Below are 65,860 nucleotides of genomic sequence, written 5' to 3'. Positions count from 1 at the left end.
TGCATAGCCCCGCCCCTACCTCAGCCCCGCCCACAGCCCCGGGCCGCGGGTTCGAGCCCCGCTACCGCCCCCGCGCCTCACCTCCGGCTGCGGCCTTTTGTTGCTCCGTGCCGGCGGCGCCCTGCCGTGCGAGGCCGCGGGCGGCTCGGTTGGCCTCCGGCGCCCACCACCCTCCCGCCGGCCCCGGGGAGGAAGCGAATAAATAAGCGCCGTCCTTCCTTTGTCTGCCGAGGCGGGCGGCGGGGGGCAGCCCGGGGCGGCAGGAGGCAGCGGGAGGCAGCGGGGAGAGCCGGCGGCTTTGTGCGAGCTCCGGCGAGAAACCGCCTCCCACAGACGGCAGCTCCTTGGGCAGGGAGCGGGGCTCCTTCCCCCGGCCCCACCTCGCTCCTTCTGCCGCCCCCCGCCCCGGTTACCCCCGGCCCCGGTGACGCCCGGCCCGCAGCCCGGGGGAGACCGGTGATCCTGCCCTGCGCCGGGCCCTGGCGTCCCCCTGCCCCGGGGACCTGCTGGCCCCTGGGTGATCCTTCTCCGGGACCATTCCCCCTGCATCCCCCTGCCCCGAGACCTGCCAGCCCCTGGGTGCTCCCTGCCCAGCACTGGTCCTCCTAGCATCCCTCTGCTCCAGGACCTGCTGGCCCCTGGGTGATCCCTGCATAGCACTGGTCCCCTGCCATCCCTCTGCTCCAGGACCTGCTGGCCCCTGTGTGATCCTGGCCCTACACTGGTCCCCTGCCATCCCTCTGCTCCAGGACCCGCTGGCCCCTGTGTGATCCTGGCCCTACACTGGTCCCCTGCCATCCCTCTGCTCCAGGACCCGCTGGCCCCTGCGTGATCCTGGCCCTACACTGGTCCCCTGCCATCCCTCTGCTCCAGGAGCTGCTGGCTCCTGGGGTATCCCTCCCCAGAACGATTCCCCCCTGCATCCCCCTGCCCTGACACCTGCCAGCCCCTGGGTGGTCCCTGCCCAGCACTGGTCCTCCTAGCATCCCTCTGCTCCAGGACCTGCCGGCCCCTGGGTGATCCCTGCCCAACACCATTTCCCCTGCACACCACAGCATGCTGCCCTCCAGGGCAGCGACGGGCAGGTGCTGTGCAGCTGAGCCCTGTAGCTCTGCCCTGGTCCTTCCGGCTCCACGCTGGGCACCCTGGAGCCCTTCAGATGCCAGGCATGTGCCTTAGTTCCCCTGCTCTGCTCCCGCCAGGCTGGGGGTCTCTGCAGTGCTGCCTGCTAAGGCAGGAGCTGCCTCCTCCCCTGGCTACTGGTACAACACCCTTGGCAAGCACCACGGAGCTTAGCCCCATGCCCCCCACCCTAGCAAGACCTTCCCCCTTGGCCTCAGAGGTCCTATCTACAGGTTTGCTGCCTCTCCTTCTGCTACCCTGCTCCCATGCAGGGTAACGAGGCATTAAGGATGCTGAGAAAGCACAAGAAGGGGTGCTGGAGGGGAAGGTGCCCTCATCTTAGACACATCATGTGGGTGGGACTGGGCCGTCCCCCCCAGGGTGGTGCCGGTGCCTCTGAGCCAGGCTCCCTGGGCAGGAGTGGGGCACAGGGGAGCCAGGACCACCCCAGCACAAGGGCCACAGGATGGAGAGCAGTAGGCACCCGCAAGCAGGTGTTGCTGCTGGAGCAATTCCTCCCCTGAGCACAGCCCCCCGTTCTGTCCCAGTCCCCCTCCATCCCCCCAGTTACACCGCAGGGAGAGGGGACAGTTTGCAGGGCAGGGTCTCCAGCCAGGCAGAGCTGCCTTGTCACCCTGCACCCACTGGGGCTCGAGGAGGAGGCAGAGGGGGTGTCTGCTCCCAGCCCCACTGTGATCTGCACCCTGCTGCCACCTCCTTTCCCAGGGATAGCTTCTCGGAAATAAACAGCTCCGTCCTTTGCCCTCATGCTTCTCCTCTGGCTTTCTCTGAAAAACAAGGAGTTTGTCGCCGGCGTCTCATCACCAGCCACTCTGTGTGCGGAAGAGTGCAGCCGCAATGGCCCCAGTCAGCAGTACAAATAAATGGCCCGAAACACGATACACGAGAGCTTCCTGGGATAAAAGAATTTCTAAGGAGAGGTTTTATTTTCCCCTCGGAGCCCCAGTCTCTCGTGGTCTGGTCCAAACACAAAGGCTGTCCTGAATTTCCCGTCTCACTTTCTCTCCTTGCAGCTGGCGAGTTGGGTGATGCTTTGGGGCACCCTCTCCCCTGCACCGGCGCCTCGACAGGTCACCCGACCTCCCAGGGCTCACAGCATCCCCAGGCCACTGGGCTCCGGCGCAGCCTCCCGGCCCCCGGTTGCAGTTCTGGGGGTGGTGACACACATTTGGCAGTGAATTAAACTGGGGCAGCCGCAGCCGCAGGCTGCTCTCAGCCCCCCCCACTACCTGCCTGGTGCTGGGGGGGGCTGCGGGTGCTCCCTCGAGCTGCAGTGGGGTGCCACCAGGCAGGAGAGGGGTTGCCCAGCCCTGTCCCAGGCCAGTCTCCTCGTACCTGCCCCCTGGAATGGTTGTAGGGGTCCTGGAGACCTGCCAAGGAGCCAGGGCTTTGCAGCTGGGTCCCCCCCATGCCCTCCCCATCCCCACGAACTCTGTCTCGCCGGCAAGGAAAGGGTCCTGGCCCCACCCGGTGTATCATTAACCCAGAACTGAGCCATTAATGGCCCGGCTCTCCCAAGTCCCTGTAGTTATAAATCAGCCTTCCCCGTAACTTCCTTCTCCTCTGCTACAGTTTAAGCCTGTGGCTTCCTGTCCTAATTTACCAGGGAGGTTAATTGGCCCCCAGCCTCTTTACACCTCCAAGGCTCTCTGAGGGGTGGGTCACTGCATCCCCTGTTCATGCCCTGGCCCTCGGACCCTTCCCCTCACCACGAGCTCCCCCCTGAGCACCAGGGATGGGAAGCCGTGATGCAGCCCCGCTCACACCACTGCTGAGGACGGCTGCCCACCTGTCCCAGCTCCTGTGAGCTGGTTTTTCCCCCCTGACCCTTGCCTGCAGGCCTGGGGTGGGCACCCGCCACCCGTCTGGTACCATATCCCTGTCCTCAACCCCATTCCTGTCCCTGTCCCCATCCCTGTTCCTGTCCCCATCCCTGTTCCTGTCCCCATCCCCATTCTCATCCCTATACTTGCCCCCATCCCTGTTCCTGTCCCTACCCCCATTCTCATCCCTATCCTTGTCCCCATCCCTGTTCCTGTCCCCATTCCCATTCCCATCCCTATTCCTGTCCCCACCCTCATTCTCCTCCCTGTCCTTGTCCCCATCCCTATTCCTGTCTCCATTCCCACACGTTCCTGTCTGCACCCCCCCTTCCCATCCTTATACCTGTTCATGTCCCCATTCCCATCCCTATCCGTGTCTCCATCCCTGTTTCTATCCCCATTCCCATCCCTATCCCCATTCCCATCCCTTTTGCTGTCCCAATTCCCATTCCCATCCCTTCCCTTGTCCTCATTCCCGTTCGTGTCCCCATTCCCACCCGTATCCCCATCCCCATTCCTGTCCCCATGCCCCCCTTCCCTCCCCATCCCCTCTCCTCCCTGGCCCTGCTTCACGGCTGTGCTAGAGGCCCCAGGCTGCTCGCGGATGCCTTGGCACAGCTTGTGCCAGCTTCGTGCTCCGGCCATCTGTCCCCCGCCTGCCTGCCGTCTCACGCCTCCTCCTCGGGTCCAGGGGTCCCCGTCTCGCCCGCCCCAGGCAGCGGATGCCGGCAGGCACCAGGGTGGGTGTCCCCAGGGAGGACGAGGCAGCGGGTGGGTGTCCCTGGTGAGGAGGGTGATGCCAGGAGGGCATGCCAGCCGAGCGGTGGGGAGATGCCTGGAGCAGGTTTGGTGGCCCCTCTGTGCCAGCCTGGGGACAGACCCGCTGCCACCCACCCCAGGAAGCCCGCAGGGCCCCCAGGACCTGTTCAGCCCTTTGGATCGTGCCCCAGCGCCAAACAAAGCATCCCCGGCATCCCGGGCGGGGGGCTCGGGTGCTGGGAGCCCTCCGTGCCAGCTCCCCGCTCCCGCTGCCTTCCCTGCCGGGCTGGCAGGCACCGCCTTCGGTGTCCTGCTGCTGGGGGGAGCATTCCTGCTTTTTATAACCCCGCTGAGGCTCCCCAGCTGCCAGCCCCGTGCCAGCCTGCCTGCCCTGCCTGCCCTGCCTGCCTGCCCTGCCTGCCTGCCTGCCCTGGGGCAGCCCGGGGGGGGCCGTGCCCGGGCAGGGGTCGGGGGGCTGCAGGGCCCGTCCGACCTGCACAGCTGCATAGCTTGTCTCCAGCTATTAAACAAACCCACTCCCTCTCCCCCCGCCCTCCCCCGGTCCCCCTCCCGCCTGCCAGACGCTGCTTAACCCTCTGCTGCCCCGCTCCTCGTCCGGCAGCCCCGGGGGAGCGGCGTCTGCCCCTCGCTGCGCCCGGGGACGGGGAGGTTTGACTCACAGGAGCGACCGCCCCGCACTGCCGGTGCCCCCCAGCCCGGCCGGGCGGTGCGGGGGGGCCCTCCCAGTCCCCAGGGTGTGTGTGTGGGGGCCCTCCCAGTCCCCAGGGTGTGTGTGTGGGGGCCCCCCCAGTCCCCAGGGTGTGTGGGGGGGCCCCCAGTCCCCAGCGTGCCCGCAGCTCGGCACCGCCCCGCGCAGAGCCGGGCGGGAGCGGGCAGCCGGCAGCAGCGGCCGAGGCGGGGCTCCGCGGGGGGCACGGTGGCCAGCGGCGGGCAGCCAGGCTGCGGGCTGGGGGATGCTGCGGCTGGGGGCCGGGAAGGGGCCACGGGGCGGGCAGGACAAGGGGATGGAAGGTAGAGGGCTGCAGGGCAGGGGGATGGAGAGACTGGGGGGATGGAGAGACCGGGGTGATGGAGAGACAGGGGGGATGCGGGGCAAGGGGGTGCAGGGCAGGGGGATGCAGGGACTGGAGGATGCAGGGACTGGGGGATGGAGGGACTGGGGGATGCAGGCAAGGGGGTGCAGGGACTGAGGAATGCAGGGACTGGGGGATGCAAGCAGGGGGATGCAGGGACTGGGGGATGCAGGGACTGGGGGATGCAGGCAGGGGATGCAGGGACTGGGGGATGCAGGCAGGGGGATGCAGGGACTGGAGGATGCAGGCAGGGGGATGCAGGAAGGGGGATGCAGGGACTGGGGGATGCAGGCAGGGGGATGCAGGCAGGGGATGCAGGGACTGGGGAATACAGGCAGGGGGATGCAGGGACTGGGGGATGCAGGGACTGGGGGATGCAGGCAGGGGAATGCAGGGACTGGGGAATGCAGGCAAGGGGGTGCAGGGACTGGGGGATGCAGGGACTGGGGGATGCAGGCAGGGGAATGCAGGGACTCGGGGAGGGAGGAGCTGCAGTGCAGGGCAGGGGGATGCAAGGGCTGGAGGCAGGCAGAGGTGTGCGGGGTGAGGGACTGGCCCTCCCCTGACTCGTCCCAGTACTCTGCTCTTCCACTGTGGGAAGCGATGCTGGGGGGGTGCCCCAGCCCCTGGGAGAGCTCCAAGCTGCAGGTGTCCCCTGCAGATGGGGGCCGGTAAAGGAGGCAGGTGGGAGCAGTGGCTGTGGGATTTCCCCCAGGGTGGCTGCTCCCTTTCCTTGCTGCTGAGAATGGCACACCTCAGTGCATGGAGACAGCAATTTCACGGCCTTGCACTTCTGCCATGAGAGCAGCCTCCAACCCCAAGTCCCCACAAGCTGCCTGCCGCTGCAGCTCTCAGAGATGCCAGCTTCATACGTAACCCCAAGCAGCTCCCAGCCCAGGAACCACTGCAGGGGATGCGAAGAGGGAGCAGGATTTGTCCCTCCAGGCTGAATTGAGCCCTCTGGAAGGTCTGACCTGGTGATGCAACGCTCTGCTGCCACTGTCCTAGGACACTGTGGAGAGGACAGACCCTGGCCGGCCCCGCCAGGACCTCCCCGATTGCCCTCTGCCTCCCACGCTCCCTCCCGCACATGTTTGGGATAGCTGGGCCCTTGCTGCTCTGGCCCTGGTGACAAATGCTTGCCCGAGCGGGGTTTATTATTGTAAGAGCCTGGAGGTGGCTCTGGCCAACTTTCTGCCTGGGGCCAAGCCAGCATCTGCAGGGCACCCTTTGGCACAGCCACCCTGGGGACGAGCTCTCCCCACCCCGGGCACCCTCTGCATGCCAAGGGGTTGGGGACTGACCCCCTGACATTGCCCAGCACCCAGCGGCAGCAGTGGGTGGGCACCAGGAGCCCCGGGCAAGCCCCCAACCCCAGGCAAGGGATGAATCTGGGCACTCCATCCTTCAGCCAGCAGCACTGGGAGGTGGGAGGGGATTTACTGAGAGCCCCCCCCAACCCCCCACTGCTTCTCCCCTGCTCCGCTCCCTGGCCGGGCTGTCGTGGGCTGGAGCGCGGCGGGCTCCGTGATCGATGGCCGACACGCAGGCTTGCCAAGCCCTGCGTGTTTGGAAGGCGCCGTGTTTGTCTTGGCAGGAGCGGGGATGTCATCTCCTCCGCCTTGCACCGTGACGAGCTGGGAAAGCCAACGGGGGGTTGTGCAGGCACGGGTGCCCAAGCGGGTCCCCTGGCAGCAGCAGTGGAGGGGTCTGCCCCAGATGGGCAGAGCGAGGGGCTGGCGAGGCAAGAGGACAAGCAGAGGGATCCAGTGGGTGTGGTGAGGGTTACACGGGGAGAAGCCGAGCCTGTTGTCCCCTGGCAGAGCAGGTTCGGCCACCCAGATGTGCCCTGCACCCAGAGATGCCATCAGGCAGAGCTGCCCCAGCCCAGCCCCTGTGCCGGTGCTGCCCTCGGGATCACCAAGCCCTGGTGCTTTGCTGGTGGGGAAACTGAGGCAGGAGGGCAGCACCACCTGGCAGCGGGTGCTGTGGGGCAGCGGGCTGAGGGGCCGGGAGCACGATGGGCACCAGACAAAGCAGAGTCTCTTGGGCAGAGGACAGCCCAGCCACGGCTCTTCTGGGAAGGGGATGTGGCGAGGACATCAAAGGTAGCACCGGATCAATGCCCAGCCCGGTGCCGACGGCAAGGGCATTTGAAGAGCGGCTCTAGCTGACGAAGGCAAGGCTCTTGGTGGATCGATAGCTGCCTGCAAAAGCGGAGGCAGACCCTGCCTGGAGGTCCCCAGGCAGAGTGGGAGTTCATGAAAGAGGGCAGACGGGTGCTCTGGTAATGTCTGCAGCATGATGTGCTGGTGGGCACAGGGCTGGGGAGAGGTCGAGCCTTGTGAAATGGGAATTGCCGGCGTCAGCGCTGCCCCCAGGACTGGGGTGTTTCACTCCCCAGCTGCACCCCAGGAGGCTTGGGATGACAGTCACAACGCACAAGCCCTGCCGGGGGCTGTGGGCAGGGGATGTCCGGTGCTGCCCGTGCCAAGCCCGGCCACAGGGACTGGTCCTGCTCTGCCCCCATGCTGGTTTCCAAGCCGGGGGATGAGCAGGACGTCCACCCCCAGCTGTGGTTTGGATGGCAGTGCGGAGGCCATCCATTCTTGCAGCTCTCCATGCTCCAGAGAAAGGAGCCATCACCCATCCTTGCACGGGAGGAAGCCCCATCTTGTCCATCTCTTCCCCCTGACCCCACAAGCACATCCCCAGGGTCTGCAGCAGGAGAATCATCACAGTGTGCCCGACTGGGACTGAGCATTCCTGGTGCCCTCTGGCCCACACACACAGGACCGTGGAATGATGTGGGACCGCATCTGTGTCACCCCACGAGTTGCCACGGAAATGGAAACCAGACCTGGGATGGTGGCCCCGGATCTCAGTGAGGTGAGTCCCGGGCCCCCTGCTTTGCCACTGGGTGCTCTGGGCATCCCATGCAGCTCCCTGTGCCGGGGGGGCTGGTTGAGAGCGATGCCGCGACACGGGGACGTGCACGGGGCAGCAGGGATGTGTCACAGTGTGAGGCTGTGCCATGGGGCTTGGTTGCATCCCTTCCGACATGTCCCCGTGTACACCAAATTTAGGAATACTGGTGATTTTGGAGCGATGCAAGATCTTCTCCCTGCTCTGGAGGAAAGCTGGGGTCATGGCTGGGACTGCCTGCCCCACTGTTGGTCCCTACCCCATGGCGGTGCTGCACTGGCCATGCAGGAGGCGGCACGAGGACCATCACAGGTCATTGCAGAGGGAGGCAAGCCACTGGGCCAGGAGAAGCATGATCTTCAGGGCAAGGGCAGCATCAGTCGAGGTGCAGAGCCTCTGGCCTCCCCTTCGCCGCTCCGTCCGGAGCCATTTTCCAGCACCCAAAAAGCAGGGAGATGCTTGATGTCACCTATGGGAGAGGGACAATTGCATAGCTCAACACTTTTAAGATAACGTCCCAGTTTTCTGGGGCTACCAAAGGCTTTCAAGAGCCTGGGAAGGCAACATGGGCAGAGAGTGGGAGCCAGCAGCTCACCGGCACGGCCCCGATGTGCTGGCATGTCACGTAAGTGGGTCAGTGGTACAGCCGTGGGCATCAGTGGGCACGGAGGAACTGGAGAGGACAGGGCAGTGGCAGCGGGAATGGCTCAAGGGCTGGAAGAAACTGGGACACCTCCATGCACGTGTGTCCTCACAGAGAAGTTGGCCCTGGAGCTGGATCAGTGTGCAGGGAGAAAATAGCACCAGGCAATTGGAGAGGATTTTTGGCTGCAGGATTCAGCGATCGCTCAGCTCCAAGACCCCTCACTGTGATGTGTCCAGGGGTGGCTGCCTTCATCCCGGCGAGGACAGACGGATGCTGCCCACAGCCCTACGCCCAGCACGGCCCAGCCGCCCCAAGCATCCTTCTGGGGTGGAGAAAGGATGTTCATCCTGGCACGAATCCAGAGCCTAGACTGGGTCTGCAATGGGAAAACCAGTGGAAGGGTTCTCCATGGAGACTGGGGGAACTGGGAGACCCCCCTCCTGATCCCTGCAGCGCTGCTGCCCTTGGACTCCCCCCACCCTCCCAGAAGCACAACCTGCTTCTCCCCTTCCCGGCAAAAATCTGACGAAAGGATGCTCCTGCTCCCAGGTCGCCGTGGCAACCGGCAGGCACGACAAGGGTGGGGATGCAGGATCCGACCTCCATCAATCCCACTGTCCCCAGACCCCTTCCTGGCACCTCTGCAGTCCCATGGCCACAGGACTGGCTCCTTGCTGGGGGACTTCCCGCTCCCCAAGGCCGGGCTCCAGCCGAGGGGCAAGTGAGGCTCAGGCAGCCGATCTTGATGCCGATGCTGATGCTGGCACGTGTCTCGCCGGGAAGCTGCCTCCCCGCCTTGCCCTTCACCACCATCCCTTCCTGGCTGCTGCCTGAACTTCAAAGCCACCAAAGGCCACATGGCCTGGAGCATCTTCTCCGCATCCCTTCCAGGGTGGAGAAGATGCTTTGAAAACCCCTGGCCCTTCTCCCCTCCTCCGCAGGGTAATTTCCATTTTTTTCAAAACCCCACAAAAAAGGAGCCTTTTTCCTCTTTGTTTCTCTTCTCTCTCCCTTTTTTTTTATTCCCCTTGTCTTTGTCAGCTAAAAATATGCAACCCACCAGGGAGGGCGGGTGGGGGGAGCTGCTGCGGCGCCAAAGGTTAGTGCCAGTCCCAGGCTGGAAAAGCCAACAGAGGGGGATGCAGATGCTCCCCACCGCCTTTCGGGGGGGGGTCCTGCCCCAGGAGACCCCCCTTTGCCCAGGACGAGGGTCAGGGTTTGCCCCCGCCACGCCAAGGGCATGCATGGGGCTGAGGGAGGCAGCGAGGTCTGGAGGCAGCGCCCACTCAGGGCACGGTGTGACACCCGGCAAAGGGGCCAGATCCGGCTCCGCCTGTCCTGGTTGTTTCCCAGGTGGTCGGGAAATGCCCAGGGATGTCCAGCAAGCCAAGGGCGGGATGTCCAGGCACCCCCGGGCAGGGATGACCCCGCGGGGCAGGGATCAAAGTGGCCGAGGCGGGGGGCAGGCGGGGGGGCAGCCCCAGGCTGGAGCGTGGGAGGGAGGTGGGAGGCAACAGCGGAGGAAGGATGTGATTTACCTAATATCCCGCTCCGCCACGGGAACGGATGAAGGAGAAAAACAACCCGGGGGCTCGTCGTCTTGGGGAGATGCTGCCAGGGGCCGAGAGGCACCGAGGGGTGCCAGAGCGAGCAGGGAAATTAAATTGGGATGAATCACTCAGAGCAGGCAGCCGTCACCTGAGCCACAAACCTGCCGCAAACCCAGAGAAAACATGTTTCCCAGTTCCCAGGGTTGCAATTTTAAGCCTCGGCCAGGTTTGCAGGAAGGGCACAGGCCTCAGGACTGGCTCACTATTTTTTTCTCCCCACCAAGGATGGGAATGTTGCAGCACAATGTCTTGGCACAGGGGTGATGACCAGCCACGGGAGTTCCAGCGGAGATGGTGACCCAGCAGCAGGATGCAGGAGCCTGGACTCCTGGGCAGGACCGATCCTTTCACATCCCACAGGGCTGAGAGCGGGTGCTGGGTAGCGGGAGGCAGGCGGGAGATGGCCTGGGATGCTGCAGCGTTGATGGGTTGGGATGCTGAGAGCCGGGGGGGGGGGACCCACGGCTGAGTCAAACCTGGTTGGGAGGCAGGAGGCAAGCAGTAGGAACAAATTCCCCGCATAGCCCCAGGGCAGCTGTGCGTCAGGGCATTTACTGGCGCCCTGAGATGGAGGTGACAGGAGCGGGGAGGTGATGGTGCTGCTGATGACATGCAGCTATTTCACTCCTTCCAGGCTAAAGCAGGGAGATGCCAACGCAGGGGGCACCGGGCAGTGCTGCTTAAACTGTGGGGGTTGGCCACCTCCCCACGGTGGCCTGCATGGCTAGGAGGGCTGGCAGGGATGGGGACAACTCATCCAGGTGATGCCTTGGCCACCTGAGACATCTCAGCTGCAGTGGCTGTGTCACCGAGCCCTTCTTCTCAAGGGGCTGCGTGCTCCTGCACTGGGTGCCAGTGCCAGCGCCGTGAAGCCGGGCTGCCCCTTGCCAGGTGCTGGCTGTCCCCAGCCCCATGGGGCAGCCCAGGGCGCCGGGGGTGATTTATGGAGCGAGGGATTAGCCAAGAGGAGGAGGTGGCACCGGGCACACATGGCAGGCGCTGACAGAGGGGAAAGGGCTGCCGGAGCAGGACGGGGGTGAGTCCCACGTGGCCAGGCTAGAAATTCCTCAGCCTGCCCCGGAGCCCGGATTTACTCCCACAGTGATGGAGATGGCCCCAGCAGGCAGGATGAGGGCTTGGGACGCGTCTGTCCTTGGGAAAGCATCCTGGTGCTCAGCTGGAGGGAGGCAGCAGGGTGGGTCCCAGCCGGGGGGTTGGCTGGCCAGACCTCCTCCACTGCCACAGCCCCATGTCCCAGGCATCCACCTCTCCTCCCCAGCGGAGGCATCAGGGAGGAGAGGTGTTTGGTAGAGGGTAAACTGAGGCACGGTGGGGGCTGCCTCTCCCCATTGCAATGGGGATTCACCAAGGCTGGGACTCGGCAGCTCTGGGATTCCCGGCCACAGCTCGTCCCGGGAAGCTCGCCCAAGGGCTGGTGGGACCGTGGGGCTCCTCTGCTGCCTGACAGGCAGGCAGCTCCTGGCAGGGCACTGCCGGCACACGGCATTTGGAGAGCCCGCACCGCCTCTGCCGGATGGGGATCTGCCCACGGGAGCAAGGACATCCCAGCTCCTGCCCGCGCACCCCGGGCAGGTGGCATTGGGTGTCCGCAGCTGCGAGCCGCCTTTCATGTCCTTCCAGGGGCTCGCTTTCCGTCACCTGCTGCCCTCCAGGCCGGAGGCCAAGAGAGCTGCGGGCAGGGCTGATGTGCGAGACGTGGCCGCTCTGCCTCCATGTCCTCTGGCTGGAGGGGGGGCGGCGAGACACCCGAGCCAGGCTGTGGATGCCGAAGCAGCATCCCGCACCACACATCTCACACACTGCACTCCCAGCTCCTCGGCCAGGAGGGGCTTAGCTGGGATGGAGCCCGGCAAAGCCCCGGTGCAGAGACAGCGGCTTCACACACCTTCCCTGCAAAACTTTCCATTGCCTTTAGCTCCTGCAAATAGCGGGAAGAGCAGGAGCTGGGGTGCAGGTGGGGGGTGCGTGTGCGGGCTGGCGGGAAAGGGGTGTTGTTGGGATACACTTGGTCAGCAGCCATGTGCGTGTCCGGGCACGCGTGTGCCAGCACATGTGTGTGTGCTCAGGAGCATGTGCATCTGTGTGCGTCTATAGGCACATCTATATATGCATTTCCGAGCCAGCATTGCACGCCTGTGAGACTGCAGCATCCCTTTGCTGCGGTGTTTCTCAGCGTGTGCAGCCTAATGAGCCGGCACAGCAGAGTTAATTGAGGGGACAGACAAGCAGAACTTGTCATTAAGGAAAGCGCTGCAGCAGGTACTGGTGACAAGATGCTGCCTGTCCCCCCGGGCTGATGGCAGCCCCCACGGGGGACAGTGACAGCTGGAGTCCCTGGGGAAGATGGCTGAAGACAAGTGTCCCACGTGCTGCAACCCTCGCCCAGGGCCAGCTCCATTAGCAAAAGCAGCCAGGGAGCGGGAATTGCTGCCGCCTGCACGGAGGAATAAATCTGCCAGCCCTGGCAGGGTGGGCTGGTAGGGGGGTGCCAAGCCCTGGGCCTGGTGGCTTGCCCACAGCCCTGCCTGCACCCTTCACCTGGAACGTGTTCTTGCTGGTGCACACTTTCACAGCGTGATGATGCCCTGCCTGCCAAAGCTGCCCCCTCAGCTCCCACCATTAGGTTCCAGAGGGAACATGCAGCAGAGGGGACAGAACAGCCGGCTCCCAGCAGCATGGTGAGCCTGCGCCAACAGCCCACGAGGACGGGGAGCCTTGCTCAGGGCTGTCAGATTCTTGCTAGAGAGGCTCACAGAGCTGGAAAGGAGCCTTCACCGCCTCCATGGCCAGGAGCTCCCACGCTCCGCCTCCCTCTTCCGCTCTCTTCCTGGCCATGCCTCTCCCTGGGGGGCCACATCCCCACAAGATGTGTCCGCAGGCTCCCCTCAGGAAACCAGCCGTTGCTACAGACATCTCCATCTCGAGCGCTGGGAATGCACTGTTCTGCCCTTTCCAGTAAACGTTCACTCTGAAACCTAATGATGGGACGAGGGCCTGTCCTGCAGGGAGGAAGGCATTCTGCTGGAGCAGACTCCCCTCCCTCTGCCTCCTCCCTCCCACAACTGCAGCCTCCCCAGCCCCGCACCCCCTGCCCTGGCCACCAGCGCCGCAGGCAGAATGAAACCCTCCTGGAGCACATGTCCTCCCAGCCAGATTCACAGGAGACGACAAGCTCATTCGGTAGCTGCTGGGCTGCCGTCAGGGGGACTGGAGTGTTTACGAGTCGATAACCTTATCACAGACACATCCCTAATTAAGCTCGTTAGTTCTTTATGATAAACAACATATGGGCTAGGGCCAGGGGGCTTGGCAGGGCCACGTGCTCTCCAGCAGCCGTGCAGCCTGTGGGGCGGTACAGGCAGGAGAACAGGCAGCCCTGTGTTTGCGCCTGGCTCTCCCTCCCCTTCCCGAAAGGGACCTTCAACCCCGTGGCTTCCCTGACCCTCCAAACCCTAATATTAGTCTAGGGTTTCTCCTCTGGACTGGAGGGGGGGGGGGGTGGATTACACAAGGCTGCCAAGGCTTTGCTGGTGCTGCGGAAACCTCCTCCTCCTCCTCCTCCTCCTCCTCCACCTCCTCCCACGAGGAAGGCCACAGGGCAGCACGAGAGGGACCTAAGTGTCTCTTGAGGGCCTGGAGGTGAAGGGGTGGTGGAGAAGAGCAGCTCTGTACTCTCCATGGGGAGAAATGAGGGGCCCACAGCTCAACCTGCTGTTGAGTGGGTGACCTTCAGGGTTTACATAGGGTCTGCCACCCACCCCAGGATGGTTTCTTCGTCCATCATTTGGGTGGTAGTCAGGGATATCCATCCATCCATCCATCCATCCATCCATCCATCCATCCATCCATCCACCCACCTGTGCACTCACCCAGGTATCCACCCCACCATCCACCCTTGCCTTCACCTTTCCTTCTGCCCATCTATCTGCTTTCCCCCAGCTCGGGGTGCTCGTGATCTGCCCCCCCCCCCCAATGCTCATTAGGTACCAGCCCACGTCTCTGGGGCCAGGCCTGCTAACGGGGTGCAGGGAGGGCTCCCGCTCGCTCCCCCCCCTCGCAGCCCAAACCAGCCCTGGCATTTCTTATCTCTGAGATCCCACCTTGCTGGCAGAGGAGCAAGGCAGGACGTCGTGTCCCTGGGGAACGGCAAGCCAAGCGATAACGAAATCGCAGCGGCGAGGAGAAATTACCTTGCCTGAATTTTAAAAACTTCTTGCTGAGGTTGCCGTGGTAACTGAAAGGTGCATCACGTTGCTCTGACAACCCCGAAACAGCCAGGTTTTTGCCTGGCGGGCTCCAAAGTGGCAGGTTTTGGGGAGGGGGAGCCCTGTGTGGTGGGAAGCAGGTGGCCAACGGGATGCTCAGCCCCAAGCACACCCCCAGACGAAGATGTCCCCCTCCCCATTGCTGCCGGCTGCACCACCCCCCCACCCCACCGCCATTTCCAACCTCTTCCTCACCATTTCTGGTGGGAAGCACTGGAGGAAGAGGACCGAGGGGCTCCAAGCCCAACCGTACGGTCCCTAGGAAGGTGGCAGGGAGGTGGGATGGGCTCCAGGCTGGTCCACCCTGCTGTGGGCATCCCTGGCACCGCACGGGAGCTGCTGGGAGCCCCAGCAGGCAGCCTGGGCACCCTCCCTGCACCCTGCTCGGGGGGTTCGGGTACCCAGCATGGCTTGGGGCTCCAAGCCCCGAGGCGAGCTACAGGAGCATTGTCACAGCCCACGTAAATCACTCTGCCACGGAAATAGCCCCAGCAGGGTCGAAAAATAGCAGGTGACTCACTGAGAGCAAAGGGTCCAAAATAGCCCCTCCGGAGCACTCCTAAAATTAGTCTCCCTCCCAGGAGGTCCCGGCTGCTGTGTCCTTGCCAGGGCATAGCCGCGGTGCTGAGCCTGCCCGGCTGCTGCCACCACGGCCGCTTCCCTCCCAGGGCTGGGGGCATGGGCCACCCCCCGCTGCTCCCATCCCTCCGGGATCTCCCCCAAACCCACCCCTGGGTGTGGCTGAGCCCTGGATCTCCAAGTCTCTGGGCAGATCCGCGCGGCTCCTGCAACCAAAGGCTGCTCTTTGCAGGATGCCCCACGCAATGCTCACGGCCCCGAGCGAGACCTGGGCACCATAAAACGCAGCCTAGGAACCCGCAAGCTAGCCGGCTGCCGAGGGCTTGCCCCCCATCCTGCTCCCTTTGCCTGGATTTCGGCAGGGGGATGGTGAGGCGGCGGATCAGGTGTTTTCCAGCAATAGTGAGTTCCCGGGGGATTCGGGTTTTCCAACACCAGCTCGCCTGCCTCGCTGTTTCCCCACGGCAGGGCAGCGCCAGCCTGCCTGCTCCCACCCGCTGCCGGTGCTGGCAGGTGTGCGGGACCGGGGCGGGGGACATGGGGGGACCCCGGGAGCAGCATCCGCTCCACCGGCATGGCTGGGAGCGCTCCCCGTGCCAGGCCATCCCTCCCGTGTGGGTGAGTGGTACCCAGTTAATTAGAGGAAGGGATGAATAATTCCTTTTTATAATGCATCGTCGCGCGGCAGATGCCGTCTGCCTCGTCTCGGCGCGCTGCGCGCGGGAGCCCGCGTTATTCTGCTCTCAGCAGAGTTATTTATACACTGGGACATTTTTCAAAGCGCCGCTTTGATGGTCTTCCACCAGCTCGGAAAAAAAAGTAGTCCATCCCAAAATAACCCGAGTGAAAGTCACAGCTCTTCATTACGCACATCTTCAACCGTGGCGGAGGGGGGGGGCTCGGAGAACAAAAACCCGTCACATTCCTCCCATCAAATCCGCCCTTTTCAAGTGCATTTCAAATGGGTTCAAACCGCCACCGCGGTGGCTAGACGAGTGCTAATGATGCTGCGGGCGCATCCCACCCCGATTCGGGCCTGGGAGAGGGATGGAGCTGGGGGGCAGGGGGTTTTAAGCAGCTTCCAGAGCCCACAGATGTTTTGGGGTGCCCAGGACAGGGTTGACCCTGCAGGGACCACGGTGGGGTATGCTGGGGGAAATGCGGTCCCTCTCTTGCCTGGTTTTTCCTGCTGCAGGAAGCAGTTTCTCTCCCAAAACCAGGCTTTGGAGGAGGGGAACAAGCACCAAATAATTTTTTCCAAGGAACTGGAGCAAAAAAACCCCAGCCCCCATTTCCCCATTGCACCCGCACGCACGCACCCCTCGGGTCTGGTTGCCGTTAAAGGGAAAAAAAAAGGAGGGGGGGGAAAGATGTTGTAGGTGGTGACAAATTCCTGCGAAAACGTTTCTGACATGAAGCGTCTCCCATCCAAGTTCCCTCCCGGCAGAGACGACGAGCGGCTCGCCCCACTCCCATGCCTGGCAAAGGGCCCAAGCTGCTCGCACCCCTCTGCCTGCCGGGGCTGCGGGGCTGGGGCGCACGGGTGCCCCACGGAGCCGCATGAGGGGCTCGGGCTCCAATCTGCGTCACGCTGCTTCCACGGCTGCCCCGGCCCTAGGAAACCCTCTCCTCCTCGCTGGGTGAGGGGCCCTGGGTGTTTTGGTGGGGGCTGCTTGGTGACACCCCCCCTTGGGATGCCCTGAGCCAGACCAGGCACCACTTGCACCCACCACCACCCGCTGCCAGCGCTGCAGGACCCCCGGCCCCCCCATGGCATCCCATGGCAGCTCGCCACTCTGCTGTCAATCATGCTCTGCCTGTCAATCACACGCCCTGATTCCCCTTATCAGCTCCTGCAGGAAGAGGAATAAGGGGCGTGGGGACCCCTTGGAGCACAAAGTGTGCACTGTGCCCTGGGAAAGGAGGGAAACTGAGGCAGCCCAGGACACACGCCAACCTCCCCAGGCGTAAAACGCCCTTGGGGGCTCAGCTTGCCCAGCTGCCTGCAGCCCCCTTGCCCTCTCCCCCGGGGTCTCGGCTCCACCGCCCGTGGCTCTGCGCAGCAGCCGCTGCCAGCCCAGCGTGCCGCAGCTCCAGGGCCGCTGGCACTGCCTGGCAGGTGACTGATGGCTCACTGCTGGTGGCAGGGAAGACTCTCTGCTGGGGAAACCCATTTCTTTACCCTCCAAATCCTCCTGTTTCGGCATTTCTGCAAGGCTGGAGCATCTCCCCTGGGAGAATCTGGTGCTGGAAGATGCCCACGTGCCCAGGACAGGGTGAGCTGCCTGTGCCCGGTGCTCAGCGTAGCAGAGCCCCAGGGGCCGGTATGCAGCCTGGTACCCAGCCGGCTGCCTGGCAGGGAGATAACCGTGCCGGGTGCGGCCGCAGGTCCCAGGCCCTGGGATCCCAGCCCCCGGGATCCCAGCCCCCATCTGCTTTTGGTTTCTTCCAACCGCTCCAGCGCACCCCGCTCCACCCCCTGGAGCTGCAAATTGGGTCCACGTTGCTGCAGATGGCGACTCAATTAAAACCATCTTTTTTTCCTCCCCAGCAGGGAAACCTGGACCATGCGGTTCCCAAGCCAGAAATGGGCTCTCGGTCAAAACAGCATCCGGGTGGAGCGGCCAAGGGATAAGGGACACACCTCCCCTTCCTCACCCATGCTGGTCCCACAAGGCTGCATGGGGAGGGTGGCCGGGGTGACATGACCACCCGTCCAGGGCCACAGGGGCTCCGTGCCATGGGGCAGGGGGGGTGCTGGCACTGGCTGGAGCAGGCTGCCATCACCCCCCCGGGAAGGGGCCACGCTCTGTCCGTGCACCCCCCCACTTTGGCTGCCCTCCTCTTGCCCCTGGAGCATCCATCCTCCCAGCAAACAGGCAGGCTGCTGGGGGCGGGGGGGGCACAGCAGTACCCGCTACACGCCGCAGGATGCTGCACCGTGGCCCTGCCCGTCTTCCCTGCCACAGCTGAGGCCAGAGCCGGGTGGCTGTGGGGTGTCTGGGTGAAATCATTTACGTGGGGAAGGGAAAGCTATTCCAGGGCAATTCCAAAGTATTTCAGACACATTTAGTAGCTCAGGAGAGGATGGACCGACATGGGGGGGAGGAGAAGGGGAAGCAGCCGTGTTAACTCCCCTGCGGCAGTGGGTGAAGGTGATGGAGAGGAACGCTAAGCACACAGATGCACACACGTACGGGTGCACAAGTGCACACGTGGGTGCACAAGCACAATCCCGGGGAGCTGCGGGAGCCTGGCTTTGGCCAGCGCTTGGCACAGGCATAGCAAAGGTGGAGCCGGGCCACGGCTCTCCCCAGCGCCCGTCCTGCTGGGTACAGTAGCTTTTTGGCAGGGGGGTATTGCAGGAGGGCCAACCCAATCCACACCAAGCCCTGGGGCTAAGCCGAGCTCCTGCGGGTGCCCCAAGCACATGTTGCTGTGTCGAGCGCTCCAGACCGGTCCCCTGCACGCCGCCTCTCAGCAGCCCCGATGGGCAGCGCGGGGATGTTTTCCTGCCTGCAGGCAGCATTTCGGCAACAGTGCAGGCTGCCAAGTGGGCAAGCAAGGCATGCCTGGGGCTGGCCACAGCAAGTGCTGAGCTCCGCCATGGGTTGGTAACTCCAGCGATTAACAAACGCTGGGGAGAGAGGCTGTTCGCGGTAATGACTTGGCTGGTTTCCTCGCCTCAATTAGCGCACAGGAGCTCGCGATGCTCAGAGGGGCTCCTGGAAAGCCAGGGCATAGCAGGCTTGGGATTTTTAATATTAATCATGCTGAAAGCTAGCCAGAAAAATCCCAAACCTTAAAGCCAGACCAACAGTGATCTTTAATTCTGCGTATTATAGGTGCTGGCAGGAGCCGCAGCCTGGTTGGTGCCGAGGCCCTGGAGGTCACCCTGCAGCCAGCTCTGTGCCTGCAAGGAGCCGCAGGCTGCAGCCCTGCCCTCACTCTGTTGCCCCCCCGAGTAAGGGCACAGGGTCCCTTTGGGTGTTCCCCTCGCCCCCCAGCCTGGAGTCTCCACGTGCTCTGGGGCTCAGTGCCCTTACTCTTTCCCTATCATCCATAGAGGAGAGACCCTGTTGCTGCTTAGCAATAGGGAAACTGAGGCACGGAAGGATTGCAGCGCAGCTCTGCGCATCCAGGGACTGCTCCACTTCTCCTGCCAGTGCCCTGCTCCAAAAACCTCTCTCTGGTACCCTGCTGCCCTCTGCATCCCTGCTAGGGCCCGCATCTGGCATTTCAGCTGTGGGCCAGCACCCTCCTGGGGCAACCTGGACCAGGATCAGGCCATCAGGAGAGGCAGTGTCCCTGGCCCAGAGGGAGCTTGGCTGCTCAGCCCCACTAGGACAAGTGCCGGAGGGAGCTCCCCTCTGCTCGGGGGGGGGTCCTGCCTCCTCACCATGCACTTCTGGGGCTGGCTCCATCCCACAGCTTCTCCCCCCCCCGGCCCCCGGAGGTCAGTCCGCAGGGAGGCAGGGACACCACGTCCCTCTGAAGGCAGTGGGCCACGGCGCATTCAGTCACGAACAGCCACGTTGCGCTGCCTAAATTGGAGGCGCGGGTGCTGGCAGGCGCTGGTGCCTCCATGCCCTGCTCCAGCGCCTGGCCCCAGGACTGAAGGACATGCCTGGGAGTGGGGGGGCTGCATGCCCCCCACAGCACCACTTCTCCTTTTCCCTGGGCACCCAGGGGCAGTGCCTTCCCCCAAGAAAGGGGGCTTTGACCCATCCAGCATGAGGGGTGGGTTGCGACCCCAGGGCCCTCATTAAAGCCTTGCCCCAGGAGGGGGCCCTGCTTTGGGCAGTCCGCTCCAGCAGTTGTCCCCAGGAGCAGGCCGTGGGGGACCCTGTGCCCCTACAGCGTGCTCCTGGCTCTGCACCACAGCCATTCTGCTGGAGGTACCGACTGGTGCTGGCTCAGCTCCTGGCACTGGGGCAGCATTTTGCCGCAGCAAAGAGGGAGAGAGCCTGGCAGGAGCAGGCCGGAGCCCCCCCCTCCTCGCCTAGGGCATTGCCCCTCGTCAGGAGGATGCGCTGTGAAGGGGATCGATGGGCTGGAAAGAAGCTGAGCTGCAGAAATGCACTTTATCGACCCATCAAGCCCACCTGCTGGGAAACACCCCCCACCCCACCACCCCCCCTCCCCGTTTACAGCCCAGAGCAGCAAAGCACTTTGCTGCGTTGCTCGTGAGGACATACAGGGAGGGGGGGGAGGCTGCCGCAGGGCACAGGGGTCCCCGTCGCAGTGCACCAGGCCTGTCTCCCCCAGCCATGACCCTGTAGGGAAACTGAGGCAGAGAACTGGCACGCTCGGGTTGTTTCGACCCACCTGGCTTCCTTTGCGGAGCCAAAGAGGGGATCCCGCATCCTGGGACCCAGCCCTGCGCCCACTCTCCCCCCGAGCCTGGCACAGCGACTTCGGCTCCAGCCGCTCACAACGAGTCCGGGTGGCCGCACCCATCCTGCCCCGGAGCCCCTGCGGCACCCGCCTCTGGGGCCGGACCCACAGCGGGGCTGGGGCAGCCGCGCACGGAGGCAACGCGCTTGTGAAGGGCGTGCGACTGCCGGGCCACGCCTGCCGCCTGCTGGCACGGCTCGGGCGGCACAGCCGGCCCCGGCCCGGGCACACCGCGGCTCCCGCCGGCCGGGACACGAGGAGAGACCCCGTCCCCTCTCCGGTGGCCCAGCACCGGTCCTCAGCCCGCAGCAGTCCCGCATGCAAGGCTGCGGCGCCCGAGGCAGGGGTGGAGGGTTTCCCAAGTGTTTCCTTTCCCAAGCCAGGCATCCCCCAAAAACGAGGCTGTGGCCAGCCCGTGCCACAAGGCCCAGAGGCACATTTGGCAGCAAAGAAAGGGGGATTCACCCCACCCCTGAAAGGCAGCCACAAGGAGCTGGCCTCAACCCACAGAAGGGCCTCGCACAAGAAGGGGTCCATCCTAAACCATTCCTATGCCCACCTGGACAGTGCGAGCCTGGCTACTCCATGGGGAGAGACTGCTCCTGGCTCAGGTTCCCTGAGGAGGCTGAGCACGGCCCACAGCCAAGGCATCAGCATGGCAGGGGTCAAGGCTGAGCCCTCCTCTCCTCACCTTGGCTCTCGGGAAGAGGACGCAAGGGTGATACCCCGGTCACCAGCACAGGCAGAGGAGAAACACAAAGGCAGTAACCGAACAGCTGCAGAAGGAAACCTCTGGGAGAGGAGGTGGTTCGCCACCTCCCAGCCTCCAGCAGCTCCCTGCCACTGCACCAGGGAGGCCGAGGCAAGCCCAGGGGGAGCACAGAAACCCTGCACCAGGCTCAGAGCTCCCCCAGAGGCACCAGACAGGCTGGCCACCCTCCCCGTCAGCCCACCACCCACCCAAGGACCCACTGGTAACAGCCAGGGTCTCCCGAGCAGGACCCGCAAGCTACAGAATGCATTCCTGCTGGTGCTCTCCCGCTCCCGTAGCTGCGTCAGGAAAGGACGCAAGGAGATCTGGTCCTCCACCAGGCAGCATCCGCGCTGAAGCTGTGAGAGACACTGAACGAGGCACAGCGCCACGCAGAGATGAAAAGAAGTAGGCAAGGGGAGTGCTGCATGGAGGAGAGACTCCAGGATGAAGTCTCATCAAGGAAGAAGCAGAACCACAGAAAGGACAAGTAGCACTGGCAACTTATTCTTCATTCACCCACTGAGAAACAGAAATAGGATAATTTTTGGATGTATTTCTTTTGGAAATGAGCCAAACTGGCAACTAGAATCAAAGTCTTCAAAAAGTCTATACAAAGATGTATCATACAAAATGTACAGGAAAGTTCTCCAAAAAAACCAGACAGACAATACAACAAAAGGAGAGCAGAGACGGTGTGAAACCACAGCTAACAGGCCCTGCCCCTGCTCTGGAGGGCAGGAGTGGCATCCGGACAACACGCTCCAAACACAAAATACATTACACTATATACAGGACCGTATAAAGATCAGCATCCCCTTTGGTCTAACGAGGAGCTCTCCAGCATGAAGTCGGGGCAGTTCGGACAACCTGCTCATGGAAGTGTTACATGCCGAGAGGGAAGAAAGTCCAAGGGAATGAAATAGCCAACTCTAAACCATAACCAGAATATAGCCAGGCCACCAAGGCTACAGAGTTTAACAGTCAGTTCTGGCTAACGAGTGCTTTGCGGGCCAGAGCGCATTACTCCATCTCCGTGAAGCGAGCGAACATGGCTTTCCGCACCGCATCTTTGTATGAATCCGCAGTGGAGACACCGTAGGAGCTGCCTTTGGCTCCCAAGCCAGCTCCTCTCATTCGTACTTGTGCCTGCAAGGGAAGAGAGACACACTTCAGCTTGAGCGAGAAGCCACACCACCATGCAGGACACCACAGACAAACTCATCAGACCAGCCAGCTTCTCGAGCTCCCCTGGGGATCCCATGCAGCCATAAATACCGGCACCGGGAGATCAGACTGCACACAACATCCTATGCTTGCTGGCTTCACACTGCTCCGACCCCAGCCCAACAGCAGCCGAAATGAAACTGCGCAGAACACAGCTCCTGACAGCATAACCCAGAGCACAGACAAACCCAGGGAAGCCAACAGCTGGAGGAGGGCAGCCCACCCTAAGCAGCAGCAGGGCACACAGCACGAGTGCAGGCCCACTGCCACAGCGCCAACTTCAGAAGGAAGCCCAGCCCTGCCTGTCCGAGTCCCAGCTCTGCACCAGCTTTAGCATCCGATGGGACAAACGGGAGCGGGAGCTAATGTGAACTGAGGCAGCTTTGCTGTGGATGGCACACCTTCTTCCACAACAGATCTTCAGCAGTGAGTGCTTCTGGGTAAAAAAAAGACAACAAACCTCATCAAGGAAGCATCCATCTCTACTCACCTCAATGGGTGCTGTGATGCCCTGACATTTTCTTCCCAAGCCTGAGCCTTCCCTCCAGCCCATGGCCTGAAGCATCTTGTTGCCTATGTTACTGTTGTCAAGGCCATCTTTGGTCGGCTGCTCGTAATTACTGCAGGAAGAAGTAGTTAGTTAACCGAATTGCTCATTGTGTATTGAAGCAATCGCTGGGTAGCTTTTGGATACATACACTGTGCCAGCGTCATAGACCTTCTTGCGCTTTGGCTCAGGGGGCTCTGGAATGCCGTACTTCTCCCGCCTCTCTGCCGCTCTGTCTCTGTATTTCATCTGCAACGAGGGAACCAGATTTAGTACCAATTTAAAGATACTTCCATAGCTCAAAGACAAAAGTAAGCTGAATGCCTGCTATTATAGAAAGCTGCCTGCTGCAGCATGCTAAAACCTGGCTTGACTAACACCACAAAAAGAACCTCAAACCAAGTCCCTGGAGCACATCAGAGCCTGCACTGGGGCAGGAAGGGCCCGGCCCCAACACCTGCTGGATTAGCTGCTGATTGCCACTCAAAGGTTTCTGGTCCCAGTCTGGCAGCCCTGGGTTGAGGTGGAAGGACCCTTCCCTGCTAAGCAGTAGCTGTGGGATATAGGACACTTCTCTCCACGTAACAGGACAGCTCTGAACCTTGACCCAAGAAGGGGCTGGCTTACAAGGATTATCTCAAGTGACATTTGTCAGGATAAGGAGAGCTCAACATATCATCTGTGCAGGTTTTCCGTCAGCTACTCATCTGCTCATCTCAACACTGACCTCTCTCTCTCGCAGCTCCAAGGCTTCAAGCTCCTGCTCTGAAAGCTTTGATCTCCTATAGATATCCATGTTTTGCTGAAACAAGAAAAGATTCACATTAACAACATGAAATGCACAACAGCTCTTGTTACGTAAGTAGCTGACTTTTGGGAGAGCAACAATCCACCTGCAACTATTTTTGCTTTAAGCGGACCACTTTTTCAAACAGCAACACGCATCATAGCTTTGGTTTACACACTGAATTATGGCAACCAAGTACCTTCCTAACAGCATAGTGCAACTACCTTGTGCAAGTCGGACAGCTGCTGGTGCCGAATCAGAGCATCTTTGTTTGGGAACTGCCTTCTACACAGCAGACAAGCCATCTTCTTCCAGTCAGTCAGCTTCTCTTCCTCATTCTCCATTCTTTCCAGCAAGTCCTCATCATTATCGCTATCACCACTGTAGGCAGCCACAAGCCCACGCTGGAAAAGAAGGACAGTGTTAAGGGGAGTGCAAGAGCGTCACGACAGTTCAGAGGAGAGCCCAGAACGAGAACACAGAGGCTGGAGATGTGTTTACTGCACAGGAGAGGCATCGCTCTCTCATTACTAAGGATGAAATGCAACTCAAACTACTACAGTGGCTGCAAGACTTCGTTCCCACTAGCCAAACAACAATTTGAGTACAGAGTTTTTAGAAACCTCAAAACCTCAACTGCGCTCTTCAGGCTAGAAGAAATCACAGCTTTTCTCAGCGTAGCTCAGTCACCCACCCTACTGCACTTGCATCGGATCACTGTAACCACCACAAGCTTTTACAGATGATGCTATGGAAATCCAGGCTGGAAAGCAAGTATCTGCCAGACCTCCTCTAAAGTGCTTTACCAGTAATCTTTGGGAATACCTCTGCCAGGTATCTCATACTCACCTTCAGCGGATTTTCATCGTCCCCATTTTTCATCACCTCTGGCAAGATCTGCTGTCTCTCAGACAGAGCTCCCTGGATGAGACAAGAATGCCATGAGCACCCAGCTCTCTGCCATACCACAGCCCGCTGCACACTATTGCCAACACCTTCACCTTTTTCTCAAAGAGGGCAAAGCCTGCATCTGCAGCCGCTGACTCCTTCCGCTCCTCCTCCCTGGTGCTCAGTGGCTGGAAGCTATTCTTGAAGTTCTCTTTCTGCTTGTTCAAACTCTTTGCCCAGCGCTCCATGTCTTTAGCAATCTGAAATGCAGAGTGGTTTGCTCATACAGCTATCAATCTCTTATGACACAGATTCAATCTTGCACACAGTTTCCAGAACAAGGCAACCCACTACCTTTTATTTTTAAATCACAGGACACTGGATGTAGTGCAGCTGTTTCCCTTTATACAGTGTTCAAAGACACCGCAGCTTGCTTGTTTCACTGTATGAACCCTTCTTATCAATCTAATCCTCTAAGTGACAGCTCTGTTATACTCCCACTGGCCCTGGCATGATTCCATACGCATTCCTCCTATGCACAGCTTATTTCTGCGCTGAAACTTTGCCAACTCCACCTCTCCTCAGCCCTCTACGCTGCCTGCAAATTGCAGGCATGCACCCCACCAAATAACCTAGGATTTCCTTTGCTATAAAAAAGGAGAACTTTAGCCCAGTTAGGATCCCATTTTATCTTTTACCTGTTGAGCTGTTTTACTCTTAGGCTTCTCTTTCTTCTCCTTCACTTCTTTGGTGGTGGTTGCGGTAGCTGTTTGTTGGTATGTGATACCTTCTGCAGCAGGCATGTAGGTCTCCTTTTCGCCATCCCAGTAAAGGTACTGCTGGGTTAAGGCATTATAGTAATACTACCGGAGAGAGGAAAAGAGTCAGACAGTTAAATGCCTCATACAAACTAAGCATCCAAGGGAGAACCCAAGCAAGCTGTCTGATTCAGACTACTGCATCAAATGGGAAGGTGTTTTGCAGGCTCCAAGCAAGTTCTGCAGACTCCACAAAGGAGTCAAAAGGCATGAAGTGGCTGAAGCCTCTGTCCCTAAACACAAGTGTTCGGCCCAACAGCACTATGGAGAACCTTTTGCCTCCCCCAAGAAACAACCCACCAGAGCCCAGAGCTAGGTGCACTTTGCTGGGCACTCCACAATGAAATAGCTCGGTTACAGTGTCTGCAACAAGTGCTAATCCTACATGGGCCAAACTGGGAGAAAAATTAAAGGAGAGAAAAAAATGAAGGGCTAGTCCCAGGCCTAGGCACACTGCTGAGAGCTATGTGCTACGTTCAGTATTTTGTGCACCTCAGAAAGTTAATTTTACTCATATTATGAGACAGAAGGGACTACTGGACCTTAACAGTTACGACAGGTGGGAAGAACTTGTATTTACCTGGGAATTAGGATCATAGTAGAGCCCTGTTACAGGATCATAATAATATCCTGAAGATTCATCATATTGGTAGGTAGAAGTGTCAGGGACAGCTGTAAAAAATTCAAGTGTGGGACATGGTCATTCCAGTCAATTTCAGACAGGTATCTTTCTACATTTCAGGTAAAATTCTGAGATTATTAGCAGCCACGATGGCGGACGTGCCTGTAAAGGGCTCTTAATCACTCGTGCAGAATACACTCTTCAGAGACAGCTTCACCACTGACATACAGCAATAGAGCGCTCAGCCAAAGCCAAGTCTCTATCTTGCTATACAGTGACAGATATCTGTCCCAAGAGCAACTCCTGACTGCTTACCGTACTTTGTTCCAGGGACTACGCCAGTCGGGGGAGCCGTCTGTGCCTGAGTGCTAGTGGTAGGTGGTGCTGATTGTGTCTGAAAAAGACCCAAAACCAGGAACCTCAATTAGAAAATCTGTCACTGAGGCACAAGAAAACAAGGACAGCAAGCCAAGGCATGAGCAGCTCACACCACGCACACAACAGCTAGCTCCTCTTTACCAGTATGCTTGCTTAGCACTCACCTTTAATAAAGAACAAAACCTCACAGAGAAGAAATGGCAGGTGAGTTATGATCACAAGCACTGTGACTAACCCCACTGACACTCAGCAGCTTTGCTGTACCACCCACTTTAAAGAGCAAAGGCCACAGCTAAGCCAGATATCCCACACAACCCTGGTGTTGAAAGCACAGAGTAATTAGTGCTGTAATTACCGGAGAGTCAGGAGAGTTTGTCTGTTGATTATATAACTGAGGACTCTGAGACACAACTGCAGCTGTGGTGGTAGTGACCGGAGCTCCTGCCAACAGAGAGCAGTAACAGATAAGCCAACTAATTTGTAAAACAGTACTTCATCCTAGGACTAAAATTACTTTGTTTACAGTTTCAGCTCCTAATTCCAGCTCCAGCAGCCAAACAAGGCAATAAACATTCAAAAGGAGACAGATACACAGTGGGTATTTTCTACCCAGACAAGGAATGGTTTCCTTTTCAGGAGGAAATATTCTGCTCCCAAAGTCAGTGATTCCTGGCCTCTGACAGCTGCTAGCACTGAAGATTTGTCTAGAGCTGCTTACACAGTTCTCATGAGTTCAAGCCTTTTGCCAGCAGTCTGAAACAGAGACTGATCTCTCATCTCACAGACTAGAGGTCCCACTTGAACAAATTTGTTATGGTTCTCTAGTAACATGTTACTCATTCAGATATCCTGAGAGCAACATGAGCCAAGTCTCCCTTTACCCAGCAAACTAACATAAAGGCTAAGGTAAAATACCACTACTGCAAAACTATCATTACAAACAACAGCATCTCCCACACATCAGAAGTACTACCTGATATGGTAGCTCCGTCTGTGTCCAACACTCCTCCTTGATTTTGGTAGTACTGCTGATAATCCTGGGAGTACTGTGAAGGGAAATGCATGACAACACAAGATGAACAGATACCCAAATTACAACAACCTACCGGTTAGAGCACAACCGCCACTACTAACCTGAGCATACTGTGTGTAGCCATCCTGTCCTGACTGGAGGTAGCTGTAGTCAAGGCTGCTGCCTTCTCCCGTCTGTGGCTGAAATTTGAGCAGGTGATTTTTGTCAGGGTCAGGTAAGTTACTGCATTTAAGAATTTCAACACTGCTTAGGCTCCAGTTTAACTGTCAGAGCAGATCTGTCATAGCAGCTTCGGTCAGTTCAACCAAGCAACTGGGCAGCAGTGAAATTACATGTGTTATGTTTTCATTTTCAGGAAAGCAAGACTATGAGCAACAGCCTCCAAATCATACCTGAGTGGATGACCACTGAGCTGCAGCAATGGCTGTACTTGCCACAGAGAAGGCGCTGACTCTGTTACCATCTGGGAGAAGCAAGTCTCTGTAACCACAAAAATCATGCATCTGATTAAGTACTGCTTTTTTCTGAAGCCTCTCCCTATGCAAGGAGGTACAGTCTGCCCTTACGTGTGGATTTCTTGGCAGTTACAAAACATTCTGATTGTAATCAATGAGCCAAAGCACTGTTTGGCAAGTAAAAGAACTTTAGGTTCATTGTTGTACAGTCAATAACAAGCCACTAGGTCTCCAAGGAAACAAGCATGCTGTGCACACAAGCAGTTACGGTGTTATCTTCAGAGGACTGGAAATAGGGGTGGTAGGAAACACTGCTTTCACTCTCCTCACACACAGTGAAGAGCAGGATGCATGCAACACAAGACACTTAAGGGAAGCAAAATTTTGGAGTGACAGTAATCTTTAAAGCCCGTGTGACAACAACAAATCTCTAATACAAAGGGGGTGGGGGATAAAAACAAAAAAAATCAACTGCTATCGCAACTCACTTTCTGGCACTCTTTGCAAAGTCAACACCAATTGTTTTGCCATCAATTTTTAACGGTGGCTGAAGACTTTGTAAAATCTGCAGCAGTTGAGAAGCATCCTACAACAAGAAATACTCATTATTATGAAAGGCAGGTTACTGAGGAGGATTCAGAAGTTCCCAAAGCTCCAGCTTTTCACATACAGCCACTGAAAACAGATAAAGCTGTAAGAACACCTCCATCTCCTCATACTATACACACTTAGAAAAGCACAATGGGACCAATCACAGCCCACGTGCAAATAATGCAGGTTTCCCTGGACCACTGAATATTAAACATCTTGTAAGATCTTAGATTTATAAAGCAGATGTTTGCCCCAAATTATTCCAAAAGGGAGGCCAGCAGAGACTGAGATCAGGCACCCATTTTCATCCAAGAAAAAACTGTTCCACTCTGCCTAAAGCAGGTCCAAACAGATCACGTTGCTGATCGAGTTTATTATATGCAGAACAGAGATTCTATCACCCTTCAGGGACCCTGTGCCAGTATTTGACCTCCCTCACAGTTAAGGTTTTCCTTGTACCTTACTGCAATTTCCCGTGTTTCAATGTATGGCTGTTGCCTACTGTTCTATCCCTCCGTAGGCTCAAAACCAGTATGTGTCTGCTGTCCCTACACCCTCCCACTGGATGCTGCAGAGAGCAGCAAGATCCTCTTCCTCCCCCTTCTCAAGGTGGAAGAAGCCCAACTCTGTGGGCATCTTCTCACACATTCTATGGCCCAGCCCTTAATTTTTCTGATCAAAACACGATCCCAGAGTGAAACTAGCCTTCAATCCAGAACAGCACTCTGCTACAACAATAGCTTTCCAATGTGCTCAAACATCCTGCCACCTTCTTTCCAAACTGCAGCTAATGATGAAAGGCTTTGACACACTGAGTGTCAATTAACCCTCAGTGAACTGGGGCGGTCCTTCAGACAGCTCAAAGGCTCTAAATGCTTCAGCCACAGAAGCTCATTAACAAGCTGTTTCTCTGCAACGCATCAGTAAGGCCCTCACCATGGCAGAAGACAGCTGCACAAACGCAAAGCCTCTATTTTGCTGAGTCTGCTTGTCTTTGATAAGACGAATATTATTGACTGCCAGAGATGCATACGGAGACAAGGCAGTCATGATGGATTCCACTACTGTGTGAGGAGCAATGTTTCGGAGAATGATGGCTGAGGAGAAAAGAAAGTACAACATTAGCTGTGCACATAACAGCTTTCCAGAGTACTTCAAGCTCTTCAGTGGGCAGTCTGAGGTACAGGAAGGCTTTTAGTACCCGTGTTTATATTTCACATTCAAGTCAAAGATAACTTACTATCACAGTAATAATCCACAGACTGAACGGCTTCTGCTGCTCCAGGTGGCACCTCCTGTTCTGAATCTTCATAGGAAGAGGAAAATATTTTAGTCACAATATGGCTCATTCACTCAAACTCAGCATTTCACAGGCTAGCCTAGGACCTACAGTGAACTTTTGTCTCCTACATAGGACAGGAAGTTTCCCACAAAATCAAACACAGCCAAAGAGATCAATGTAACGTACCAAATTTGTCCGCTCCACAGCGGAAGCATTTTAGCCTCCGTCTGAAGTTGTAAAGGCAGCACTATGAGGAACAAGAGAAGCCTAGTAAGAACTCGGGTAGTTTGTAAAAATGTTGGCATTTGCTGTACAATAACGAAAACCAGACATTCACACGAAGTTAACATAACAAAGCTAAACCCACCAGAACAATCGAGAACAGCAAAAGCCACCCTTGTCTGTATCACAGCTGCTTTTCAGAACATCCCAGGTACCTTTTCCCTAGTCATCCTGAATTATTTAGTTACTTTAACTCTGTGGTCTTCAACCTACAATCCTGGGCATAGTAACTACCTCAAAAAGCACAATGTTTAAAGGAAAGACAGGCTGGAAACCTAGTTATCTTTATGGGCAAAAAGCGTAGTTCAAGCCTGACAAAACAGCCTGGTCTTCTTCTTGGTGAATCATCTCCACTTTGGGGGTGGGGGGTGTGTGTGTGTCCAAACAAGGAGCTCACAGCAGCATGTAGCAGACCAGCAGCAATTCAAACACTAGATTAGTCATCACCTAACGATTTCATACTCTAGTACAGCTCACTGCCCAATGTCTGTGTCTCCTGGGGCAACACCTCTGTTACTCCATCTACTCTGCCACCAAAGCTACAAAACCTTTTCATTCCTGTGTCTTAGTATTCCTATGATGTCATACAGAGCAGCAGCACAAATAGGTCCAAATCATGTATCACTTTGTTCAAACCACTGAGCCAGTGAAGAGCACTGAGGCCGAGACAAACTCTCTCCGATAAAAACATGCACTCTACCTTGTTGCAAAGCCAGTCCTCAAATTTAGGCCTGGGGTTGCTGTAGTGCATCGCAATCTGCTTCCCTTGAATCACCAGCTTTTTCTGCAAGAAAAGTAGTTTCAATTATTCCTGTATCGAGGCACACATGTCCATTTTCCCATGGCAGAGCACCCTTCGGAGGAATCAGTGCTCCTGAATTAAATGGACAACATATGGGGAGGATGTGGAGGACAACCACCGCCACCTACACCCTGCCCATCCAATCCTGCAGAGAGGAGGACGAGGGCAGTAAGAGAATGGGATGTGGAGCAAAGATAAACGGAATCAGGGAGTGTTGAAAAAGCTGCCAAACACTAAACGCTGACATGGAACCAGGAAGTGTCTCGAAGGAGACAAAGTCCTAACCTGCTGTGTTCAGGATTAACACATTTTTAGGAGTCTCTTTGCCCCCACATTTCTATTCACTTCTGGTATAGCACTGAGCGACTTTTTAAATATGTCGTTATGTGACTGCTTCACTTCTTCCCCTACTCAAACACCCCAGACCTTTTAGCAACCACATTTGGATTACTTTTCCAAGCACTTTCTTCAGAAGTGTCCCTTTGAAAATACAGTAATTCCTCCCAAAGGGACCCTGCTTAGACTTCTTGGAGGATGGATTACAAGTGCCATCAACTGAAATGTAACTCAGAGTGGTTTCCTTTGACTAATGCATCAGTTCAATTGGAAGCCTGCACAAGAGCTTTGTGTTCTTCATTCAGGCAGGAGCTCTCCAAAATGAGTAACTAGACTGCAAGTGAAGCTTCTCCAGGGGTAGGAAAAGTTCATAATGCTTTCAGCACGTTCTGTCACTCTGACTTTAAAGGAGTTAGGAATTTACATCTATTTAAGAAGCCTTGACTCTCAGCCTCACACTTTGCCAAGCGCGAGTATGCAGAATGCCCTTTCAAAACATGGCCATCAACATATTTTAGTCAAACAGGTGGAAGTACGTCTGAGGAAGCGTGTATTAGAGGCCAAACCCCAGACATTTTAATAGAACTATTTTTATAGCAGGCTGGCTTACTGCAGAAATACCACAGAAGTGCCAGGACCGGTGGCTTTTCTGATAACAGGGTCTGACACAGATCTAGCATGTAGCATGAACAAGGCTGTCACATTCTGCACAACTAAACAGGGCAAAGCCATTTCTCCTACCGGCAGGAGGGAGGGTTGGAGGGCCCAGCACTCACTGGATATGCACACATAGAAACAAAACTGCTGGCATAGTTGCAATACATCATTCTTTCATCTAACAGTCAGCAACCGGGCTGCTGGGGAGATTCTACGTTTTCCCTGCTACTAGGGTGGCTGGTTACTGGAGTGAATTTGAATATATTTCAATAAATTATGCATCAGGACAGCTTTGTATATATTAAAATTATCTTGTTTCTGAAAATATGCTCAGCATTAATTTCTTGATATAAATCTTTCCGCTGCATCCACCAACCCTACTGAGCAGCATGTCAGGAAAGCAGAATTTGTACACTGCTCTCTGGCTGGGAAATCACCCATGGTATGCTGGAATAGCGTTTCACGTTTCCCATAAGGCACACGACAACTTCCATCTGCTGGAACCAACTGCCTATGAATCCCACTACGGTGCCATTTCTTTATGCATAACAGAGCGGAACACCGTTCCTCATGCTGCCCAGGGACCTTCACATCAAATACTCAGTTGTAAAAAAAAAAAAGGCTTGATATACTTTGCTCACTTTGAGAGTATTTTTAAGTTCTGTTGTTAAAACAGATTATAAATATTCAAAAAGGAGCAAAAGCTGGTGAAACTGTTTGCAGTGTAATAGGAAAATCTCACTGGCAAAGAAACTAGAGGACTCTTACTGCATTTTGGCTCCTTATCAAGTCATACTCAAAAAAAGCCAAAATACACAGCATAACACGTGTGTGAGAACTCACTCTCTACCAGATTTAGTTGGAACAAATGTGCTTTTCCTCTAGAAGAGCCATTTCTCCCTCTTTCACTGGGGGAACACACTACTGCCATGAACTGGCACTTCTCTTTCCGGGTTAATACCAATGTAATGCAGAGATCTGGTGCTTTCTCTGGCAACAGAGAAGGAAACATCAGGTGAAAACAAGTTAGGATTTTTTAAGGACCACTTGCTAAACCTTCATGAGCCAATTAAATCAAAAGCAAGTAATTTAAAACAACAGCACATTTTACCAGGGAGTGCTCAAAATAGCTAATTTCCTCTCCTAATGTTACCTGGTATTTTTGTCCTACTGTTACAAATTTTAATATATACAAAGCTTTTATTCTTTTAAATCACTGTTACGGAACAAACCACTCCTTCCACCTTTATTTTTTCCTTTTTTTTTTTAAAACTGTACAGACTTGTTCCATTTTCAGGAATATCTAGACTTGGTGAGTGAAGCAACCTGATTGGCTTCCATCCAGCTGGTAGCATCTTGAAAGTGATAAAACTCCACGAAGGCGAAACCACGGCTTACACCTAGAGACAGCATTCAGATATAGACGGGATACTTGTGTTAGTCAGTTCCTTTAAAACAGGTGAATCTCTCTCCAACTGCTTCATTACTTCATGACAAAGCAGCTTTACAAATGCGACGTCAACTGCTGGGATCTGCTCGTTATTTTGCCATGGCAAGGAACCAAGCTCCCTTAACTGGCTACATTTCTCTCGATTTGAATCCATGTTTAAAGGTAACCATGCAACAGACTACATACTATTAAATGGGTTTATACTAGTATTACTTACCAATACCTGTTAACAAAAACCCCTGTAGACAGACTTCTTTTAACATGTTGACCAGCTATCTAAAAGTCTTCCAAAAAGCCACATTCCTTAGCCATGGCAAACCTTTTTTTTTTTTTTTATTGCATGTGCTTGCAGTTTGGGGACAATTCTGGATACTCTTTTGGGCTGGGTAAGAGGAAGGTGATGTCAAAAACGGGATTAAGAGCTCTCACCTGTCTTTCTTTTCATCAGCCTCACGTCTGCAGGCTGAGGACCTTCAAAGGACTCAATAAGCTCCCGAATCTGTGTGAGATTTTAATCAGACAGTTAAATTTTCACATCTTGGCAGACAGCTACGACAGTCACAGAAGCGACCTACCTTACAGTACATGCAAGAAGTACACAGAAACATAAAATTCTCAATACTATCTCAGAGAAAAAGCAAACATTTAGGGAGAACCTAAGAGGAGACTGATAAGCACCAGAGAACCCACATAATCCTTTGCTACACTAAAACAACTGTCGCCTTCACTTAGACCACAGAATCCTCCAGAATCTGAATCACCACGATCTTGTGTTCCAAGGTTATTTGTGCAAGATTTGGCAAATACTGTGCGTGCTCTGAAGTTTTTATAAAGAACACTGCTAGCATCCCTCTCCTTGCATATCTAAATACCCCTGGCTCCTAGCAAAGAAAAACAAGAATGCTATACTACAAGGCTCCATGATGTATGTATTCTTAAGCCTCATGCTACAGTTCTCATCCTCTAACAGTTCCCCCTCTGTTTTTCAGGGGATAAAGTAGATTTGCGAAGAATGCATTGCCAAAGAACAAGCCGAAGAGACATCAGTTCTTCAGTCATAAAAAAGCTGCTTAAGTTGTGGCACAAGCTACATAAATTACTGCGGAGAGGCATGTAGGAAAAAGAGACGTTAACAAATTTGTTAGCAAATGCCAGAGCAGAAGACAAAAGGCTTTTAGCAGCTCTTACAGAACTCAAGCTACATTACGTACAACAGGGCTGCTCAGACTCAAAACTGATCTAAAGCTGCCCGTTTACATGCTGACTGGAACCGACCTCTTCAGTGCAAGTAGCTTTTTCCCCCCCCAAGAAAAAAGTGGAAAAAGCTGAAAAATATGTGTACAATCAAAGGTGTCGAAATAATGTTAACTTAAGAAAACAACTAGTAGTTCCAAGATGCATCATCTACACTCTAAAAAATGAGTCCAGAATTAAACTTTCCTATATACTATGCTACAGTTATTTGCACAACTGTAGAGCTACAACATCAACACGTCAGAAACAAAAACTGTTCCAAAATGTTCTGTGTAATGTCTGACCGGGTTATCTCATTTGGATGCAGGAGCATAAACTCAATCAAGCACTTGCAAAAATACTAGACCAGCACACAATGATTAAAAAGAATGCGCAGTATTAGGAGGGTAGTGAATAATCAAGAAAAACAAAGCAAAAAAAAAAATTCCATTGCAGAAATGGTGCAAAAGGATTCTCTGTGTTAGCAATCGATGCACAAAGATCTCGGAGGCAGAGCAGGAGTCTGCCTGAAAACAAACTGGAATAGCTCAGCTTTTACAGGATTCCCACCCACCCCTCCAGTAACAGTTGTAGGCTTGTATCTTGGTTATCAAAATAATCCAGCAAGGAAGAAAAAAATTTTAAAAATAGTAAGAAAAGAAAGCTCAAAGCTGAACACCTTCAGTATCTATCAAAAAAAGTTAGATAACCATGTACCAACCAACCATTTGTACTTGCTCAGTCAGCTCCACAGCAGCCATTTTATGACTTCCACAGCTGTACCCACACAAAGCAGCTTTGTGCAAGGCCATCCACAGCTGAGGAGCTCAGTGTCTGTGTGTAACCCCTCTAGTCAGAACTTCTGGCCTCAATGAAGACCCGGAAAAATGGAAGTAAGCACCTCCTCTCTGTCTCTCTTCCCCCTCCCCTCGCTCTCCCCAGGTGGGGGAGGAAGAAAATAATCAGCCTTTTCCCCTCCTATATGCAAAAGCAGAAAAGAGCAGGTAGTTTAAAACCCCCTTTTAGGGAAAGCATCCAAACATGCATGAAAAAAGACTATTCACAGATTGTTCCGTATGAAAGAAACCGCTTAACATTCAACTGACCTCTGTTACTTAACAGTGACAGTTTATATCCTTTTAGGATTCAAAATGGCAGTGCGGCCAACGTGTTAGAGAGGGGGCCACCATGATACAGCTTTCAACAAAATGGCAGCAGCGACTACCATACAGACCTGCTGACACAAAGCAGCAGACTTTGCAAAAAAGCAAAGTAGTTCTGGCTACTTACATCATTCTCTGTAACCGTGATGGGAAGGCCACGTAACATGATGGTTTTGCTTTCTTTCTCATCGTTAATGTCGTTCCTGTAGTCGTGCTCTCCGTAGTCGCCATCGGAATGATACCCATCTTCTGATTTGTCACTGTTCCTGCGCTCCCGCTCCCTCTGAGAAGCCAGCACCCAGAATTAACCACCGCAATTTCTAGCGGCATGCCCCCGCAATGCCATAAAAACAAAGCATAGTAAAAACACCAACTCCCCATACGAGAATCTTTCTCAGGTTTGGTCCTGACGACGGCGGGCAGAACACCGAGCTCAAATCCCACCCCCCCCTCCTTCGCCCTAGCAAACCCCCGGGATGCCAACCCTGGGAGCGGCGAGCCCATCAGCGCCCGCCCCGGCCCATTCCCTCCCCCCCGGGGAGGCCAGACCAGCCCCGCGCTGCAGCGGCACCCACCGCTCCAGCCCGGCTCGCCCGCTACACTCACCTCAGGGCTATCATAGTCGCGACTATCGTAGTCTCTGTCATAGTCTCGGCTATCGTAGTCTCGGCTGTCGCGACTGTCGTAGTCTCGGCAATCGCGGCTGTCGTAGTCCCGGCAATCGTAATCGCGGCTGTCCCGGCTGTCGTAGTCACGGCAATCGCGGCTGTCGTAGTCCCGGCAGTCCCGGCTGTCGCGACTGTCGTAGTCCCGGCAGTCCCGGCTGTCGCGACTGTCGTAGTCCCGGCTGTCGTAGTCCCGGCAGTCTCGGCTATCGCGGCTATCGTAGTCTCGGCTGTCGTAGTCCCGGCTATCGTAGTCGCGGTAATCATCATAGCGGTCACCGCGCCGCTCTTCACTGGACCTCTTATAGTCAGAGTCCCTGCGCCGGCTCCGGGATTCCCGCTCATCACGGTCCTCCCTCTCCACGATGGAGCCGTAGCGGCCGCTCCGCTCTGTCCTGCTCACGCTGCAGGGCAAACCGGACCGAGCTCAGAACGAGAAGAGCACGCAGCGGCCCCCACTATCACCCACCCCGCGGGGCCACCCGCCCCCTCCCCTCTCTCCATCCCTCCTTCCCCTCTCTCCTCGCCCTCCCACCCAGGCTTACCGCTTGTCCGAGCCCATGACGCTGTCCACAATCCGCAAAGACGCAGCGCAGCGCCAACCGCCACCACAAAGCGCCGAACACACGCACGCAACCCCTCACTCCCTCGCCACAAAATGGCGCCGAAGTGACTGGCCGTCTTCTACCCAGGAGGCAGCGCGCCCGCCGCCTGGAAGTTTCCAAGCGGTGCGCAGGCGCAGGGGGTGGTGGCCCGCCGCGGGGCACGCCGGGAGTTGTAGTGCGGGGTGGGGGCGGCCCTTCTCCTGGCTGCGGCTCTCCCTCGTTTGCCGTGCCTTCCTGTGGAGCATGGGATCGCAGGGTGGTTTGGGTGGGAAGAGACCTGCAAAGATCACCCAGTCCAACCCCTGCCCTGGGCCAGGACATCTTGCACTAGATGAGGTTGCTCAAAGCCCGGTCCAACCTGACCTTGGGCTCCTCCAGCGATGGGGCATCCACAGCTTCTCTGGGCAGCCTGGGCCGGTGCCTCACCGCCCTCGTCACAAGACGTTTCTTCCTTACGTCCCATCTCAACCTATGCTCTTTCTGTTTAAAACTGTTGCCCCTTGTCCTGTCACTACAGGCCCTGGTAAAAAGTCTCCATCTTTGTCTATAGGTTGAAAGGCCACAGTAAGGTCTCTCCGGAGACTTCTCTTCTCCAGGCTGAAAAGCCCCAGCTCCTCCAGCCTGCCAAGGTATTAAATAGTACTAGTCCCAGTATGGACCCCTGAGGCACGCCGCTTCTTTCCACTTGGACATCGAGCCATTGACTATAGAAGTGGGGAAACTCCGGAGAGGGTGGTGGGCACACGGAAGCACCCTTTTACCTATGGATCCAGGCATGGAGAAGCAAAGACGACCTAAAGAAAAGGGAGCGCTCGGGGAAGAACCTTTCCTTCCCCAGGCTTGATGCCAGCCACTGCCTCCTGTTCTCCCTCGTGGTCTCCACTCCCCGTGTTCTCACCACCCTACATTCAGTCCTGCCCCATCCCTTCGGTGAGGCAGCGGGTGCACGCAGAGCGGGTGCCCCTGGTCTCCTCCTGCCGCTCCTTGCTCCTTGCTCACCGCGCCTGTCCCAGCTCCTCCGTGGGCTGCAGTCCCTTTGGGGGAGTACCTGCCTCAGTAAAACTAGTCACTTTTTCTGCCCCCAAGGGAGGACATGTGGCTGTCCCCTTGCCTGTGCTGCCCCGGGCTGACATGGCCAAGCCCAGGAGCTACAAAGTCACCGATGCTCCGGCTCCAGCATCATCGTCCCCTCCATGTCCCCAGCAGGAAGGGCAGCTCTGCCTCCTGCCCACGCCACCCGTCCCCACCGGCTGCGCAGCCGCTCCTGCCCGGGGCTGCGCGCCTCTTACAGCAGGGCAGTTTGCAGGGACGAGAAGGCAGCAATTGCTGCGAACTCTTCAAAACATGTTCAAATGTCAGCATCGGGTCCTCCTCCCTGCCTGATCCTCAGCTCTGCCTGTTTGGCAGGGACCCAAGAAAAAAGATTTAACATGCAAAATGATGCAGGCTTTAACCCTTTCAAGAATGTTTTCTCTGTCCCAGAGCATGGCAGAGGGGTTGCTGGCTGGAGGGGCAGCCGGCGGCGGGGTCACCCCTTGTCCGGGGACTGGCAGGCAGGCAGGCAGGCGCTGCCGCAGGGTGCATGCGCTCCCCGAGGGCGTGACAGCTGTTTCCGCTGTCACCCCTGGGCGCTGCCTGCTCTTGCCTAGGGAAAAAGTTTCGCCTCTAGGCAGGCTGCCCGACCTGCCCCAAGGTTCCAGGGCAGGGAGAGGCTGTGCCTGGCACTGGGATCGCCGGCTTTGGGCAGCAGGAGCAGGTAGGACATGGCTGCTCCCCGCTCTGTTGTCCCCTTTGCTGCACCCAGCACCCCCTGCTCGGCTGGGACCGGGGGAGCACAGCAGATGAGGGGCTGCCTGAGCCCCCGCTGTGTCCAAATCAAAGCACCATGCCCTTGACCTGTGGGGTGCTGCACCCCTTCACTGGGCTTAGGGGGGAATTTGGGAGTGGGGCACATTGCATGTTTGGGGGGGGCATTGCATGCTTTCCTCTACTGCATGCCCCTGGGGGCACAGGGCTAGGGAAGCCTTGGGGACACACTCGTACGGGTTGGGGACACACTCTTACCCCCTGGTGAGGGGTGGTGGTGGCCAGGCAGGGCTCTCCAAGCTTCCCCAAACCCTCCGGCGGACTGTTATCCTCTTCCAGCTCTTCTGACCTGAGTTTGCTGTGCAAGCAGCTGTGCCCACCCCGTGCTCCCCCTCAGCTCTGCATCACTGGGCTGTGTCTTCCCTTTGGGCTCCTTTGGTTGCTGGAGGGTGCTGAGGGGCTCTGCCCCCCACCCCAAGCAGAGGGGCAAGGCTGAGACATTTCGGAGAGGTCCCATCCCTTCCTCCAGCCCGGCTGTAGGCTGGAGGTGTAGGGAAAACGAGGCACAGCCCAGCTGGACTTTCCCAAAAGGGCAGCTTGGCATCTCTCGCCTCCCGCTCTGGTCTCCCCAGGAATTTTGCTGGGGGATTAAGGCTGTGCTGGCCCCACAGGGACAGCTCAGCCATGGCCTGCAAGCGCCATGCATCCCCCCCGAAACAGCCGGACGGCAAGGGCAAGAAAGCGAAGTACGGAGAGGAGGATGACACCTGGAGCTCCACCTTGGCGGCCCTGAAAACTGCCCCCAAGGAGAAGCCTCCCACCACCATCGATGGGTTGTGCCCCCTGAGCACGGTGCCGGGTGCCCGGGTGAGAGCAGGGCTGGGGTACCCAGAGGGACTGGGATGGGGGGACTTGGGCAGGAGGGATGGGGGAGTCCCAGGGCAGCCCCAGCCCTGCTGACACAGGGGCAGCCCCAATTTTCCTTGCAGACCCCTCTGTGTCCCCGCTGGGACAGCTCTGCACCCTCCCCCATCCCCAAACACTGCCCAGGTGCCAGCCCAGGCCATGCCACTCGCTGTAGGTCTACGAGGACTACGACTGCACCCTGAACCAGACCAACATCAGCACCAACAACAACAAGTTCTACATCATCCAGCTCCTCGAGCACGATGGCGCCTACAGTGTCTGGAGCCGCTGGGGCCGTGTGGTGAGTCCACCCTGGCACCGCTCGTCCCTCCCTCCCCAGCTGTCCCCACCCTGCCTTGGGACCCCCAAAGGTCGGGGATGAACCTGGTGGACCCCATCCCTTGTTCCTAGTCCCAAAGCAAGCAACCAAGTGGCCCTGCTATAGCTCCTTGTTGGGAGGGCTTCAAGGACTTCCCTTCACACAACGGGGTCAGCCTGGCCAGGGGACATGGCACCTGTCACCGCAGTGACAGTGAACGTGATAGCCCAGCAGGGAGTCCTGGGGTGTCTCCCTGAGCTGAAGGGACCCCCAGTCCCGGTGCTAGTGGCTTGCCACATTCCTGCTCGCTGCCCTGCAGCCCTGCCATCGCAGGCTCCCTGCTCCCGGCTGCTCCCCCCGGCATGGGGCTTGGTGGAGCGGCGATGCAGGGGGGTCCTGACCACTGCTGTCCACTGCCAGGGGGAGGTGGGACAGTCCAAGCTCATGACCTCTGCCTCGCTGGAGGCTGCCAAGAAGGACTTTGAGAAGAAGTTTCAGGAGAAGACCAAGAACAGCTGGGTGTCGAGGGAGAACTTTGTTGCCCAGCCAGGGAAGTACACGCTCATTGAGGTGCAGCCGGGGGCCGGGCAGGAGGTGGAAGTTGCCCTCAGGGTGAGTGTGCCGGGCAGCCGGGATGTCACCGCGGTGGGGTGGTCCTCACATCCCACCCCTGGCCCACTGGGCACCAGGACATCCAACCGGGTCAGCAGGATGGGGTGGGTTTCGGCAGAGGCTTGGGTGTGAGCTGAAATAGCCCATGGGTGGAGATCTGGGGCTAATGGGTTGAGATGGAGTGGGAGGACATCCCAAGCGAGAACCACGAGCATCTGGGTGGCACATGTCATGGAAAGCAGAGGCAGAGCCTACCTGTCGCTCTGCTGCCTGGGACCCACGCTCTCCCCACCAGTACCGGCAGCCCCAGTGCCGTGCCCCCGCAGCCTCCCGCGGGTTCGCAGGCAGCGCAGTGATGTTGGGAGTCTGCAGGTGGATGGCACGGATGGGGACAAGGTCTGCAAGCAGCGGGTGCTGCCCTGCACCTTGGACAAAGCCACACAGGACCTGGTGTCCCTCATCTTCAGCAGCGACATGTTCCGGGATGCCATGCAGACCATGAATATCGGTAGGAGGTGATAGGTGGAATGGGGTGGGTCTGGGGGCTGCGGCCGGGGGATGCAGGTGGGATGGTGAACGGGGCAGAGGTGCTGGTGGATTTTAGAGCATCCCTGCTGACAGCCTGGCACCTGGTGGGACGGTGGACCCCTCATGCCCGGTGCCTGCATGTGCCTGTGCTGATGCTGGAGGTTCTTGGAAGCAGCTGTGGGGCAAGTGGGGCAGATGGGTCCACTTGCGCCCTCCCATCTTGCCCCGGCCAGACGTGAAGAAGATGCCGCTGGGGAAGCTGAGCAAGCAGCAGATCGCGAGGGGCTTTGAGGCACTGGAGGAGCTGGAGGCAGCGCTGCGGGAGCAGCCCCCCCAGGCCGCTCGCCTGGACGACCTCTCCTCCCGCTTCTACACCATTGTCCCCCATAACTTTGGGCGGTCACGGCCACCTCCCATCAACTCCCCTGAACTGCTGCGTGCCAAGAAGGACATGCTGTTGGTGAGATGCCAGGGCACCCGGTGGGTGGCATCCCTCCCCAAGAAGGGCTCCAGCCTGTGGCGCAGGGAGTTGCTGGCAGGAGGCTGGTCTTGCCCTGGTGTGTCGTCCCTGTCTGTCCAGTCCCCCCCGTCCGTCCCGTGCCTTCCCCCCCACCCCGGCACAGTGCCCAGCACCAGCGGTAAGGATGTCCCTGCTCTGTGCCTGCCAGGTGCTGGCTGACATCGAGGTGGCACAGAGCCTGCAGGCACAGAAAGTGAAGGAGGAGGAGGAGGAGGAGGAAGTTGTCCATCCGCTGGATCAGGATTACGCCTTGCTCTGCTGCCAGCTCTCCCTGCTGGACCCGGCTTCCCGGGAATACCAGGTGCCACTTGTGCTATGGTGCTCCGTGACCGTGCCAGGCCTGTGGGCACCACAAAGGTCCCCACTGCTCCAGGGGGACTGTGGGAATTGCTGGGATGGCTGTCTGTGGTGACACTGCTTTCCCGCCTCCCTCCCTGGCAGCTGATCCAAAACTACGTGACACAGACCGGGCACAAAGTCCGTATCCTCAACATCTGGCAGGTGGCTCGAGACGGTGAGGTGAGAAGAAGGAGCTGCTTATCCCTGTCCCGCAGGTGGGAAACCCTGGTTGCCCCCCAGGATGGAGCTTTGTCTGCATTAGGGCTCCGGGCATCTCCACCCAGGGGGGGCTTGAGCCCAGCTGGCCAGGGGCAAACAAGCACCTACTCCCTTGCCCCTCCAGCCTGGTACTGGGGTTGTGCTGGGGGGTTTGGGTGGCAGTCCCCCATCCCTGGGCACCCATTTCTCCCTCCGTGGACAGCCCTTAGTTCTGCATCTCTCCAGGATGAGCGCTTCAAAGCCCATGACCTCCTGGAGCACCGGCGCCTGCTTTGGCATGGCACCAACGTGGCAGTGATCGCGGCCATCCTGAAGAGTGGGCTGCGCATCATGCCCCACTCAGGCGGGCGCGTGGGCAAGGGCATCTATTTTGCCTCCGAGAACAGCAAGTCAGCTTGCTACGGTGAGGGCCCTGGGCCCACGGAGTTCGTGGGAACCTTTGCATAGCCCCTGCCAGGCAGCTGCTGGGCATGCCAAGCCACTTCCCTGACGTGGCAGCCAGTGCCTGTGTGCCGGGGTGGCCTGGGCACAACCAGATGGGAACGCCAGGGCTGCTGCCATCATCCGCATCCCCTTCTCCCATGGCAGTGGGCTGCACATCCAAGAGGGTTGGCATCATGTTCCTGACGGAGGTGGCCCTGGGCAAGCCCTACCGCATCACCTGCGACGACCCCACGCTGTGTCAGCCGCCCGCTGGCTATGACAGTGTCCTCGCCTGCGGCCAGACGGAGCCGGGTGAGCCTGGAGCAGGAAGGGGTGTGGGGTCTGTGGGCCTGGGGTGGGCACGGGGCCGGTGGAGAGAGAGGCCAGATCTCGGGCTTGACATGGTGGCTGGGGGGTGTCTTCTCGCCCAGACCCTGCGCAGGATGAGGAGGTGCTGCTGGATGGCAAGAAGGTGCTGGTGTGCCAGGGCAAGCCCATCCCCATGCCCACCTACAAGGACTCCTCCTTCAGCCAGAGCGAGTACCTCATCTACCAGGAAAGCCAGTGCCGGATCCGCTTCCTTGTCCAGCTCCATTTCTGAGGGTGCCCGGGCACCCTGCGGCCCTGTCCCAGCAACACTGGTGATGCCCACCAGCCTGGAGCACACTGGTCTGAACTCTCCAGCCACCCCACCTGGGTCTTGGCAAGGGACAGGCTGGTGGAGGGACAGAGCCTGCTTTGACCGTGAATAAAAACACCGTGCCTTGTACCGAGCGGTACTGGCGCTTTTCTGCCCAGCGAGACGGGTGTGGAGCAGGGGAGGGTGGTGGTGGGTCCCTGCAGGGACAGTGACGGGTGGCTTTGGAGGGGCTGCAGCCTGTTGTGGCTGTCCAGTGCTGGCAGCCTTCAGGTGAAAGCTGGTGGCTTTGTGAGCCAGGTGCCCTTGTCACCTTAGCAAGGCACGTGGCTCGTGCCCGTCACTGTGGTGTCAGAGCTACAGAGGATGAGCAAGATGTGCTGCCCTGCCTGGGCATGGAGGAGCTCATCCATCCCTCTGGAGGGCGAGCGCCTGCCCTCCCTCTGGTGCCATGCTTGGAGCTGTGCCTGCTGCCCTGCCCCAGCCTGGCGCCCATGCCAGGCCCCTCTCTGTGCTTGCGTGTGCCCACCAAGCACACGCCCGGGTCCTGGGGTGCAGGGAAAGGGCTACTCCCAGCTGCGTTACCCCGATGCCCCATGGATGCTCCAGAGCATCCATGTGCCAGCTGGGAGGAGATGCTGCAGACTTGCCTGTAGGTCTGTCCCCCGAGCCCCGGGGACCTTGGTGCTAAGCTGTCCTTGCAGAAAGACCAGGCCTGGCACAGAGGGTGGCCATGCTGGGGGGGGCACAGGGCTCAGGGACCCTGGTCCCCCCTTCCCGAGCCCCTGCCGGCTGCTAGGACCCAGCAGCTGTCCCCGTGGGACTGCCACGAGTGCAGGCAGCGCAGGCAGCGCCCGGGAGTGACAGCTGGTGCCATCCGCAGCTGGCGGGCTGCAGGCAAACAGGATGACGAGCGGGTGACGGGCGTGGGGAAGGGGGAGCACGGCCTTGCGCGGGAGCCGGCAGCCCCTGTTCTGCTGCAGGAGTGACACCGGCGAGAAGGACCCCCGGCGAGGAGGGGAGCGTCACCCACCTCCCCAGGACCAAAGGTGCGCCGGGTGTCCCCCCCCCCACACCCCGGGGTCCCCTGTGGCTGAAGCAAGGAGGAGGGATGGGGCAGGTGGGTTTGTGCTGTCCCTCCTCGGGGCGTGCTGGTGCGGTTGGGGCAGGGGGATGGGGTGGCAGCCTGGCACGGGTGCCCGCAGGTCCCAGCAGTGCCATCCCTGGCCAGGCTGGGGACAGACCGGGTGCCAGCCCTGGGCTAGGCAGGGTGCCGTGACCTTGCTGGGCACCTCTCCCTGCTCCAGCATCTTGGAGGGGTTCAGGTTGTCTCCGGGTTTCTCTGTGGCTCTTCCTCATTTTGGTCCTTCTCCTTCACGTCCTGTTCCCTTCCCCAACAGGCAAGGCGAAGACAGTGGCCATGGTTGTGGTGGGGTTTCCCTCTAAGGGACGCAGGAGAAGAGCCCTTGCTGGCCAGGCACTGGAGCTGCTGGCTTAGCCCTCGAGGAGGATGGCGAGCCGAACAGGGCTGAACACCACAGACAGCCTAGAGCCACTCTCCGTCCCCAAGCAGTCCATCGCCCAGGAGGTGGTGGGCCTCCTCTGCATGGTCCTCCTCACCCTCACCGCCCTGGTGGCCAACACCGTGGTGATGGTGGTCATTCTCAAAACCCCCCTTCTCAGGAAGTTCATCTTTGTCTGCCACCTCTGCGTGGTCGACCTCCTCTCCGCCATTTTCCTCATGCCCCTGGGGATCATCTCCAGCTCCTCCTGCTTCAACAGGGTGATCTACAGCATTGCCGAGTGCCAGGCCTTGATATTCCTGAATGTCTGCTTCATCAGTGCCTCCATCCTCACCATCTCCATCATCAGCGTGGAGCGGTACTACTATATTGTCCACCCCATGAGGTATGAGGTCAAGATGACCATCAGGCTGGCAGTGGCTGGAGTGATCTTCATTTGGGTCAAGTCTGTTCTCATCACTGTCTTGGCACTAGTGGGCTGGCCTCAAGGCAATGGGGCCACCAGCGCCAGCCGCTGCACAGTCTACTGGAGCCCTGGGGCCCACAAGAAGGTTTTTGTGATCATCTTCAGCATCGTCTGCTTCATCCTGCCCACCATTATCATCTTTGCTGTCTACTGCAGTGTCTACCGTGTGGCCCGGATGGCATCCCTGCAGCATGTGCCCGTGCCAGCACAAGCAGCTGCACCGAGACATCGATCTGACTCCGTTGCCAGCCAAGTGACCATCATCACCACCAGGAATCTCCCACTGCCCAGGCTGACGCCAGAGCGCTTTTTGGGAAGCAACAAGGCCATCCTCACCTTGGTCCTCATTGTGGGACAGTTCTTGTGCTGCTGGCTTCCCTTCTTCGCTTTCCACTTGCACTCCTCTGTCACCGCTGGCACGACGGGTGGCGGGCACGGGGAGATGGTGGTCACCTGGATTGCCTACTCCTCCTTTGCCATCAATCCCTTCTTCTACGGGCTGCTGAACCGCCAGATCCGTGAGGAGCTGGCCCGGCTCCGGCGCAGCTGTCTCAACCGGCCGCTGGGCCAGGAGCTCTGTCTTTCCGTCTCGGAGGCCTCTGTCCAGGAAAACTTCTTGCAGTTCCTCCAGAGAGCGACTTGCACGCTGGAGACCCATGCCAGCTGCATCAGCGCCAGCCCCAGGAACAGGCTGGACCAGACCAAGATGGGCTTCCCCATCCCAGGTCAAGTTCCTGAAGAGAGCAGCTGAAGAGCAGGGGGCCCTGTGCCACTGTGCTGGGCAGGAGGGTGGGCAGGGGACCTGCCAGGGACCCATCGGACCTGCTTGGACCGAGCCTCTTGGATTTGGAGGGGTCCTTGTTCAGGTTTTGCCTCTTCTCTGAGCTTATGGTGGAAGACAGTTTCTCTGCCCGGAGAAGACAGCAGATCTGCAGAAACCTCATCTCCCTTCTGCAGGCTGGGATTGTCTCTGGCTCCACCAGCACAGCCCAGTTCCATGGATTGGCTCTCCCTGGGACACGGGAAGCCAAGGGGCTCCTACATGGGGGCAGAGGAGGGGGCACCTCCATCTCTGTCACCCTCTTGGGACTGCTCACGGCCAGTGGGGAAGAGCAGAGCTCCCTTGCACCCTACCCAGGAGCAATGGCCCAGCTAACACCACTAACACCAGTAACACCAGGGCTCCGGGCACCCCAGTGAGCCTGGATGGCCGACCTGGAGCCCTCCATCCTTGGCTGTTTAACCCAAAACTAATGTCTGTCTGGAGGAGCTCCTGTCACCCACGGTACTTAGCAGGGGGACGGCACCCGTGGGGCTGGCTCTGGCCACGTCTGTTTTTCCTGCTGGCGTGGCAGCATGGGATGCTCACGGCCATGCCCGGCTGTGCCCTCTGTCCCCCCCAGCTGGCAGGGGCTGCCCCTCCAGGGGGGGAGGTTGGCTGGCCGGGGGTCTGTGCCAGGCTGTTTATGGACACAGCTGCCCAGCGGAAGCCCAGCCAGTGGTGCCACGTGCCAGCCGAACCGGGCTGCCAGCCAGGGGTGTGCTGGGGTGGACGTGGCAGCACAGGCTGGTGGTCTGGGGGCGGGGGGGGGCATGCGGGGTGACCCTGGGCATCAGCAGTCAGAGGGGACCGGGAGCCACTGTCGCCCTTTGGTCTCATTGCTTCTGCCCCCAGTGCAAGCAAGGGGACTGGACTGTGGTGGGGGGACGCTGGTGGGGTACCTCACCCCCAGGCCCCCCCACAAAGGTCCCAGGAATGGTGCTGGCACAGTAGGTTGGAGACCCCCCTGCCCCAGCAATAACTGGGTGGCTGGGTGAGATCTGCCCCATGGCTTCGCAAACTGCCCCATGGCAGGGAGGGGGCTCCGGGAAGACCGCCAGAGAAACCGGGGCTGAGGGCCAGTACCCCCCTGGCCACAGAGACACCCCTCTGGCCACCACCCCATGTCCCCAGGAGCTGGGGCTGCCCCTGATGGGGGGGGTGTCTCCACCCAGGGTAGGGGATATTATTGCTTTCTTGTAAATTTTATCTTTTTATTAAACCATTGATAAGTTACAAAGGAGGAAAAAATATAGACTTATATATACAGCATTTCCAAGCCAGCAGGGACTGGCTCTTGGATGGGGTTGCTTGGAGGCGATTGCCCCAATGTGGCCTGGGGAGGGCCCCCCACCAGAGCCAGGGGATGGGAGACCCCCAGAGAGGCCAGGCAGCCCCTCATCTGGCGGGACCCTCCTTTTGGGTGCCGGCTGGAGGGTGGGTGGGAGCGGGATGGGAGGGTGGGCAGGGCAAGGGGCAAGAGGTGGAGGTCCCACCCTGTCACAGGGCACTGGGAGAAGGGACCCCGGGCTGGCAGGGACAGCTCCCCACCCCATACCAGGGCACGTGGTCCCCTTGCAGAAAAATCGGGGAGGGGGGCACAACGCTGCAGGGACAGGCAGCAGGCAGCAGAACAGCCCTTTCCTTCAGCAGGCATTGCCGCCAGGAAGACCCTTCCCTTCCCTTCCCTGGGGTGGGGGGCAAGGGGGGCCCTCCCCGGGCATGGGGCACCTGGCACGGGCTGGGGGACAGGGTGGGCAGCAGGGAGGTGTCCCTGGCACCGTATGGCACCCCGGACCCCCTCGCCCACCTGCCAGCGGGGCTCAATAGGGTGAGAACTTCTGCCGGTCGCCTTTCTTGGTGCCGTTGGCTGCTGAGATCTTGGTCGTGTAGGTGGTGGTGCCGCAATTGGGACCCGCCATGGAGGATGGGGACAGTGCCAGGAAGGACACTGGCTTCAGACCGATGAAGTTGGAGAGGGAGAAGGTGTAGGGGGTGCCCAGCAGGGCTGGGGGGGCTGGGGCGACGGCAGGCAGCGGTGTGCCGGAGCCCGGGGTGAGGGGCTGGGAGAAGCCCACGCCGAGGTCCATGGAGCCAGGGCCCGGTGGTGCCTGGGAGGTAGATTTGGCCGTTTCTAAGCTGGGGAAATGAGCGAGAGGGGTGGGGTGGTGAGTACCAGAGTGACAGAGCGGGTCCCCCACCCCGACCTGCCCGTCTTAGGGTGCAGGGACCACGTGCCCCATCCCTTGAGGCACAGGTCTCCATGGCACATCCTGGGCATCCCGCTGGGCTAGAAAGCTGGGGCTCAAACCCCATGGGGTCCTGGGTCCCGCACCCACCACCTCAGGACCTCAAAGCACCACCCAGCTCATCGTGCCTGAAGATGCTGGGGATTGTGTCCCCGACAAGCTGTGTTGGGGTGCTGGGGAGGTGCCACCCCTTGCTAGCAGCCAGCGTGTCCCCCCCAGGCTGGCACCTACCAGGCTGTGATGAGGTACTGAGCCAGGGTGATGCTGACGGGGGACCCCGTGATGGTCACGTGCCGCTCGCTGGAGCCCTCGGTCTGGTTCCCAATCTTGATGTGGGCGCCCGACATCTGCCGGATCTCACTGATCTTGCTGCCATGCCGGCCGATGATGCAGCCAATGAGCTGGAGGGGCAGGGACCGGGGTGAGCTGGGAGCAGCTGGAGGAGCCATGCCGAGCAGGGGCTCACCCGGCCACCCCCTACGCCTGGGAGGAGTGGGAAAACTGAGGCAGACACTAGGAGGGCAGGGCACTGCTTTCCTTGGGCAGACCCTGCCTTTTGGTCTCACTCAAGACCCCCCCTGGCTGGCATTGCTGGGTTGTCGCATGCCAAGGCTCTTCCTTGGCATTGTCCAAGCCCTTTCTGCCTCCAGTGCCTCAGTTTGTCTTTTCTTCCAGCTGCTTCTGCCCCAGCAGCCCCTCCTGCTCCTGAGCTCTAAGGGCTGAGGCAGAGCCTCCAACTGTGTGGGGTGGTGGGTGCTGGCCCCTGCAAAACAGCTGTGAGGTGGGACACATTGGTGGGGGCAAGCTGTGGTCTCCCTTGCCATTCCCGGGACCCACACGTACGTCATTGGGCACCAGGAACTCCTGGGAGCTGCTCTGGGAGCTGGTGTCCAGGCCTGGAGGGAGAGACAGGGATGTTAGCGGTGTGGGGGCAGGTCTCCAGCAGCTGCATGCCCCCACCCCAGCCCCATTCTGGGAGAGTCAGGGGCCCTGGGGACAAACCTGAAGGATCCCTGGGGAGAGGCAGGGAGGGTGGGACATGGGCACCAGTCGTAATTTGGTGCCGGTGCTCCTGCACTGGAGGGTTGGGGCGCTCTGGTGGGTGCAGGGACCCCAGGAAATCCAGGACAGGGTTGTTCTAGGGGGCAGGTAGCCATGCCAGGGTGGCCAGGACCGGAGAGGGTGCAGGGGACAGGGACCCCCTCATCAGGGCCAGGTGGCTGGGTGGGTCAGGAGGGGCGCCCCACACCCCCAGCCCTGGTGGGGGGGCACGGAAGATGCTCACCTGGCACCATGGAAGGTGCATGGCCCAGGGAGGCAAAGGGGAGCGTGTGCCCTGACAGCTGCTGCAGCTTCGTCACCTGTCCGGGCAGCGGGAGGAGGAGGAAGGAGGCATTAGGGGTGACAGCAGAGGGTCCCTGTCCCCTCTCGGAGCCGGACGCTGGCACCCAGCACCTCCCAGGACAGGCATCCCCAGCAGTGCCCATCTCGGTGGGCACAGACCCAGTGCCCATGGGAGCAGGGGTTGGCTGCCATGGAGACAGACTCACCTCTGCAGGAGAGACCCCACTATACTGGCCCTGCATGGAGAAGCCCTGGGGGGGAAGGAAGTGGCATCAGTGGGGGACCAGGTGGGGACCCCTGCCTCTGGCCAGTCCCCTGGGGCAGCGAGACCACCCCAAGCCCACCAGAGTCACCCCTTGCCAGCAGAGGCTGTGCTCCCCAGCCATCCCGTGCCCCCAGCAGGGCTGCGGCCCCTTACCTGGTTGGCAGAGAGCAGGATGGTGCCCAGGGAGAGGCCAGGGTGGTAGGGGATGGTGGCCCCCTTCGGAGGTGACTGGAGAGGGAGGGAAGGAGGTGGAGGGGATGAGAGATGAGGTCGAATGCCCCCGCAGCCCCCTGGACCCCCTTTGCCCCCCCACACCCTCCACAAGTGGGCATGGCACCCAGCACCGCTGAGGCATGGTGGTCTTACGGGCTTCAGCAAGGGGGTCCCCAGTGCCTGGGTCCAGGTGGGCGCAGGGAGCCCTGGGGAAGGGGGGCAGGCAGTGCGTGCCCCACCGGGCTGGGCACAGGGCTCGGCGGGTACCTCCAGGATGACGGCGCAGATCTGCCTCACGCACTGGATGATGGTGTCCGGCACCCCCGAGACAGTGACGGCCCGTTCGGTGGAGTTGGGCAGCAGGTCGCCAGCCACCTGTACCTGTGCCCCCGTGCTCTGTGGGGGAGCAAAGGGAGATGCTGGGGTGCCTCAGCCATACCGCCTCCAGGGCTCAGCACCTCACACATCCCCCATTCCCTCCTTGGCTCCTGGGGACCTTTGCAGGACCCGCAGGGTGATGCTCCACTCCTGCATCACCTGCATGACCTCCCCCAGCTCCCACAGGACTGTGGCAGCCCCCATGCCGAGGGCTCTGTGCCCCCGGGGGGAAAAGGGGAGCCTGCACCCAGGGTACCCTCAGCCTCACCTCCCGAATCTCTCGGATCTTAGCTCCCGCCTTGCCGATGAGCGAGCCGCACTGGCTGGCTGGGATGACAAGGCGCAGTGTCACTGGCGCTCTGCCCACTGCTGCCCCATCGCTCCCTGCTCCAAGGTCCTGCGAGGCCGGGGGGAGATGCGGCGTTGGACCCCCATGAGCCCACTGGCATGGGGTGAGCGCTCCTGTCTGAGAGGGCACCCAGCAGGGGTGTGGGGGGACTGCCTACCTCCTCCAGCTTGAAGGCGATCATGGAGACAGCGCGGAAGACGGCGTCAGTGGAGCCGGTGATGGTGGTGATGCGCTCGGGGCAGGACCCCTCCGAGATGGTGATGCGTGCACTGCTCTGGGGATGGTGTCACACCCCGTCAAGGATGTCATGGGCCCTGAGCTCGATGTCCCCCCCCAAGGGAAGGTCTCACCGGGGATGGCCTCAATGCCTGTGGACCTGGGCTTTCCCCCTCCCACCTGCCCCAGGCAGCCTTCCCCAGGGTGCAGCCTGGGAATGGCGGGGGGCCAGGGCTGGGCACGTGGGAGCCACCAGGTGCAGGCAGGACAGGCAGCAGGATCCGGCAGCCCCCCAGCACGCTCTTACCTGCTCTCGTATCCTCTTAACAGTCTCTCCTTTCTGCGGGGAGAGGAACAGGGTGGGTGGTCAGGTCCAGGGCAGCCCGGGGCTGGCGGCGCCCCAGACCCCAGGTCTTACCTTGCCGATGATGCTGCCGATCTCCTGCAAAGGCAGAGATGAGGGTGGCCCCGTCAGCAGGCAGCTCCCTGCCTGCCATGTCCCTCCTCTGCCCACAGCCCAGCCAACAGGCAACAGGCCAGCCCTGTCCCATGGCCACTGGGCCACCGGGTGGCTTGCTGGCGACACTGGGGCGTGGGAACAGGACCTTCCCTGGCTTAGGACAGGGGAAGAAATCCTTCTGGGAATGCAGTTCCCAGGGGGATTGGGAGCAGGGGAGGAAAGCAGTGTGCAGCAGGGAGCTGGTGCTCCAGCATGGCCCCCCACCCCAGGCATTGCTGACCCCCCCGAGCAGCGCTGAGCCCCCCCGCCGTTACCTTGCCGTGCATGAGCATGCGGAGGGTCAGGGTGATGCTGAGCTCCGTCTCCTCGGGGCTGACGCCCACACCGCTGGCTCCGTCTGGTGACGCCATGGCGGGAGGGCGAGCTGAGCCTGCGGGACATGGTGGTCTCCAGAAAGGGGGGAGGCCCCAACTAAACTCCCTCCCCAAAATCTGCAGCCCAAAAAGCACCATGGCTGGGAAAAGGAGAAACTGAGGCAGGGACAGCACTTGCCCTCCTCCGGTGCCTGGGGCCCCACCAGCATCCTGCACCCCTTCTGGGAGGTCCCCAAAGGGACCTGCTGCCACATGTCTGCCTGAGCCTGCAGGCAGCTGCCTTCAACCTGGCCTGCATACGGCCCTGGGCCGGAGCTGGTACCGCACCTTCAGGAAGCCAGGAGCTGGATGGATACTGGGGGGAAGTGGAAAAGTGTGGGGAGCGTGGCTGTGGGATGGGGTTCGGTTTGCAGTCGCTTGCTGAGGTGGTGGCAGGGAGGGTGCGGGGGCAGAGGTGATCTGAGTAGTCTCACAGGCTGTGCGAGCCTTCCTCTTCCTCCTCCTCCCTTCCCCCTGCCCATGCACAAAGCCCCAGGGGAAACTGAGGCAACCTCCCTGATGGGGACTGCCAGCCTGACACGAACCACAGTGTGATGCCCAATGCACAATGCTGCTGCACCCTGTCCCTCCCCAGAGCACCCCAGGCACCCCCCGGACCCTCTGCTTGGGGGACGGGGGTGGCCAGGACCCCGCGGTGCCAGCGCAGGGCCGGGAGGACAATCGCTGTGTGTCCGGGCACGGGTGGGCGGCTGCAGCACCGCTGGCTCCCAGCAAGCCGGGTGATGCCAAGCGGCTTTGAAACAAAGCACCCGTGTTGGGGCTGGGGCCTGCGTCTGCGGGCATGGCGGGGGGGGGGGGGGGGGCGGTTATTTTAGGTGCTGGCAGGACTCGCCACTGCTAAGGCACATCTCCTGCATCAGGGTAATGGGGTAGGGGGGGCAAGCTGATTGCCGCTGTACCCCCTAAGTGCTATGGCTTGCACCCCCGGGGCGGTTTGGACCCTCCGTCTTCACCCCCCTGTTACCGGAGGCTGGAGGAAGGCTGGGGAAGGGGGAATATTCTCCTTCCCGATGGAGGGGAGCCTGAAATGGGGGTGTGTGATGGTACCCGCCTGTAATCCCCCTCCTCGCAGCGTCCGGAGCCTGCGTGGTGCCGGCAGGGGCGGGCACCTGCCCGGGTCCCCGGTCCCCCCGGGGATGAATGGCAGCGGGGACCCATCGGGGACAAAGGATCCCACCGGGGGAGAGAAGGACGAGGCTGGCGGTGGGGCAGGGGGGAGGCAGCAGGGCCACCGGTGTCCCCCCACAGCCACAGGCAATGTGGGGGGTCCGCGGGCAGGGGGGTGCTCTCCGCTAGGTAAGCCAGGCTGGCAGGGACGCCAAAGGCCCCGGTGATGGGCACAGGCCACCTGCCCTGTCCGCGTCCCACGGCTGGCGTCGGGACAACCACGAAGCTGGGCACCGCCCGTCCTTCGGGGCACCTTCGGGTGGCAAAGGGAGGTGACGGGGGGACAGGAGGAAGCCCCCACCCCATCCCAAGGGGAACCTCTCTCTGCTCGCCCTCCCAGCCGCCCCAAGCCCCCCGTCCCCCGCGGGAAAGGGCCTGGCGGGTACCTTTCCGTGTGCCTCGTCCCTCCGCCGCCGGCCACCCCGCTCAGTGCCACATTGTCCCCGGCGGCGCCCAGTGACACTCGGGGCAGGAACAATGAGCCGCTTGACAGGCCAGGGCCAGGCTGGCAGCCCCGGCCCCCACCCCGGTCCACGCCGGGGCCCCCCTCGCTCTTCCTCTCTCCCACATCCCTCCCTCCGGGATCCTATTACAGCGGATAAGAGACACTAAAAGGAACAATGCACCCTGGGTAAGGCCATCTGCCACCGCTGGGGACATTCCTGTCCCCCCCACCCCCCCTTTTGGCTCACACATCGCCCCTCTTTGTAATTGCGGTTTGTTTTTTTTTTTTTTCCTGGAAACCGATCAGCTGGCAGGGCTCGAGGGCTCAAGGACACCGCAGCGGGCAGGGACGGGGCAGCTGGCACCCCAGGGCCCGACAGCACCCAGGGGTGCTGCTAGGGGGGAGCGCCTGGAGGGCTAAGGGGGGTAGGAGGCACCGCCGGACGGGGGGGGCCGGGGCTGCAACAGGGGAGCTAAACTGGGTGGGGGGCAAGGGATGCCCCAGACAGGGGTCCTGCCTTACTGCCAGGGCAGGGATTGGCTTCTGCACCCCCGGCACTGCCCCGTGCCCCCTGCACGGGTGTCCTGCGCCCACAGACAAGTGCTCCCCCCCGCTACCTCCCCCACTAAATCCTCCTGGGCCCTGGCGTAAGCAGCTAAAGCCCAGGCAGGCTTGGGGAAGGGGGGGCACTGGGGGGGCACCCTGCTGCCGGCTCCATCTGTGCCCCCGAGTACCCAGCACAGCAGCACTGAGGGGGGGAAGGCAGGTGGTGGGCAGGGGGCTTGTCCCCCTGTCTGTCCACCTAGACGTCTGTCAGGCCTCCCCGCCCGCCCCCCCATCTGTTCATGGCAGCCACTCATTCGGTAAATCCCCCCCCACCTCCCCAGGGCGCTGGGCTGCTGCCGCCATGGGCAGGAGCCTGCCCGGGTTGGCGGTTCCCTTTTAAGCCCCTGTGGATTACCCTGGCCTTGGGTGCCTGCCAGGAGGGGTGGCAGGAGGAAGAGGAGGATGAAGAGGCTGTCAGGCCACGGACACAGGTGCTACCACCCTGGGGGACCTACCTGTGCCCAAACAGCCCCGGGCCTCCCTGGGCACCCTCCGAGGCTCCTGGGGGTCCTGCCAGAGGTGACGGGTGGGCTCCAGCGGCCTCGCAGCCAACACTTGCCCACCCACAGGACAATGCTCCCCAAACGTCTTGACCCTCAGTGGCTGCACCTGCCCTGTTGTCACCCCCCCAAATGTGTGCAGGATGGTGGCCACAGAGGAGGTGGGGATCAGGGAAGGAGGTGGGAATCAGGGAAGGTGGGACAGGTAGAAAGAAGTGGGAGGAATGTGGTGGGAAAGCAGTGGCAGAGCTTGGGGTTTTATTTGGTCCCAAGGGAGGCTGGGTGGGGACACCAAGCAAGCAGCTTGGTTGGCGCAAGGCTGCGTGTGCAGGTGGAGGGGTGGGTGGGCTGGCCACGTCGCCCAGCCCTGTGGGCCCTTCCACACGGCCCGTCCTGCTCACTCCAGCTGCTGCAGGAAGGCCAGGAGCCCACGGTGCCACTCATCAGGCTTGTCCAGGTAGCAGGCGTGTCCGGCGCCCTGCAGCACCAGCACCCGGTGCTCAGCGAGGTGACGCAGGTTGTTCAGGCTGGCCTGCCCCAGCTCCGCATCCTGGTCCCCGAACACGATCAGCGTGGGGGTCTGCAGAGGGGAACGCACCCTGAGCCCGCCAATGACACCCAGGCACCCGCTCCTCCTGGCCAGGGACACCCTAGGACCAGGATATGGAGGGGAGACACTTGCCCTTCTCCCCTGCCTACCATGACAAGGGGAAACTGAGGCTCAGATTACTGGGTCTCCTAATGTTTCCGCTTTCCCTCCTGCTACCCCACAGTCACATTCCTTCACCATCACGCTCCCCTTTTCCAGTATCAACGGGGTTTCTGGTATCTTTGGTCTTTGCTGTGCCCAACCTCAGTGCCAGGGTCCCCACCTCACCATCCCCTCCCACTTCCCAGACCTCCCTCGATCTCCCTCCAGGCCCTACTTTGATCTGGGCATACTGCTCCGCTGTGAATTTCTCGGTGCAGATGGGCGCGACGGGGACATACGCCTTGAGCAGGTGGCTGTGCTGGAAGAGGAAGGGCAGGGAGTACATGCCGCTGAGCGATGGGCTGATCACCACGGCCGGACCCAGGCACAGAGCCTCCGAAACCGCTTTCAGGAAAGTCCCCGGCGCTGGCTGGCCCACAGGCGCTGGGGCCACAGCATCCTTCGAGCGCCCCAGCCCTGAGCCACGGGAGACAGAAGTTGCCCTGTGACACTCTCTGCTGCCTTGCGACAGGGAGAAGCTGGCACAGCAGGACACCAGGGTTGCCAACCCGGCACCACAAACTGAGTGGTTGTATTGGCTCCTCCTGGCCCCCACCTCGCTCTAGGGCCATGCTCTGCCCCGTGCCTTACCCGGCAGGTCAATAGCCACAGCTCGGTAGCCATTTTCAGCCAGTGTGGCAAGCGTCCCCAGCTGAAGCCAAGTGTCAGAGGAGAAGCGAATGCCGTGCAGCAGCAGCACCGTCAGCTTTGGCGCCGGTTGGGCCGGCTCGGCTTGGCGGTAGAAGAGGGTTTGGCCTTCCACCGTGATGGTGCTCTCGGTGAGCTGTGGGGCAGCCATGCCTGGGGGATTGGGAGAGCTGTTAGGGGGGGCTGAGAGGTGCAAACAGGCGCGGTGTGCGCTGCGGCCCCGTGCGGCCTAGCAGAAAGGTCAGCCCCGGTGGGATGCTTGTGTCCCAGCGCCGAGGCCCGGCGGTGGTGGGAAGGCAGGCGGGCTGTGGCACTGGCACGCTGGCACCAGGAAGGGGGGGTTTACACTGGCATCACCCTCTTTTTGGGAGTCACCGGCGGGGTCCGGCCCCGGGGTGGGTGTGCAGGGCTGCTCGCTCGTGCCAGGCAGGCTCATGGGCCCGCCCCTGCCTCAGTTTCCCCGCCCGGCGCTGGGCCGGCGGCCCTTACCTGCTCCTCCGCCCCCAGTGCCGGCCGTTGCTCGCTTCCCGCTCCCCGCCGCACCGCGGGGCTGGGGGTGCCGCGCCCCGGGTCCAAAGGCCGGCGGGGCGGGGGGGGGGGTGGGGCGGCGGCACCGCCTCACGGAGCGCAGGGCCCGGGGCGGCCCTGGGAACCGCCACCGCCCCGCCCAGCCGAGCTCTGCCGAGCCGAGCCGAGCCGAACCGAACCCGAGCCGAGCTCTCGCCGAGCCTTGCCCTAGCTGAGCCGAACGGAGCCCCATCGAGTTCTTACTGACCCGAGCGGAGCCGAGTGCTGCCGAGCCCTAGCCGAGTACTGCCGAGCCCTAGCCGAGTGCTGCCGAGCCCTAGCCGAGAGTCCTAGACGAGCTCTGCCGAGGCAGCCGAGCGTCGCCGAGCCCTTGCCGAACCGAGCCGAGCCCTAGCCGAACCGAGCCGAGCCCTTGCCGAACCGAGCCGAGCCCTTGCCGAACCGAGCCGAGCCCTAGCCGAACCGAGCCGAGCCCTAGCCGAGCTCTGCCGAGCCCCGTCAAGCCCCAGCCGAGCCCCGCCGAGCCCCCCCCAGCCGGGGCTCCTTTCCCGGCACCGGCCGTTCTCTCCCGAGACCTCGGCCCCGGTCCGGTGGGGCCCTGCCGGGGGCTCGGTGCGGCGGCCAGGCCCCCGGCTGACAGCTCTCGGCGCCTGCAGCGCTGCGGCTTCCCGCCAGGCGGAGCCTGGGGCCGCGGGCACAGCGCCGTGAGGGCCAGGGCCGGGGGGGCCGCATGTCCCGGCTGGAGCTGAGGGGCGGCGGGGCTGGCGGCCGGAGGCAGCGGGAGCTCGGGAGGCCGGGGCCGAGCAGGGTTGGCAGCGCCGGGCGCGGGGGGCGCAGGCCGGGCCGGAGCTGAGGAGAGCACCCTGCTCTGGGGCCTACCTTCCCCGCAGCAGCGGTGTTTGGGGCCTCCAGCCCCTCGCTGCCATTTTCCTTCTCCAGGGGGAGGGGAGATGCAGCTCGCCCGCAGCCGCCTGGGGCTTCTGCTCCTCGGGGCGCTCCTCACCGTTGTCCTCTACCTCCTGCTCCCAGCCGCCCAGCACGAGCAGCGCTTGGCGGGCGCCCGGCCTGCTGAGGAGAAGCGGGGCCGGCGGGTGGCCAACGCCACTGTGCGAGTGGGGATGGCTGCGGGAGAGCCCCCCATCTTCTACAGGGAGGTGTCTGCAGGGCCCCGGGCCGCTGGCACCACCAGCCCTGGGAGGTGGGTCAGCCCTCTGGCTCCCAGGGTGAAGGGAGGTGGGGGTGACAGGCCCTGGGGATCAGTCTCCACCAGCCCTCGTGGCCACTGGACCCCTGTGGGTACAGCATGTTCCCTGAACCCCTTCCCACCTGTCTTCCCCACCACAGGCTCGATGTTCTGTTCCTGCACGGCCAGGCGTTCACCTCCAAGACGTGGGAGGCCTTGGGCACGCTGACACTGCTCGCCGAAGAAGGCTACCATGCGGTTGCAATAGATCTACCTGGTAGGACCATGGCACTGCACTTCAGTTGATCCCTCTGGGCAGCTCCGGTGGTCCCACACCTCAGCCACCGCTGGGCTCTGACCTCTTTAAGCAGGTAGCGGTGGTCCCTGGAGCAGTGTGCCTGGGATTTGGCTTTGCCCTGGGGCATTGACCTCCATGGCCATCCAAACCCTTTAGCTGGGGTTGGCTCAGTCCGGCTGTCGTGTGGCTGTGGCTTGGGCTTGATTGGATGCCCATTTTATGCCAAGCCAGCTGAGCCTCTGGGGGAGAGACCATTGCAGGCTGCACAGTCACACCTGCCCTGCACCCACCTTGTGCCCTCTGCCCCATGCCAGGCTATGGGGATTCGCCCCCAGCGGAGATGGTGGCCACAGCACAGGGCCGGGTGGCTTTCCTGGACCATGTCCTCCAGGAGCTGGGCATGCGGAGGCCCGTTCTCATCAGCCCGTCCATGAGCGGGCGCTTTGCCCTGCCCTTCCTCCTGGCGCGGGGAGACCAGCTGGCTGGCTTTGTGCCCGTGGCACCCGTGGGCACCAAGGACTACGCTGCTGAGCAGTACCGGCAGGTCCAGGTGAGGTGGGTTGTTGGGACTCTGGGGGGTCCGTGGGTGCTGGCGAGCCTTGTGGGCCAGCTGGTTGGAGGGTGGCATGGAGGGTGGCCCTGATTCAGGGTGAGTGAGGGGGACCTGTGCCCCCCCCAGCTCACGGAGGGGCTGGCACCTGCCTTCCCTTGGCTTTGCAACCCCCCATAGTGGTGGATGGAGGTGGGCACGGCCCAGGGGAAGTGTGGTGGCCATTTCCCCCTCTGACAACCGCTCTGGTTTTCTCTCTGCCCTTACCAAGACGCCCACCCTGATCCTCTACGGTGACCGTGATGCAAGCCTGGGTCCCCAGGCCCTGCAGAGCCTCCAGCACCTCCCCAGGCACCGCGTGGCCGTAGTGTCTGACGCTGGCCATGCCTGCTACCTGGACAAGCCAGAGGATTTCCACCAGGCCCTGCTGGGCTTCCTGCGCCAGCTGAAGTGAGCGCTGCCTCGTCCCCTGCTGAGCAGAGGACAGTGGGTTGGGGCATCCCAAGGGACTGGGAGGCACGGGTGGCCGGCGTGAGGGGTGCTGTTCTCTTTTGGGGTGTCCCCAGGGTGGCAGGAGGGGCCGACTGAGGGTGTCCCTTGCTGGCAGAACGGGGCATCGTCTGTCACGAGGCCAATAAACTGATGCTGCTCTGTTTTCTGCGTGTGTACCCAAGTGCCGCGGGGCTGCCCGGGCTCCAGCCCCATCTCTCTGCCTCTAGTGCGGGGCAGGAGGGTGCCCACCCCACACGCTGCCTGCCCCTGGCCCACCCTGTGCCCCCTGCCTGCCTCCTGCCCACCCCGGCCTTCAGCCCACCCTGTGCCCGCCGCTCCTCCCCTGCCCGCCCCCCTGCCCACCTCCTGCCCGCTGCCGGCTGCGGGGCGGAGCGGGGCGGAGCGGAGCGGGGCCGAGCGGGCGGAGCGGGGCCGGGCAGGGCCGGAAGGCCGCCGGCGACAGCAGCGCGGAGGTAGGGCCGGGGCGGGCGGGGGTCCGGGGAGCGGGGTCGGGCCAGCAGCGCCCGGCAGCCCGCGGGGGGCTGCCCCAGTGCCTTCGTCCCCCCCCAAGCCCGCGCCCCTCGCCACGGTACCCTGCACCCCTCCCCCGTACCCCCGTGCACCCTTAACCACGGTACCCTGCACCCCCCGGACCCCCTTACATCCCTCCTCTACCTTCCTGCACCCCCTTACCATGGTACTCTGCACCCCCCTGTACCCCCTCGCACCCCTAATCATGGTATCTTGCACTCCTCTGTACCCCCAACCACGGGATCCAGCACCCCTCTGCCCTCTTGCCCGTGCTACCCCTGCATCCCAATAATGCAAACCGCTGCACCCCAACCCATGCAGCCCCCTGCACCCCTACCCACAGTACCCTGCACTCCCCACGACTCTAACCATTGTGCCCCTGCACCCCAACTGCAGTACCCCTGCACCCCACTGTGCCCCCTCCCTGCACCCCAGCCACAGTACCCCTATACCCCACCTGTGCACCCCTAGCTGTGCCCCCCCGCACCCCTCTCATAGCCTCTTTGCACACCCTACTCCCGTACCCCTCCAGTGTTCCCCTTCACCCCTCCTGCTGCACCCCCGTGTGCCCCTAAGCACGCCACATCCTCCTGCTCCTCCAGCGACCCAGAACCCCTCAAACACCCAGTAGCCTGCCACCCTGCCATAGCCCCCCCCAGCCCCTCTGTTCTCTGTAAGCACGCAGTCCCCCTTCACCACCCCCATTTCCCTGCACTCCCAGCACCTTTCCTTGCACCTCTCCTGCACCCCATAAGCAGGCAGTGTCCCCCTTTCCTTACCTACACCCCCTGACACCAGCATCCTGCCTTCCCTGCCTGCACTCCCGCAGCATTCCCCTGGACCTCTAACCACTGGCTAACCCCAACTACTGTGTGCGCCTGCCCTATACACTCTTCTTCCCCCCATAACCCCCTTCCCCACCTTGTTGCCCCTCTTTCCTCCCTGCTAGCCCCCTACGCCCCAGCTAGCCCTCCCCTGGATGTCACCTCTCGCCCCATGCCTGGGCATCACAGCTTGACGTGGCACTGTATTTGGGAAAGGAACATGTGCTTTGGGGGGGAGAATAAAAGGATGGCCTGGGGGGCACACCCCATCCTGCCCCTGTACCCAAAGTGGGGGGACTTCTGCCATGGTGGCAGTGTCCCAGGACTTGCACTGGGGGGGACCTTTGCCCCGTTCTGCTTCGGTTACTGTGACGACTGAGCTTGCCAGCGGACTTTGGAGGGGCCGGTGGGTGATTAACCATCTTGCCACGCTTCCCCCCAGAGCTTTGCAGCCCTGGTCCCTGACATGGCACCCGGGAAGTCCGGGAAGAGCACGGGGGCCTCGGAGGACCCCTCGGTTACGCTTTTCCGCGAGTACCTGAGGATTGACACCGTCCACCCCAAACCTGACTACGGTGAGGATGGGGGGGACGGGGAGCCATGCAGGGATCCAGCAGTGCAGCTTTGCAGCTCCGGTCTTTGGACCCGGGTGCCCGAGTCCTTGGCCGGGGCTGTTTTGATCGTGGTGTTAAGGAACGGACACCTTTGTGCCTTATCTCTGCCGGTGCCTTTGGTTGGGGCAGGGACGTCTCCAGTGCACCCAGAGCTGCCCTTTGCTTCATCCAGCCCTGTGCTCCAGGGCCCCCCCTTCCCAAGGTGCCCTGGCTCTGGGATGGATGCTTGTATTAACCCCGTGTAAATCTTCCGTTAGCATTTCCATCCTCTCACTAAAGTACATTGAGATTTTTTTATTGGTGAGGAGCTCCCAAAACTCCTATGCAGGACCGCCCCCCCTGAACTTGCCCCCTTCAATTTTTATTTTTTTTCATGTCCCCCTAGTCCTCGCCCCAAAGGGACGGTGACGAGCTGCTCCTGTCCTGCTCCTGGCCACGTCTTGTGCCCAGGACCTCCATCACCTGCCCTCTCTGGTCACCCCTTTCCTTGGCCTGGGAACCCCGGAGAGCCTTGGGGTCCCCGGGTATCACAGTGAGAGGGGAGGGAGATGCTGACATAACTCTGGGCATCCCCGCTCCTCCCCAGATGCGGCTGTCCGGTTTCTGGAGCGCGTTGGCACCGACCTGGGCTTGGCCTGCCAGAAAGTGGAGGTGAGCGAGGCGAGGAGCAGCCCCCAGTCTGTCCGTCCATCCATCCATTCATCCACCCATCCATCCATCCATCCATCTGCCCGCACCTGGGTCCTTCGTGACCGGGCTGTTCCCCTGCCGCCACCCTGGAGCTGGGCAGGAGTGAATCCCCTCTGCCTGTAATCTTCTGCTGACCTGAGCCCTTCCTTAAGCCTGTATTCGGGCTGGTCCCCACTGACCTTTGCGGCCGCCTGTGCTATGATTAGCTGGGGACCTGGCAGAGTCACGTTGCCTGGGGACGTCCCTCCTGCGGGGCACTGGCTGTCCCAGGGGACTCCTGGGCACTGGGGGAAGACGCTGGATTCGTCTCACCTCCTCCATCTGAATTGCAGCCAGGAGCTCGCACCCATGCCCGGGCTCCGTCTGGCTCCAGGGAGTGCAGGCATGCCTGCTCCTGCTGCCTGCCCTCTCTCAGCGGAAGAAGGGGTGACCTGCCGGGTGGCATCAAGAAACTTTCCTCAGGCTGATGCTTTTTGGCTCCAGCCTACCGGTCCCAGCCCCTTTGTCCCCAGCTGGGACCCCTGTGACGTCCTGTCCTCACCCCACAGGTGTGCCAGGGCCATGTGGTGCTGATCCTGACCTGGCAGGGCACAAACCCCCGCCTGCGCTCTGTCCTCCTCAACTCCCACACCGACGTCGTGCCCGTCTTTGAGGTGCCGGGACAGGGCAAGGGGTGGGATGGGCACAGTGGGGAGGACTGGGGGTGGCAGGCGAGTGGGAACTGGTGCCCGCCATGCCCCTCGGCTGTCACGGCCACTGTTCCCTGCAGGAGCACTGGACCTACCCACCCTTCGAGGCTGTTAAGGACTCACAAGGCAACATCTATGCCCGGGGTGCCCAGGACATGAAGTGTGTCTCCATCCAGTGAGTGGAGGCCTGTGTGCCCACCGGGCAGGCATGGCATGGGGATGCCTCTGAGTGGTGCAGGACGGGATGCCACCATCACCAGGGTCCCTGGGGCTGAGGGTGCCGCCGCTTGACCCTCCTCGGGGTGGCTCAGAGCACACCAGCCCCTCTCCTCTGTGATGCCCAGGCAGTGCCTTCTCCCTGCAGGTACCTCGAGGCCATCCGGAGGCTGAAGGCAGAGGGAAAGTGTTTTGCCCGCACCATCCACCTCACCTTTGTGCCTGGTGAGTCTCCAGGGTGTCCCCTCTCGGGGGGACAGGAGGGGCTGGCAGCTGGGTGATGCTCTGGAGTTCCCTGCTGGACACCCTGCTGCCAGCCTCTCCAGATTTTGAGCTCCCCTAGCTCGAGGCTGGAGGGGTTTCCAGGTCCGAAGACACCAGGTGTGCCTGTGGCACCCAGGCTGGCATGGAAGAAGAACCAGTGGGTGGTGGGCTGGGGGATGCCCCAGTTCCTTCCTCCATGCCAGGCTCTCCCTGCAGACGAGGAGCTGGGCGGACACAAGGGCATGGAGATGTTCGTGCAGCGCCCCGAGTTCAGAGCGCTCAACGTGGGCTTCGCCCTGGATGAGGGTGAGTGGTGGCAGGGCTGGCACGGGGATGTGTCTCCTCTTGGCACGCAGCCCTCTGCCTGTCGGCGTCATGCCCTGGGCACTGGCACCTGGCATGGCTTCCAGGGACCCCCTCGGGTGTTCCTTCCCCCAGGCAGTGATGCACACAGTGCCAGCCTGGAGAGGAAAAGCTGCCAGAACAGAGCAGAGGGGGGCATGTCGTGGCATCCCTATGCCCCGCTGACCCCCGTCTGTGCCCACTGCAGGCCTGGCTAGCCCGTCTGACACCTTCAGCGTCTTCTATGGCGAGAAGAGCCCGTGGTGTGAGTAACTGCATGCCCACTGCCCCATCCCTGCTGTGCCAGGTGCTGCGGCATCGGTGCCACCCCGGGCTTTCTGCTCAACACCTCCCTCTCCCCCCACTGCTGCAGGGATAAAGGTGAAGTGTGTGGGCAGCCCTGGGCACGGGTCTCGCTTCATCAGCAACACGGCGGCCGAGAAGATGGTAAGAGAGGGCCTATGCCCTGTGCAGCCCGCCTGCCCGCCCTGGGGCTGCCAGGTGCACCCCCGCAGGGCAGGTCCTCACCTCCCTGCCCTTCCCTCCCCAGCACAAAGTCATCACCTCCTTCCTGGCCTTCAGGGAGAGCGAGAAGCAGAGGTAGGAGACATGCAGCAGAATGGCGGTGGCTTCAGTTCGGTCTGTGGAGGGGGTCCTTGGGATCCCAAGCCAGGCCCTGAAACGGCGCTGCCACCCCGTGCGTCAGTTTCCCCATTTGGAGGTGGCAGCGGGGTGGGGAAGCGCTTCCCCTCCTCCCCGAGTGGCAGAGGGTGACTCTCCCTTGCGTCCCCCGAGGCTCAAGTCCGACTCAAGCCTGACCCTAGGGGATGTCACCTCGCTCAACTTGACCATGCTGGAGGGGGGCGTCTCCTTCAATGTGGTGCCCTCTGAGATGGCGGCCGGCTTCGACGTCCGCATCCCACCCACCGTGGACCTGAAGGTGGGTGTCACGCCAGTCCCACACAGGAGGGGAGCGGGTTGGGGGGTACCCCGCTCACACCCCTCCTCTGGTCTCTGCCTCAGGCCTTCGAGGAGCAGGTGGCTGCGTGGTGCCAGGGTGCTGGGGACGGAGTCACCTATGAGTTTCAGCAGGTGAGGGGTCTTGGCCACCCGGGCACATCGTGCCCGTTGCTCCCCTGCCACATGCCCACCCCCCTGCCCCTCCATCACCTGCCCTCTCCCTCTGGCAGAAATGCATGGACCAACACATCACCTCCACCGAGGAGTCGGACCCGTGGTGGAAAGCCTTCAGCGGGGTCTGCAGGGACATGTGAGTAGTGTCCCCAGAAAGGGCAGGACCCTGGTGGGGACATCCTCTGGTGGGAGCTGGGGGGTCCCTGGGGTCATGGGAGGGCTTGGGAGGAGATGCTCCATGCCATGGCAGGGCATTTCCCCATGCCTCCCCAAAAGGGATGGAGTTGAGTGCCCTGCAGGGCTCAGGGACCTTTCTGGCGTGGTCTCTTTGCCCATGGGGTGGCAGGGGGACGGGGGACCCAGCTGCCCCCGTCCCCGTGCTGACGCAGGGTCTCGCTTGTCAGGAAACTGCAGCTCAAGCTTGAGATCTTCCCGGCTGCCACTGACAGCCGCTACATCCGAGCGGTGAGTGTGATGCCAGCTCGCCCGTGGGTCCCCCACCTGGGGTGAGACCCGCCGGGAAGAGGGGGGCACGTGGTGCCCGTCCGAGCCCCAGCCTCACCCTGTTCCCCCCCAATCCCCAGGCAGGACACCCCGCTATCGGCTTCTCGCCCATGAACTGCACCCCGGTGCTGCTCCACGACCACAACGAGTTCCTTAACGAGCAAGTCTTCCTGCGGGGCATCGACATCTACGCCCGCCTCCTGCCCGCCCTGGCATCGGTGCCCCCCCTGCCTGCCGAGGGCTGAGCGCCCCGGCGAGGGGCAAGACGGGGGGGTGCCGAGCAGCGGGACACAAGGCTTTAAAAAGGGGGCAGGGTGTGGGCACAGCAAATGCCTGCCAACATGCTGGGGACCCAACTGACATCATGCCATGTTGGCTGTGCTCAGGGCTGGCCCGATGGTGACACCTGTGCTGAGCGTCCTGGCTGTGCCCTCAAAATCTGGGTCCCAGCCACCCCTTGGGGATTGTGTCCTCCTTGCCTGGGTGCCACCAGAGCCCTGTGTGTCTGGGTGCCTCCTGCCTTTCCTGGTGTCGGCAATGCCTCCCCTGTCCCCATGCCACCTCTGGCTGCGCTGGCTGTGGGGTAAGGGACTGGCTGGTGCCCCGCTCTGCCTGCCCGTGCCTCATCCTGCCTCCCTGCCTGCTTGCCAGGGGAGCTGGGGCCAGTGCGCCCCATCCTCCCTGTGCAAGTCAATAAATCTCCTTGGTAAGCACGGCCCGGAGCAGGGGGGTCTGTCTGTCTGTGGCGCTGCCTGTGGGGTCTTGGGGAGCCCAGGCACTGTGGATTTCCTTGGCATGATGGGGTCTGCTGGAGTGCTCCCCTGGGTTCGCTGGGCTGGGGGATGGCCCTGCGGGCAGGATCCTGCCCGGGCAGGCTGTGGGGCTGCTCCTCGGCAGCCTCCACTCCAGATCAGCCTCGGGGTGCCGGGGGGAACAGGAGTGGCTAGCGGCGTTGGGGTTCATCCTGCTCCCTCCCTCTCATCAGCTCCTGCTGCGGTGCCGCTCCCCCAAACCCTCGGGTCCG

At 60.3% G+C, this 65,860-nt stretch overlaps 7 protein-coding genes across 8 annotated transcripts; 4 read left to right on the top strand and 3 right to left on the bottom strand.

The window, feature by feature from the left end:
- Positions 1-21,549: 21,549 nt before the first annotated feature.
- Positions 21,550-36,887, bottom strand: RBM5 (RNA binding motif protein 5). Of its 2 annotated transcripts, none has more exons than XM_059823565.1 (24): positions 36,775-36,887; positions 36,171-36,633; positions 35,692-35,847; positions 33,598-33,667; positions 33,045-33,118; positions 30,624-30,707; positions 29,828-29,888; positions 29,600-29,665; positions 29,296-29,456; positions 28,257-28,354; positions 27,706-27,793; positions 27,415-27,492; positions 27,254-27,326; positions 26,636-26,721; positions 26,218-26,296; positions 25,861-25,952; positions 25,161-25,325; positions 24,576-24,722; positions 24,424-24,495; positions 23,799-23,978; positions 23,515-23,589; positions 22,939-23,036; positions 22,731-22,860; positions 21,550-22,162 (listed from the first exon to the last, which is right to left on the bottom strand). In XM_059823565.1, exons 1-24 carry the CDS (start codon positions 36,789-36,791, stop codon positions 22,037-22,039), a joined length of 2,739 nt encoding a protein of 912 aa, XP_059679548.1. In that variant the 5' UTR covers positions 36,792-36,887; the 3' UTR covers positions 21,550-22,036. The 2 variants fall into 2 exon arrangements, with proteins under 2 accessions (XP_059679548.1, XP_059679549.1); XM_059823566.1 differs by having other exon boundaries at positions 26,636-26,718; positions 27,251-27,326; positions 35,692-35,852; positions 36,473-36,633.
- Positions 36,888-38,471: 1,584 nt separating this feature from the next.
- Positions 38,472-43,269, top strand: PARP3 (poly(ADP-ribose) polymerase family member 3). The gene is made up of 11 exons (XM_059823579.1): positions 38,472-38,590; positions 39,312-39,507; positions 39,722-39,847; positions 40,286-40,477; positions 40,850-40,985; positions 41,239-41,465; positions 41,674-41,826; positions 41,967-42,044; positions 42,309-42,486; positions 42,672-42,818; positions 42,938-43,269. Exons 2-11 carry the CDS (start codon positions 39,325-39,327, stop codon positions 43,105-43,107), a joined length of 1,590 nt encoding a protein of 529 aa, XP_059679562.1. The 5' UTR covers positions 38,472-38,590; positions 39,312-39,324; the 3' UTR covers positions 43,108-43,269.
- Positions 43,270-44,653: 1,384 nt separating this feature from the next.
- On the top strand, positions 44,654-45,883 carry LOC104254918 (probable G-protein coupled receptor). The gene has a single exon (XM_059823562.1). The coding sequence runs from the start codon at positions 44,654-44,656 to the stop codon at positions 45,881-45,883; it is 1,230 nt and encodes a 409-aa protein (XP_059679545.1).
- A 1,268-nt stretch (positions 45,884-47,151) lies between these two features.
- Positions 47,152-53,529, bottom strand: PCBP4 (poly(rC) binding protein 4). Its single transcript, XM_059823580.1, has 13 exons — positions 53,414-53,529; positions 51,741-51,856; positions 51,385-51,408; positions 51,274-51,306; positions 50,908-51,024; positions 50,670-50,798; positions 50,291-50,419; positions 49,964-50,038; positions 49,752-49,796; positions 49,487-49,562; positions 49,045-49,097; positions 48,433-48,602; positions 47,152-48,091 (listed from the first exon to the last, which is right to left on the bottom strand). The coding sequence occupies exons 2-13, from the start codon at positions 51,834-51,836 to the stop codon at positions 47,776-47,778; spliced, it is 1,263 nt and encodes a 420-aa protein (XP_059679563.1). The 5' UTR covers positions 51,837-51,856; positions 53,414-53,529; the 3' UTR covers positions 47,152-47,775.
- Positions 53,530-54,929: 1,400 nt separating this feature from the next.
- LOC104259319 (putative protein-lysine deacylase ABHD14B) lies at positions 54,930-56,128 on the bottom strand. The gene is made up of 3 exons (XM_059823255.1): positions 55,921-56,128; positions 55,505-55,746; positions 54,930-55,158 (listed from the first exon to the last, which is right to left on the bottom strand). Exons 1-3 carry the CDS (start codon positions 56,126-56,128, stop codon positions 54,976-54,978), a joined length of 633 nt encoding a protein of 210 aa, XP_059679238.1. The 3' UTR covers positions 54,930-54,975.
- A 1,234-nt stretch (positions 56,129-57,362) lies between these two features.
- On the top strand, positions 57,363-59,104 carry ABHD14A (abhydrolase domain containing 14A). Its single transcript, XM_059823283.1, has 4 exons — positions 57,363-57,703; positions 57,850-57,965; positions 58,301-58,536; positions 58,808-59,104. Exons 1-4 carry the CDS (start codon positions 57,456-57,458, stop codon positions 58,988-58,990), a joined length of 783 nt encoding a protein of 260 aa, XP_059679266.1. The 5' UTR covers positions 57,363-57,455; the 3' UTR covers positions 58,991-59,104.
- A 74-nt stretch (positions 59,105-59,178) lies between these two features.
- ACY1 (aminoacylase 1) lies at positions 59,179-65,530 on the top strand. The gene is given in 17 exon segments (XM_059823238.1): positions 59,179-59,343; positions 59,346-59,378; positions 59,381-59,510; positions 60,812-60,958; positions 61,584-61,648; positions 62,236-62,340; positions 62,457-62,551; positions 62,741-62,817; positions 63,073-63,162; positions 63,407-63,463; positions 63,572-63,645; positions 63,749-63,798; positions 63,994-64,138; positions 64,222-64,290; positions 64,389-64,468; positions 64,737-64,797; positions 64,917-65,530. Coding segments are annotated over 17 exon segments (1,608 nt in total). The 3' UTR covers positions 65,082-65,530.
- Positions 65,531-65,860: the final 330 nt, after the last annotated feature.

This window comes from Gavia stellata, chromosome 12 (assembly GCF_030936135.1).
Source record: "Gavia stellata isolate bGavSte3 chromosome 12, bGavSte3.hap2, whole genome shotgun sequence".
In the NCBI taxonomy this organism is placed as follows: Eukaryota; Metazoa; Chordata; class Aves; order Gaviiformes; family Gaviidae; genus Gavia; species Gavia stellata.
Note: the sequence above shows the minus strand (reverse complement) of the source record. Positions and strands in the feature narration are given on the sequence as shown.

Coding starts and splice junctions, on each gene's coding strand:
- RBM5 (XM_059823565.1), bottom strand. Junction 33,668..35,691: donor TCACGGTTACAGAGAATGAT/GTAAGTAGCCAG, acceptor AATCTCACACAG/ATTCGGGAGCTTATTGAGTC. Junction 33,119..33,597: donor GCTGATGAAAAGAAAGACAG/GTGAGAGCTCTT, acceptor TGCTGTCTCTAG/GTGTAAGCCGTGGTTTCGCC.
- PARP3 (XM_059823579.1), top strand. CDS start 39,325: ATGGCCTGCAAGCGCCATGCATCCCCCCCGAAACAGCCGGACGGCAAG. Junction 40,478..40,849: donor AGGTGGAAGTTGCCCTCAGG/GTGAGTGTGCCG, acceptor GGGAGTCTGCAG/GTGGATGGCACGGATGGGGA. Junction 40,986..41,238: donor CATGCAGACCATGAATATCG/GTAGGAGGTGAT, acceptor TGCCCCGGCCAG/ACGTGAAGAAGATGCCGCTG.
- LOC104254918 (XM_059823562.1), top strand. CDS start 44,654: ATGGCGAGCCGAACAGGGCTGAACACCACAGACAGCCTAGAGCCACTC.
- PCBP4 (XM_059823580.1), bottom strand. CDS start 51,836: ATGGCGTCACCAGACGGAGCCAGCGGTGTGGGCGTCAGCCCCGAGGAG. Junction 51,409..51,740: donor GCATGCTCATGCACGGCAAG/GTAACGGCGGGG, acceptor CTGCCTTTGCAG/GAGATCGGCAGCATCATCGG. Junction 50,799..50,907: donor TCGCCTTCAAGCTGGAGGAG/GTAGGCAGTCCC, acceptor CCGGCCTCGCAG/GACCTTGGAGCAGGGAGCGA.
- LOC104259319 (XM_059823255.1), bottom strand. CDS start 56,128: ATGGCTGCCCCACAGCTCACCGAGAGCACCATCACGGTGGAAGGCCAA. Junction 55,747..55,920: donor TGTGGCTATTGACCTGCCGG/GTAAGGCACGGG, acceptor CCCGTGGCTCAG/GGCTGGGGCGCTCGAAGGAT. Junction 55,159..55,504: donor AGCAGTATGCCCAGATCAAA/GTAGGGCCTGGA, acceptor TCCCCTCTGCAG/ACCCCCACGCTGATCGTGTT.
- ABHD14A (XM_059823283.1), top strand. CDS start 57,456: ATGCAGCTCGCCCGCAGCCGCCTGGGGCTTCTGCTCCTCGGGGCGCTC. Junction 57,966..58,300: donor GGTTGCAATAGATCTACCTG/GTAGGACCATGG, acceptor GCCCCATGCCAG/GCTATGGGGATTCGCCCCCA. Junction 58,537..58,807: donor AGCAGTACCGGCAGGTCCAG/GTGAGGTGGGTT, acceptor GCCCTTACCAAG/ACGCCCACCCTGATCCTCTA.